Raw genomic sequence first — 66965 nt, 5'->3', positions numbered from 1 at the left:
CCGTTAGATGATAAGCATTGTAGATCGCAATAGTCATGTTTTATTTACAAGTAGGCCTACAAGAGAAAGGTTTTTGAATGTCTGAATCAAATTTCATGCAATCCATCCAACAGACTGATAAAGAAGTTTATTTTATTTTGGTAGAAAGGAAGTAACTTTAGCTACAGTTTACACTTAACCCCGTTGTGTGAATGTAGTTCGTTACTGATGGGAAATTGGCACTTGTGTGAATGTGAGTGTGATAGACTTATTATGACATGTAGTGTAAAAACACTTTGAGTGGTCAGAAGACTAGAAAAAATGCTGTAAATATGCTATATGCTCTAAGTACAGTCCATATTCCAACCCCACACTCTGAGCTCCAGGGGCGGATCCAGACTTTTTTGACTGGGGTGGCCCAACTAGGGCACTGACTTATACAGGGGTGGCATGAAGTCTGTGTCCACACACACATGGAAATGAGTAGCATTTAATGAATCCTTCCTTCTAAGTTTAATTCTTTAAGGACTCAAACAGAAGATGTGTGGTCAGAGTAACAATTTAAAGTACTAAAGGAAATGAGCCACATTGAAAGTCCCGCCTCTGACAAGGCAAATAGCCAATCCTAGTTTAGGATTTTGTGGTGGCACTTGGGGTGGCCAATCAGATTTCAAGTCGGGCCCCTCTGGATCCGCCCCTGCTGACCTCATTAATTGGATCGGTTATAATCCATGACATTACTGATCTAAGACAGTTGTGAACACTATTACATATCACATTTACTCGTGGTAAATGGACCACTTTTCTAGTCTTGTGACCACTCAAAGCGCTTTTACACTACATGTCACATTCACCCTTTCCCACACATATTCACACACTGATAGCAAAGGCCTAAGTGCCGATCTCCGATCAGTATCTAGGCACATTCATAGCATTTGGGGTTCAGTGTCTTGCCCAAGGACACTTTGGCATGTGGGATGTTGCAGTCAGGGATCAAACCTTCCACACAGGAGACGACAACTCTACCTCTTAACCACAGGTGCCACAAGTCATTGCAGGCCAAAGACTATAGTACCAAATGCATCTTTGGCCTTATTTCAACGTCAATATTAAAAACTGGTATAAGGAGACAACAAGTTGCGTTCATATTATGTACCGGTTAACGTGCTCCTCAGCTCCTGCCTCCTTCTGAGCATGGTGTGTTTCTACAGCTGGCCACTGGAGGGCGATAAAGTGTAAGCTTGTTTTTAATGTCGAAGTAAAACGAGTCCAGGAGCACCTTTGTAAATGCTGTCTTGCGAAGCACTGCGCAGCTGCTTCTTTAATCTTTATTTAAATACAGAGTGTTATAACACACTGAATGAGAATATAAAATCTCTGTTAAAAGTGGCAGCTTTATATAACTCTTACACAATTTGTGTCATGTTAAATGTAAATTGATATTAAAACATACACAGCGGTGTCAGCTTACAATTTCTGCATTTAATGACTCTCTGCTTCAGCTCCTCTCCATCTGCCTCTTCTTGCCTGCAGCATTTTTAACTGCCATCATGTTCTGTAACCTCCTCCTCCTCCTCCTCTTCATGCTCTCTCTTTCCTCCAGCATGCCTTTCAGGAGATCCTACTGGACAGCATCAACTAGTGTCACCACATACTTATACCTGCTGTTGCCTGCCTCTGTATGCATAGCAGCGCCCACTTACATAACAGTCACACAGTAACTGCTGCTCCTGCTTTGTGGCTGGTCTCTCTCCCTCGCCTGCATTCTCCTGACATGATTCATGCTGCAGAGATGTACAGACTGTACACACTCATGTCCAAGGTAAATTATTTATACACTGGAACACATTCATACTTGATTTGTTCCCTGTTGGCTCCTGGTCTTTGTTCTTTGACGTCAGAGGACCAGTAGTTCACTCTGTAATGAATGACTTCCTGCTCTTTTAAACACACACACACGCACATTCAGACTGACTGACTCAGCCTGCAGCAGCAGAACAATATTGATTACAGGACAGCGGAAAAGCATCATCATCACCATCATCTGTCTCGTGTCGCTGTAGAGAAGAAAGTGGTGCTGATTTTGTCTCCTGCAGTCGTCAACTGTAGCAGCTCTGCTCAGATGGAGGCTGTATGTTCTGTGTGTGGGTGTGTGTGGACGCAGAGTTGTCTGGTCTGAGCTGTAAAAACAGATTCTGTGGAGAGCTGAATATTTTAAGAGGACTTACAGCATCCCTTATGTCTCTGTCAAACTGCACATGCAAGCACAAAAACCCTGATTGACACTTAATCTCAGTCTTCCTCTCTCTGTGCACCACGCGTCTCCAAGCTCATCGATCATTGTCATGGTAACAAAATGGTCTCCCATAATTCACTGCATGCAAACACACGCGAGCTTCCCTACCTACAACACGCAACATGCTGAGGGGAAATTATGGTAGTGAAGCTGTCGCGCAGTTACTGGATGCGTGTGATGTACGACACAGTACAAGCAATGTGTATGATAATAGCTGCTCCTCATATGAAGGTCACCCAGTATTAATCATACGCTCTGCTGCTATAGAGTCCGAGAAGTGTCCTCATTATATTCCCAGGTGTTCTTGTTGCTTATACAGAAACAACATTCATTATTTAGTGAGGCCAATAAACCTCTCTTACTCCCTAGAGGACTATTTTTCAGGCCTCTCATCAAGCCATGTTTTTTCTTGTTAAATGTATTCCTCTTTTATTTACACATCCAGCAGATACAGAGCCACATGATCTTTCATTTTAGGCTGTGTTTCTGCTGGTAAATGTAGGACCATCATTGATTATCTTTTAGCTTTATTTTTTGGTCCCTAGCAATTCCTGTGTAATAATATCCGGCTCTTAAGCTGCTTAATGCTCCACTTTGTCCACCAGCTAGTTGCTAACTGTGTCTGCCTGCTGTTTGGTGCTGAGGAGGACCGCTTGTGGGTTTTTAAAGCTTGTTTTGCAAAAAAGGTTTTTAAAAAAAAATTGACATTCATCCATCCATTATCTATACCACTCATCTGATTCAGGGTCACAGCTGTCATTGGGGAGAGGCGAGGTACATCCTGGACTGACACAAAGAGACAGACACCTACGGGCACATTGGAGTCCCCAGTGAACCTCACGAGCATGTCTTTGGACTGTGGGAGAAAGCTGGAGTACGAACCTTCTTGTGAAGACGACAGCGACAACCACTGCACCACCGTGCAAGCCCTTCTTAATCAACATGATTGTTAAATTGTTCTCAGATTTGTTAGATACACACACACATGCACTTTGGACCATTCTTTGCCTTGGATAGCCTTACACATACACTATCATCATCATCTCAAAAAAGCGAATTATAATTGTTGAGTTAACGGTGGTGCAATGGTAAGCGCTGCTGCCTCACAGCTAGAAGGTTCCTGGTTTGAATCCCAGTTTAGACGTAGGGGGCCTTACAGTGAGGAGTTTGCATGTTCTCCCCGTGCATGCGTGGGTTTCCTGCAGGTACTCCGGTTTCCTCCCACCGTCCAAATACATGCTGGTTACGTTCACTGGTGAATCTAAAATTGCCCTTAGGTGTGAGTGTTAGCGTGAAAGGTTGTCTGTCTCTATGTGTCAGTCCTGTGATTGACTGGTGATCAGTCCAGGGTGTAACCCCGCCTCTGGCCCAATGACAGCTGGGATAGGCTCCCGCCCCTCGCGACCCTGAACAGAACAAGTGGTATAGATAATGGATGGATATTTCTACAATCTTATTTTTTGGTCCATATAATTTAGTAAAAGGGTTTCAAAGTAGAAATTTGACAACAGTATGTGTTGTGCTGTTAAAGAGGTTTATATTGCCTGTGACTCCCAATAACCCCAATTCTGAGCCTCAGTAAAGTCTTAGTTTAGTTTTTTCTTACCAACCGTAAGAGTAGGAAATCCATCAGGTTTCTTTTTCAGCTCAGACTGTGACCTGCAGCTGTTTCTCCACCTTCTGCAGGTCAGTATTGATTCACTCAACTCAGACCTGATGATGTAATCAGTCCAACTACTGCCAAGTTCCAACTGCTGCTAACTTGCAGCTCTGTTACACACACAATCCCCGATGCTGATAGCTGAGGGAAAGTCAAAACAAGCACTTTTGGGCTGACTGGACGAGGTAAAGGCACACAGATGCTCTCCGGCCTCCACATGCGCACACACCAAACACACACAAAGCAGCCAGATTAAGATAATCTGGAACAGGGGCTGGGGTATGAGAGATTGAGAGCAGGCTTTCATCCCAATTTTAGCTAAAAAAAGAGGAGAGAGAAATAGAAAGATAATTGTTTTTTTGAAAGGATTAAACACTTAAATTAATGTAGTGTACTAAATAAAGGGACAAAGAACAGCATGTCTCCAGTGTGCGGTTGTTTCCAGCGAGGTACACAGCACTATGTGTGACTGTGTCTCATAGAGCAGATTTTTACTTGTTAACTATCCCTGTGTTTGCAGAAAAGCCAAATGCTGTTCAAGATGTTTGCCAGTGAGGATGGCAATCTGTGTGTGCAGCTCTGCAGCATCATGTGGGATTAGTTTAGACTGAGTGGTTTTTAACAGCGGGATGTTGTGCAATCACTTGAATCTTCCAAAAATGGGCATCATGTTTAAAAAAAAAAAAAATCACCCCACTGAGGCATCTTGTCTGATCCCTTAAATCTTCACGGACTCAAGCTGTCATGTTTTATTGCACAACTTAATAAAACGAAGGGAAATTGTGCAACACTTAGCATCATAAGGCTGCACCGTGTTACCCTTATTCACATGTCAAAGGATAATCTGATTTGTTTGTCTCTTGAAGTGGTCGATCTGAAGAGCATTAAGGGGTTATTATTTCTATGGTACATGCAGCACAACTCCCCACTCTCCTTTTGCTCCTCTGTCTTCTTCTTCCTCTTCCGTTCTCTTTCTTCTCTCCAGAGATCAGCAGGCCAGTACAGCTAAAAGCAAAGGGTCAGAACAGTCAGAGCTACCGCTAATGCATCGCCAATCCTGAGATAAAAGCAAAGGCCTAAGTGAACACTCAAATATGCATGCACATATGCACGCAAACCTCTGACCTGCTAAAAGCTTCTTTGTTTTGTTATTTAAAACATCACTTCTCAGTATCCAAAATGCACCAGTGTAACCGTTACCAGTCGTGTATATAAGTATCAATGTGTTGTGTATTCATAGAGAATATATTCTGTGTCTTACTTCATACTTATCATATGATATCAGTTTTGCACTGCCGCTGCACGATCAATATCAGTCTAGACGGAGAGGGTGAACTTAGCTGCTAATGGAGTGGAAATTACAGCAAGGGGAAGATGAAGAAAATCAAGTTATTGCATCAGGATGAAGAGATTTGCCAGGTCAAAATGTATAAGGTACAAAGGTAAATTGTTGCTGCAAAAATCCAGGTTTGAAATATGAGTTTAATGTTTTTATAGAGGACAATCTCGGATCCCATGAGCTATAGTCTGAGACGATATAACCTCTGGGCACAACAGTGAACATGCCTGGGCATGTAGCCGGCGGTTAGCGGTAAACAACTTCCTGTCCCGCGTGCTGTTTACAGAAAAATAAACCGTTTTTCTTGTGATTGACTTTAATTAATGGGTTTTACTGTTTCCAAAATTTCAACATCATGATGCAGAACAAAGTAAAAATGAAGCTTTGTCAGGTCTGTCCTCAAGAGGAGAAGAAAACTACTTTTAAAATGCTCGTTTGTTGAATGGAGGTCAGAGCGATCATTTCTGATGCATTCAAGGAAGTCGGGAAATTTGAACGCTTAAAGGCTTTCGTGACACAGCGTCAAGGAAATGTATCTCAAGTTGAATTTTAGATCTAGAACGGATTGTTAGCTGTTAGCATGCCGATGTCTGTTTATAGAGATTAATAAGAAGCTAGATCATGGTCAGATAGTCGCTGATGGGAGCCGGGATGTCATTATGGCGGATTACGTTCCGCCTGCTTTTTCTCCACACGGACTGTTTTTCCTGCATACGCCGCAGCCTGCTGATACGCGATTGGTCAATATTACTCGGACTACAAGCATACTACAAACAGAGCACTTGTCATCCCGGAAATCCACGTCCCTGCCTACAGATTCTACATTTTCTATGATTTTTATGTAGAATCTGTAAATAGAGATTATATTAAGGATAATACTCATCACAACAGCTTTAAAGCTGTAGGTTAAATGCCCTGAGAAATCGGACTTCAGACATCAAGAGACCGTAGGGATTGTCTTTTCAGTCAACCTTTTGTCTTCACTTCAATCCTGCATAAATAGAACATTTAATTTGGGAAGTGTCTGTAATATTAAATTGAAATATGGATTTAAAAGCACAGGGCAGGATGACAAGCACACAGAGGATTACACACAGCAGTATTTGCAGAATGTTTTTATAAGCCTTGTGAATCCCGGGTACTACACTAAGTGTTTGAATTCAACTAAACTGCTCAAATTTACAGTGTTTGAATACAATTTTTCCCTCTATGCCACGAAATCTGCTGCAAACAACAGCAGTTGTGTCTGCAGTCTGTCTGCATTGCATGCAACAGTAGCAGTAGTTATTTGGTTACTAGAGAAATCTAAGTGCACATGTGAGCTGTTTATCTGTATGTCTTTGTCTGTGTGCAACAATAGATGTGACTGACAGAGGAAGATATAGTTTTCAGGACAGCTGCCAGCTGACAAATAGGTCAAAAGAGGGAGGGAACATGGGGGAGAATGAGTACCGGGAAAGGGTGATGATGCTGAACAGCAAGGTGATAAAGGAGAGAAATCAGAGCATCACCCCCTCCCTCCTGCTGCTGCTGCCATCTGATGTGGAGACGGTGTTGCTACGGGCAACCATTCGAGCAAGAGAAAGGGAGAAAGAGAAAAGGGCTGGGAGGACACGGAGTGAGCAAACCAAATCAGCAAACAGGAGAGAGAGCCGATACTTCTGCACAACCTGCCCTCGCCTGACAGAGCTCCGGATGACGCCGACGGAGCAAAAACAGTCGAGCAGAGGACACGACATCCTGCCAGCATCAGCAGCAGCGAGGCAGGCTGCACAATCATCAGCTGACGTGCAGCCAATGAGCTGCCAGGAGGCTCCTCCCCGGCACAACCACTCAGATGCAGAGACAGCACTTGCCCGGCTCAGATCTCTTATTAATGAATGGAGCGGCTCCCAGGCTGGATCGCTGCACGTCTCCTCTGTAGCGACACAGGAAGGAAAACATCAACATTGACAACAAGGAATTAATCAGTAGAAGAAGAGTTCAACAGAAGCCATGAAGCGACGGCAAAGACACACAGACACCCATGATGAGGACACAACTAATGACATGGCTGCAGCTATTAAAAACAAAGACCCACATCCTGAAATCCAACCACCGGACTCACCTTCTCCTTCATCGTCCTCTCCTCCGCTTCCTCCTCTAGCCATGCCACCTTCTACCTCCGCCTCCGCTCTCCTGGCGCTGGCCTCTCCAGCCACCCGGCGCTCCATTTCCATGGGAGACTTCCGGAGGGTGACAGGGGCGCTGCTAGCCGGCTCCGACCCCCCGTCCACCTCCGCAACAGCCCCCTCCTCCAAACTGGTCACCCCAAGCTCCAGCATGGAGTTCGAGGCGGCTCGACGGCGCCTCCTGGAGGTGGAGGAGCGCCAACGCGTCATCAGAGAGATGGAGCGACGGCTAGAGGAGCTCAGGGGGGTGTTTGTGCGCTCGGAGCAGGAGGTGGTGGTTCACGGGGAGCTGGTGTCGCGGATTTCTACGGCAGCCCAGCAGGGGGAGCTGTACGTGGCGGAGAACGGACAACGGCTGAAGAAAGGCCTCAAGTTCAAGAAACATCGACCCACCATCGTGTTCTCCTCCATGCTGGGACTCCGCACGTGCCTCCCCTGGCCTGTGAAGCTCAAATAGGACAAAATAACGCTTGCATTTCCGACATCGCTGTAGAAACGTGCTTTTGCATAATTGGGAAGACAGACTTCCGACCTTTAGCTCTCACTTATCGACACAGCTGCTCTAAAGTTTCCACCTTTCTGCTCTTGTATCCTGAGGCTGGTCCTGCAGGTCTTTAGAGTGCCTACAATAATCATAAATGCTAGTAAGGAGCTTCCTGTGCGGTGCATCTCCGAGGAAAACCTCTTGCTAGAGAACCAATCAAGCTAGTACCAGTGCAACGTGTACAGGATGTCATTAGTCTTCATTGCTTTCAATGATACTTTGCTGCTTGCGGGGTGATGTTGGAGAGATTGGTTATTGATGTGGAATCCACTGTGCTCGGATGAGTCATTTTTCAGGTGATGTGGGAAGAGGCTGGTTTGTTAAATCACAAGAGCCGTGCTGTACAACCTCTTAACTTATGCGGCGATGAGAGCTAATGAGGATTATGTAAACTTTTTTTAAGGGAGGGAAAGGAGAGGAGAGCCGCGCAGCAGAGAGAGAGAAGTGAAGGGCAGTGAGGGAGACTCAGAGGTGAAGCTGCGATAGGGATTTGCTGCACTGTTACATAAAACCAAGAGTGCAGAAAAAGAGGCAGGACACTGGAAAGAGAAAATGCACATTCTAGATGTCTGAGACGTATGCTGAAAACGTGCCTTGACCTCTGTTTTTGGCAGCGTAATGAAGGAAAAGCTCAAGGAGCAGGAGATGAGTCGGTGCTGGGACGATTCCACCTGTGGCCTCTTTTTATCCCGTCACCTAGCAACCACTCATCTCGCCTCCATCCTAAATCCTCTTCCACACACACACAACAGAATGTATTCAGCAGACACTGTAACCACAACACAGCGAGACAGCTGCACCTAGAAGGATTTAGCGGCTGCATTTCTTTGAAATCATTTAGAACTGGTGCAAAATGTTATTGATAGTATGCGTTCATTTATTTAACGATTAGGAAGCACTTAAGTTAAGCCATGCATGCATTAGCACGGAGAGCTATGGTAGGCTGAATGTGTCTAGTATTGCAATAGCAGCTTTAAGAACACAGAAGTTAATCAATTAGTAAAACTCTATTATCTGTGACATGCTTCAGTGTCTTTGCCCCACATGCAGACGACCTGATTTCTACATATAGAAAACACGCTCATATTTTGGCCTAATTCTTCCCTTTCTTCCTCCCCTGTCTCCTCTCTTTGGATTAGCAATGACTAAGTATCTCCTGTATTCATCCATCCCACCAATCCCCAGCTTCAGCTGCATGTGTGTGCGTAGAAAGCACAAGGCCAATACACCAGGGATGTCTATTTTTGGCGCTCGAAGGTTACGGCAGAGAGGCATGGCGCTCATTCCCGGCACCGCTTTCGTTGGAAAAAGCAGAAAAAGATGTTCTGCTTTCTTTAAGAGGGAGATGAGATTTCTGCAGGTGCTGCTTTGTTTGCTCTCCTTTCATTAATGACCTCACTGAAGAACAAAGAAAGGCTGTTTCCAAGAGAGGCACGTGTGTACTTGCTTAGGTTTTCCAGAATGTCATCATGTGCACTTATAATTCAACTTTAATGGCTCCCCAGAAAAGAGCAGCGCGGTTCGGGACACGTAATTCGAGATGCATTGCCTCTTTGTTTCTGTCAAGTCGAGGGTGGCAAGACAAGGCGCTGATCTCACACTGAGCTGCCTGTATCAGGGACCCTGCAGGCAAAGTGAGAGGCACACATGATGCATGTGAAATTAGATGCAAAGAATAAATGCACGAGTTTAATAGTGTAGGTTGGTGCAGAACTAATAGAGTGAAGACAGGTTAGCTTTGGTTGTTTTCTAATTTGTACTATAAGGGCTTAAATTATGAGTTGGTTGCAGTTTTGTTTGGAGCACAGTTAAAGGGGCACTCCACACACATGATGGTAAAATGAGTCATCATGGAGACTACGTTCTAAAGAGGGAACATTTCAAAAAATAATCCAAAGAAGGTCGAATAAAAGATGGAATCTAATTGGATTCTGGGAAATGTAGGATCCAGCTATTTCAGCTCTAATCGCTGGAGTTCCCCTTTAAGCTACAAAACTGTTCTATTGTTACCGCTCTCAGCTTTCACATTTCTAATCGCCATTATGACCTTATCATTGAATGTCCTCTATATAAGCATTCCACTCGGCCAAGGGAAGTACTGCTTACCGTCTCTGTGCACATCTATACCAAACAATATTCAGCTAAGCTAGTTAAGCTAGCAGGACGCTTGAGCAGAGTTGAAGGGTCTCATAGGCCTTAAACATGTATTCATGGTCCTATGTACATAGCTAGAGTTAGTAGTGCATATACAGCTGGCCTATATATTGCTTCTTTCATATGCCTTATGCAGTGTCCGTGCATTGGCAGCGATACATAACGACATGGAGGTGATGGAGAACAGGAGGACTCACGACCATCACAGACCTCATCCAGAAACATCCTAATCTGGGAAGAAGAAGAAGAAACTCATTCCCGGTTGTGGGACTGCACCTTTTGTGTTTTTCTATGAATGAACAAGAAGACTACGTTTCCCAAAGATCTCTGGGCCCACTTGCAGAATGAATGTAATGTTGATTGTAACTTAAGTGTTTCGTTTATAGAGTATAATCACGTATATCTGGTTTGAACCTGTGGTTGGCAATCAACCCAAATTAATGAGAACTACATTATTACATGTTTGAGCCCTTTACAGACACACACGCTGGTCAAGCACAGGTCCAAACACAATTCTCTGATGTTCATTTATCCTTTGAATGTTGTAATACTTGTTTACTTGATGTAGGGTTTGGTATTTGTGTTCTGTCGGAATAAGCACAGAACTTTTTATTTCCTTCAATCAGGTGATATGAGCTTTTATTCACATGTTGATCATTTTGCTGATTGAGAGCTGTGTATTCGACCTTCGTATGAATTTACTTGCTTAATGCTAACAGCAGGTTTGGAGTCAATTTGCTTTCAGTTAAAATTGTTAAACGAAACGGCTACTTGCGTATACAGAGCCTTAATTGCAATCGTTATGACAGAGTTGTAGTTATGAGACACAGAAAAGACAATCTGCTTTACAATGTTATTAAGAATCAGCTGGATTGAAGGCGAGTTGTCTCCAAACCTCTGCGTCTGAAATGCTTTCTGCTGCACATTGAAAGAATGAATGTTTAACGCCTAAATTTGCTACCACTAATCTAAGTTTCTTGACACTATCGTTTTACTTGAGCAGAGCTACAATGTACAAGACAATTAGATATTAAGATATACATTTTAAGCATTATCAGGTTTTGTAAAATAAGCTGAATTATTAGAATAAAAGGACAAAATGACAAAACAAAACGGTTTATTTTTTCATGCCTCACAGACGGGAGAAAATCCTAAACAGGCTACGACGTCTCTTGGACTCTGCAGGAAACGTGAAAGCGTTCCAGGTGGGATCTCTAAATATTACGTGGTTTTGCAGCTGCGCGGGAGCTCTAGGAAGTAAACGGGGTCACTTTGCACTGTGCCAGCTCAGCAGAAAACTTTGACGTAACAAGAAGCTGGAGGCCAGAGAGGACAACTTAAAACGCTACGTACGCTCGTATAGTGGCACATGCGTGTCCATCAGCGCCTCTCCTCTGCTGATTATTCGCTTAAATGGATGTTAGATAACCTTCAGTTCACATGGAAAGGGCACGATTACTGGAAATATATCCCGTTTCCAAGTGCTCGTTTTAGCAGGGCAGGATTTGTGAAGTCCCATTAAGCTGATGTTTCTGCTTTTGCTCACTTAACGGGCTTTCAGACGGGCGGATCTGCATATCTAAGGTATTAGACAGTTAGAACATGCTCTATTATATTTCACTTTGAGAGATTACACACCCTGATACATGTAACTTGACATACTTATAGAAAAAAGTGCTAATGAGGGACCAAAGCCGTGCTTCTCTTCTGCTCAGGAACTATAAAATGCAGAGATTAGTGCTGCCTTTATGTATGTCATGGATTAATATGATTTTGTACATTACATTAAAATTATATGAACGGACATAAAATGAATGACAGCATTAGTGAATGGATACATGTTTAATAGAGTATGTAATAAATTGTTGAGTAGTGTGCTTGTTGTGTGCATTAGTACACTCTCAGGCCTAATGGTGGGAAATGACTGTGTGTGTGTTGGGGCCACTCAGCTGGCAGAGCAGAGCAGGTCCTGGCATTACCGTCCTGGCTGTTAGCGAGGTGGCCGGTTATGTAAGTGGCAGGTTGGAATTTCATCATCCTGGCTCCGAGGCGCAGGACCAGAGCCGTGTAACGAAGACAAAATGAGGCTGGAGGGACGGAGAGCTGCGGGGAAGACTGCCAAGGAGGATGGAGAGATTTAGATTTAGGGAGGCGTAAAGGGCAGAAAAAGGAGGATGCCAGGAATGGCAGGAGGAAGTAAAACTGCAGCTGTCAGACCGTGTATAAACAAGGTAGATCTTTTCAAATTGCATTAACGTCATCTTCACTCAGTAATATTTAAAAATGCTTTTTTTCTTTCCCTATAAAAAAAGACTTTTATTTTGACAAGCTTTAATTTAATTGGTCTTGGGTAAATGCACTTGGCCTTAAGTAATAATTAAGATGATGTTACATTTGCATGCAGTTTAAACCATTAAATTATCACATTGTATGCCCTCAGGTAACAATTGATATGCATTGCACTGCTTGTGCAATTTACAACCCCCCCACTGCGCCCAACAGATGCGCTACAATGTGGTGCACATCTGTGCAAGCACATAAAAGAAAAGACCGCGTATGCATGTTTCTAATTTTGTGTGCGCACAGATTTCTACACCTAAATATACACACGATGTTATATATTTGGCCCTAACACTTAAAGAGGGTTTGATGTTTCTATAAAAACTGCAGGACCTCTTATATTCGTATATGCACACATTCAACCAGCTGAATGTGTCCACATACTGTCAAATGAGGATGCAGAAGGTAATCATGGATGCCAAACCCTCCACAGTTCATTCTTTAACACACACATGCATATTTACTACATCCCAGATAAGGAAACATATCACCTAGTTTTCACAATAAAAGCCTGTATGGCACTTTATTAAACTTTTTTTATGTGTATGTTACAAATATACTGACAAGTTCATTTGCTGTTGTTTACATTTAACAGTCCCTACAGTTGTGCTCATCCACTGCTTCATGTCTGCCTCTTGAATTGTTTGCTTAATGATCAACAGCGTAAGAAGACAACATCAGGAGAAACAAGCGAACAGACTTCTTGCTGCTTTGTTTGAGGAATGATTAAAGGCAACCTGCTTCCTGCTGCGTCCTCATTATCAGGACTGCGAGACGGGATCCTTCCTGAACTCTGATAACGTCTCTATTCCCTTCTTTTTTTCTCTCCCTGATTAAAACAGCTAATGAAACAGAAGAGAGGATACATGACGACAAATTACCAACATGACATAAAACTATCTGTAATGATACAATCCTTTATAATGCTTAACATATACAAAAGCAGTTTTTAGACGAGTATGTACAACAAATTGTGTGAAATGTGTTCCATTTGGATGTTTCTTACTCATATAAAAAGTAGAGCAGTAACACCCCTCCCCTAAATTCTGGGAGCGACTCTGTGTGAACAGTAAGTGCAAGCTTGCTCGATACACACACACCCGCAGTTAATGTGTGTTCCTGCACAAATTACTGCAGCGGGGTGCTGTTGCTAACAAGCTCTTTCCAAGTGCCATTTCCTGGTGGAACAGAGTCTTTTTTTTATTTATTACACACTGTCGTTATTCCAGGTTCTCCAGAGACAAGATGCTTGGAGCCAGAAGAAATTGGATCCCCCCCCACTCTCCGTGCAGCCGGTGTGCTGTGCCCAGAGAAGCAATGGCTGAGCTTAAGTTTCAGATCTCTCCCCGGGTCTGCCCAGACGCCTGCCGGTTTTTTGTTGGAGACAGGCTGGCAGGCACAAAGCCACATTTAGAGTCCCAGGGCAGGCTGCAACAGACACTGTCAAATCCAATTCTCAGTATATTGTGATTGAAAAAGACAGAAGCAGAAAGCAGCTACATCTCTGTACAGCAGCTGGCTGTGGGCATGTTTACAGCTCATCTCAATCAGTTTAAAGTGCCTTTAAGGGTTTTCCCCTGCAGGTAAGGTTTGATTCTAGGTACGGCTCCCAGATCAGTACGAACTTAAACTCAGCAATATAATGTGTGATAAATGGTTAAATGGACATTAGAGAAGTTTCTACCCTAACCACAAATGCTTTTGTACCTATTAATAGTGGTTCATGGTTTTAGACAACTGGAGAAACAAGATGCTGTTTAAAAAGGATAAAGGCTAGACCAGCATATATTGTCCTTGGAAAGAGAGGTGGATGTGAAAGCTTTAAGTTCCCTTGTGTGTTTCCAGAGTTTATGTTAAAGGGTATGAACCCCAGTGTCATCAACATCCTCATGTATCCTTTGGCTGGTATATCCTCGTGTGGAAATATTCTCAGTTTGCTACATTTCAGTTCAGGAGAATAAAGCCGTCCTCTCCGGAGATAAAATCCACTGTTTGATGATGGTACGTTTCCAGTTTCCATCTCATGCAGGTTCAGTTCCTCTGCTTTGTTACCATACAGTACTTTGATACTCATGTGTCCGTTCAGTCTGATAGTTTGTGGACATAGTTGACAGGAAAGGTCCCATTCCTGCACGGGTCCCCCTCTATGTGACCAAGCTGTTGGATAAAGAAGATGTTATATCTGTAATGTGAACACTTAAAAAGTCCATGGTATGTATGCTTCCTTACCAAAACAGGTGGACAATGGGCACTGTGATGTAAGTTAGTAAGTTGTAGTTGCACTTACCCACCAGTGGGGGTCACTAGTGGCCGTGACCACAATGATCTCATCTTTGAAAAAGGCGAGCTGCTCTGAACTGACTGCTCGACAGTCCACTAAAGCCTTGACACGCTTCTGATGCGGCCTGCTGCCGGAGACCTGCAGGAGACATGTGATACTTCACTCAGGGTGCCAGCAGAAAGTTTATACTGACTGTGAAATCTCACAGAGATACTCCGATTCTTCACAGAAGAAATTCTACAAATCTGAACATAGTGATATTGGCTGGGTCTAATAAAAAGAGGTTTTTAATGTGATTGTACCATAGCATTCCTGCGAGGTCGGGGGGCACAGGTCACAGTGGGTGGGGATGGCGGAGCTGGAGCAGGAGCTGGGGGGGTCCCCACTAAGCTGCAGTACAGCTCCTCCTGGCTGCCCACACAGCTCGGAGACAACACGCCGCACTTCCCCTGACTGCCTCCTCCACTGCTGGTCCGACGATACGATGTGGTCTTCTCTGAACTGGAGGGTGGAGAATTCACATGTAACACTGGTCAAAAAAAGCTGCACGATAATTTGAATCTAAGTAGATTTAAAGACGTCCAAATGATTTTTTTTTTACCTGACAGGCCCAATGTGGTTCTGAGAGGATGTCGGTGTCGTAACGCTGCTTTGAGAGCCAAAGCTAGCACCGGATTGGCCCTCCCAGGTCATCTTCTGTCCTTTCAGACCTCCCTGTCCGTGCGGCGACCTCGGTGGTCGGCCCACTTGGCCTTGAGTTTCTGTGTTAGCAAAATGTGAGCTGTGTCTCGTCTGTGTCTGGGGACTGGAGGAGTTGGAGGCCGGGTTAGAGCAGCGTCGTGGAGGGGGGTTGCCTTCCTGTGTCGTCACTGAAATCTGGGGGTCTGAGCGACCTGTGGGCGGGGAAGATGAGAGAAGTGGAAACATTAGAACAAGAGCAACATTGTTCTTTGTTGCATAAACCCCAAATAAAAGTTTCTGATGGTAGAGGGAAGTTTTTATTTCTTTATATTGCACATAAACACTCTGCAGTAGCTCACCTCTCTGGATGGATTTAACTGGCAGTGGTGGAGGTGGCGCTGTTGCTCCAGAGGGGGCGCTATTGGCTGGAGGATTTCTGTACAGGAAGTCTAGATTCTCATACGTCTGACACGGCCTGATTCCTGAATTACCATTGGCACCATTTACCAAACTCCAGCGGGAAAAGGCAGATCCACCACCCCCATTTGTAGACAGAGGGGAGCGGTTTTTGGGTAATGGGCTCACCTGGAAAGGAGCACAAGGTTAGTTTCCAGTTCTTTAAAACGTTTTTTAAAGTGTATTTTTCTTGTTAGTTGAGAAGATTTCAGTGACAAAAACCCACAATGTTTCTCTCCTAACTTCAAAAAGGTTATACTTTGGCAGGAACACAAAGTGAGTCAGTGTGTGTGTGTTGTTTACCCTCTCATCCAGGTCATCCTCACTGTCATAAAACTCCTGAGACTGTGTCTCCCACGTGAACTCCACGTGGATCTGAGAGTTGAACTTCCCACTCTGGGCCAGCTCCAACTAAAACACACACAAACACGGGAGCACAAACACACACATTACACATATCCAGTAACACACCCTTAATGTTAGGAACCAGTCATGACGAAGCAACTGTTTGCTTGGTCGGCTACATTTGCTGGAGTATTTATGATCTTGTTTTTTCTGTATTTTAATGTGTCTGTATTGGCTGTTCGATATTCTAAGACTGATACAACTTACAATACAAAAAAAACAAAATGAAAAACAAAAGTGGGCCAAATAAACTAAATAAAAAATCTCCCGAGGGTCGAGCGGCTGCCCTCATCTCATTCAATTTTCCAGATAAAAAAAACCCTGATCACATCAATGCAAAATTAAGTTAATTCAGCCAAATGGGAAACCTTTTGCAGTCTCCCCACAACAGGCCTGTGAAACAAGGTTGTGATGATCAAACAGGATGTTACACAAGGCAGGTCTGATTCAGCGGGGCAGATGGCCGGTTAGAAAATAACACCGGTTTATAAATGATCCACAATGGGACCTGATGAGGATAAGATTCCTCATCCTGGGAGTGAGCTGTTAGCCGAGCTTTGCTGCACGGGGAGTTATTTTAAGGTAATATTTCCAGCTGAGGAAGTTGTCCTGTTTTGTTTCTGCGGTTGGCTTTCTGGTAGACATTTTTATGTTGCAACTTAATTCCTCCTGACTGTGTGTGTGTTCTCGGGGTTTATAAGTTGAATTAAAACAGAAAGCGGGTTCTCACCAGCTCGACACACTGTGTGTGCTGCAGCCGCCGTGCCAAATCCAAGGCTGTCTCTCCCGACGAGTTCACTGTAGAAGATGTAAAAGAAGAAATGTTATCAGTGTTATCTGATTACACTGAGAGAAAGAGAAAGACGGTAATACACATTGAACGTACCTGTCTGAAGGGCTGCCTTCGCTTTGAGCAGTAGCTTGAGGGACTCCGGCTTGTGATGCAGGACGCTGTAATGAAGAGCCGTGTTTCCTTCTCCTGTTCTCTTCTCCAAACAGTTGCTGTAGCATGAGCATTAAGTACAGACAGACGGTGTTAAATGCTGCCAACTTTCTAATAAAGACTACAGATCAAGCGCTTATTTCTCCTCATAAAAAGGAGATATACAAACTTGACTCTGTGTCTGACCTGTTCTGGCAGAGGAAATCCACCAGGGCCAGAGAGCTTCTTTCCTCCAGACGCACAGCGAGATGGAGGGCCGTCTCTTTGATCCCCTTAAACGGGTAGAAAAAGCACAAATTAGGAAAAAATGTTGCCTGAACAAAAACATTTACCGTCAGTCAGTAGCCTTGCGCAGTTGCATTTTGAGTCAGACAAACAAACCACAAGGACACCAGTGACGCTAATGTTCCAGGTTAATTGTGCAACTACTAATTTGTGTTTGTGTGTCCTACAGCTTTTTATGTGTTTATGTGCAAATAGACGTGCAGAAGGAAGACATAAGTGCCTGCGTAATTCAATGAGCTAGTCTCACTTGTTCTCAAGAGACGTGAGCTCTGACCTCAAAGCTGAAATAATAAACGAGGGCCAACCAACACAAACAAACACTCACATTTACGCACACAGAGTGAAGTCAGCGGCGCTGCACACGCCGCCTGTGCAGAGCAGGAAGTGTGTGACGGGAAGGGAGGGAAGAGCGTGATTAAAGACGAGAAGATGAGGCGTTTTAGAGAGACGGGGAGAACAAGATGAGAGGATGAGGAGGGAGAGATCAGATTAAAGGCCGGCAGAGTTGGGAGGGCCTGCGACTACCCGCCCACATGAAGCATGCACATAAGAGGACAATCAATGCATACTTCACATGCTGCAACTATCCACACACCTCCTACATACTGTATGTGGTGACATTTTTAACACAGGAGGAGATTTGACTCTATTTTTAGACATTTGAGCCCCATTACTGAGAACAAGTAACATGATGAAAGATTGCATTAAAGCATGAGGAGCTTTACACAAGCTGGGTGGGCGGCCCTCTTCAGGATGTAGCTGCCATTCAAAATAAATGCATGACATCTGTGGGAATGTTATAGTTTAAATTTGTCCCAACATGCGTTCCCGCCCTAACAGGATACATTTCAGGAAGTAAAGCAGCTGTGGAGATCCACTAAATCTTCCTCACCTGTCCGTCAGGCAGCGTGAGGGGTTTGGAGAGGTCCGCTCCCTCAGCGTAGAGCTGCAGGAGAGAAGTGAGGTCACGGTTCCTCACAGCTTCGAACAGCCGGCCGGGATCTGCTTCTTCTCTCCGCAGGACAAACCGACGCTCAGCGTACTTTGCCACTATGTACTCCTTTCTGGCATTCCTGGTTTGTAAGTAAGCACATTGATGAGAATATTAATCAGTATAAATGTTTTATAAACATAAATCACCAAAGTGTTTGTACTTTCCAAACAATTAGATTGTTGGTTTATATAATCAGGGCCTCACATGTCACTTTGTGGTAATGGTTTGACAGAGTCATTCGGAAGGCCCGCCTCCATGATGTCATTGAATCTGGTGTTGCCGATACTGACCGCCAACTGGAGTGACACAAAGACGGGATTTAGACGGATTTAATGATAGGCAGACGGTTACATCATGTCTGTAATTAGGAAATCCTGACTGTATCTGTTTCTGTGTGTTTCCACATGTGCATGAATTACCAGAAGCTCAGAGGTGCTCAGCAGATCCAGAGTGAGGGACTGGATCCTGGAGTAGTGGACACCGAGCTCTCTGTGGATGCCCGAGCACTCTATGCACGTCAGGATGCCCAAATTGGTTGACAGCCACGTTGGATCTGAGAGCAAGAAAAGTCACCACACTTTTAGACAAGCACAGCTCTCTAGCTTGAATAGATAAAGGATTATACATTTAATGAAAATATTAAATATCTCGTTTCTACATTTAATTCTGCAATGATCATCATAATGAATGACTGGCCGACCTGCAGCTCCACAGTCGGCGCAGGCCTCGTTGCCCGGCATCTGCCGGAGCTCGCCGATGATGGCTCGGGAAAGTTCCTGGAGTCCGCTGTCCTGGAGGTGGAGCTGGTCTCCTCCCAGTGCTGTGTTCAGGGCCTCCTCTTTACTGTTCTGCAGCACTGAGACCCAACTGATGAACAGACACACATACATAAAGATAGGGGCAAAAACGTGTTTGATTTCCTGCCTTTGATTGTCTGCCTTTCCCTCAGAAGATCAAAAGAAGTCCCTCATGAGCCTCGCATGTCGTCTTATGATTAGTCATCCCTCTCACTTTCTCAGATTCATCAGTTCTCTACCACCCAGACTCATACCAAACCTCACATCTTTCAGTTCTGAAGCTCTGGTACTTTTTCCCTTCAAACTGTTTCCATCTCCATCTGTCCCGAAGCTCACACACACACAGCACATCACATCAAAGAATCGGCCCGGAGGCCCTCACATAAGAAAGACTAGGGGACAGAAAAAAAAACCACATGCTCTCCCTTCAAGCCCCACATCACATAACAAAGTTCCCCTTGCTTGGTTTTTGAATGAGAAAGAGGAGCTGGAAAGAGAAGCCCCGCCCAACACCAGCTGGGCCAGAGGGCTCCTGGAGGACAGCTCTTTTCTTTCTGCATCCTTCAGTTTCTCTCCCTTTATGTCAATCGTCATCAAATTATACACTCCCTCCTTCTATTTTTTCACCTGAGTACACATCTTTTTCTGCAGTCTTAGCCTTTTCTAAATGAGCACAGCTTCCTTCCCATACAGGGCGAAGCTCAAATAAAGGTGCATAACATGTCACAGCGTGCTCGCACATTGAGAAAACACAGGGTATAAGGAAGTGATGAAAGCTAACATGCAGCCTACGGTCATATCAACACCTACATCACACATTCCTGCTCGTCTTCTGCCTGGAAATGGTACGTGCGATTATCTGTTGAGAAGGAGAAATGTTGGTTAGAAACTGTGCATCTTAATTAAATGATTAGAGCCATAATGGATGTTAGTGTAGAGGGATTTAAAGTTAACAGGATGGTTGCATGACTAGAACAGGCATTACTTTGTACAAGTTTAGATTAATCAGAAGGAATCTGGCTTTCATCACAAGTAAAAATGTCTCTGGTACTAATTTCTATAAATGCTGGGAGCACACAGCTGCACTGCAGATGAGGCTTTAATGTGCAGGGTGAAGCGTTTGGGGTCGAGAGTTAAAAATGAACCTACGAGTGACCAGGTCAAAGGTCCTTCTGTCCTCTGGGTTCGGTCGCACCTGACAGGTCAGGAGGTTCAATTTGGCTGGTGGTCGATTGATCTGCACACAAACAAACACGTTTATGTCAGTAAGCTCTGGAGAACTGGACACGTTTCAGTTGATAGAAGCAGTTTGACTTGAAGCTAAAGCTTTACGACAGTTAATTTAATGCATCCTCACCGTGCTGTGAGAAATTGTCAGGCAGCCAAATTTCACTCCACACTTCCTCTTCTGCCAAACCTTCCTGATCCTGCAGGACGAGAGGAAAAGATACAGTTTGTATACATGGCATTACATCATCAACCTGGATGGTGCCTGTGCAGTAAGCGATCACAGTGTTAACATGTACCCTTGAATTGAGTAATGGTGATCTAAACAGAGCTGGGTCGGCTTAACTCTTGTTTTCATTATCTTGATTGAATCAAGTGAAACAGCCGACAACATGCTCTGTTTTATGTCAGTGGCCTCAGGAAAGTTTGCTCTCCTCCCCTCTCCTATTCACCCTACTGAACAGCATCCCCTCTCTTTATCTCACTGTAATCTAGCTCTGCCTGTGTGTGTGTGTGTGTGTGCGTGTTTGCATGACGCAAAAGTTGGATCCACTCAGCTTGCTGCTCTGCCAATAAGTTCCTCAGAAGGGGCCTCTGCTTGAATCTTCAGCTCACAATAATGAAGACCAGGTGGTTCCTGTCTGTGCTTACTCTTTACCCAGTTAGATCTTTCCTGCCTTTAACAGCATTATCGAGCAGTGTTTGCACTTTTAACAACACATTAAATTACGTGGTGTTTTTTTAATTTTAAATACTGCACTTGTGTTTTAACTGCTTAACTAATGTTTTACACACCCGTCACTCTTCTTGAGCAGGAAGCCAGATTTCTCCGTCCCATATTTCTTGTTGCCCTGGGGTTGGTGGATGCTATACCCATTGCCAGAGTTCTTCCTGTTCAGGTACTCCTGGGATAAAAAAGGGGAGATTAGGGACTTTAACAGTTTCAAGCCGGCTCTGAATGTCATGAAAATTTATAACAACATTACAAAGTAATCTGAGAATTAACTTGCAAAGTGTGCTGTCTGCAGCTGGACTTTTAAGAGCACACAAATACGGACACAGTATAACTGACTTACAGTCTAGTAAGCTTACCTCTTTCCCCTCCACTTGCAGGAGTAATCTTAGAGAATCCCTCAGCTGAGTGAGTTGTTTTACCTCCTCGTCCTGGTCTGTGCGCACCTACAACACAGATCATAAAAATCAGTTTATTAAATTTCATCCATCCATTTTCTACACCGCTTATCCTGTTCAGAGCCTATCCCTGCTATCATCGGGCGAGAGGCGGGGTGCACCCTGGGCTGACTGCCAGACAATCACAGGGCTGACACATATACCCCTTTCCCACCAAAAGTGAGAGTGTTGACGCAGCTTTTTCAGACCCGCTAATAAATGCTGATTGGCTCTTTTCCCATTGCCAGTGGAGTATACTTCTCTCGGTCTCTTTTCTGCTGCGTCTGACGTCAAGAACGCACCCCAAACAGGGTTAGTAAACAACAGTACGCACAAAGAACTTACATTATTCTCTTTGATAAGCAGCATGTAGGCCAGTGAAGATGTTACGGTGGTTAGGTCTTTATTGTATCTATTCCTCATTCAGTCTGTTTATTAAACTCGGTGCCGACAAATTTGGAACGACGTTCAAGCGCTGCTGGGAGGAAGACTAGCGGCCGCATCACAGCGGAAAGGGGGCGGACATTAGCGCGTTGACCCAGTCTACTGCAGAGTCATTTGACCCAGGTCTGAATGCCGATTGTAACCTTTCCCATTGAGCAAAAACGCTGGGTGTTAGCGGGTTTTTGAAAGTGGGAAAGGGGCTATATAGACAGACAGCCTTTCACACTCACACCCACACCTACGGGCAATCTTAGAGTCACCAATGAACCTAACGAGCATGTCTTTGGACTGTGGGAGAAAGCCTGAGTACCAGGAGGGAACCAGTGCATGCACAGGGATTATTCAAACACGGCATTGGAATAATTTATTCGATGGAAGAGCATCATGATTTTCTTCCAAATTCATTTGAACAAATGCAATGTTTTTTTTGATTTGTTCCAAGAATTGGGTGTGGATTGACAATACATCAGAGCTTTGTGTAATGGCCTTAATAACGCAGAACAGATCTCAGTGCTGGGGCGTGCCGTCCTGGAAGGTCGTACATTCAGAAATAAAGCAGCAAAGTGACCAGCCCTGCACGCAACATAAGTCAGTTTAACTGAAACATTTCGGCCTTTTTCCTTAACACAGATTTTGTCAGGATTTCCTTCTTGAGGCTGAGGTCTGGCATGTCTGAGCGGGTCTCTGTCTATGCAGAACCAGAAAAACCTCTAACGTTCTCTGTATCGCAGTATGTTTCCAGTGCGTTATCCAGGCTGGAAAGCCGTTTAAGCGGTTGGAGGAATAGGTGTGCAACGGGGAAAGAATGAAGATGAAGGATGCTTTCAGTTTCGTCTTTGGGAAATAGAGGGGAGCATTTCTGGGAATAGGCTCCAGTAACTGTCTCTGTCTGTTGGTTCTGTTGGGGGGGAAGTTTCAGAGGGGGGAGGGGGAGAGGATGAGGTTTGGTTGCTGTGAATGAGTAACGGTGAAAAAGCTATAGGAGGTAATAAAACACAGTTTGATTTAGATTGAGAGCTTTATTACAACTGCTTTCCTGGACGCAGTTTTATCTGTTGTGGTGAGCATCTGTGTGTGTTGATTGAGGGTATGATAACATCAACATTCATGTGCACTTCTAGATAACATCAGTTTGAGGCACGACAGCAGCACGGACCCAAATTCTGACCTCTTCACAAGACAAACATTCCTCTGTTCTAAAATCATAACAAACAAGATAATAACAAGTATGATGACCAACATTTACCCCTTTAAACACTGACTGATATATAGCACGTACGCAGACACACAGCTTCTTTGTATTTACCGTGTGCACAGAAGCAGCAAGCTTCTCAATAAAAGGCGCGAGGTTCTCTGCAGCTTTCAGCCCGTCCTGGAAGAAACTGAGATGAGAAAGAGAAGAAATGCTGAGTCACGACTGTAAGTCTGAACGTCCTCGTTCGCACCAAACAAAACATCACATGCTGAAGCTGTGTAAGCAACTCCGCTCCTCGGTATGATTGAAGCGGGTAAATGGTTAACAGGGGTAATAATAGCTTGTAAACGGAAAGTGGAAACCAAAAAACCTCCACTATTATGATAAAATGCAGACTGAGGCCCTGAGGTTGAAATCAGATCCATATTCTTTGTAGGCCAGGAAAAACTTTTTTTCCTTGATCTTATTTCACAAACTGAACAAAATGGCAACACAGTAAAAAAAAAGAAAGACAAAGTAGTCTGAGACTGACCTGAGCTGGGCCTGGAAATATTTGATGAGGCTCTGGAGGAGATCAGGGCCTTGACGCACCTTCAGCTCCTGGATCTTCAAAAGATACTGAAAGTATAAACACAGGCAGTTAAAAATGGCAGCTCTCCAAGGAAGAGCCAGAAAGTTCATGAAGCCTGACTATGAAAATGTTGCATCAAATACAACAACATTCTTTAAAGGAGCGATTCGCCCCTGGAAAAAGCCACCGTCAGTCAAAGCTGGTGTTCTCTGTAATCGATAGAAGCAATTATATTTGAAATTGGCGCCGTAGCTGTGGAGAAAGTTGTACAAACTGCTTGTGGTTTCGCCCATTCTACATTCCTACAACACCCATCGTGCATTGCACCCCTCCCTCTGAAAGGAACGGCCCAGCGAGAGACGCTGGAGTGAAATACTACCGTTTTCCAGTCATGGACAGCGATTGCTGCAGGCAATGGCAATGTCTACATTGCAAACCTGACGATTCTGAATGAGACAGGACATCGAAGGCAGGCTTCCTAGATTGAGGAAGTGTAGTTTAGCGAGCTCCCTGGCCTCCGCCAGATGATGCGTTTTACGTAGTCTGGCGGAGGTTTTCCAGGGCCAATTGGAGAAGCGGATAGCGTCCTCCAAAGGCAGCATCCTTCTACCATAATGGCATTAGCTCCCCATAATAGCATGATAGGACTGAGGTTAAAAATCAGTGAACTGGCTCTTTAAGGACCTATAATCTTGCATGTTTTTTAGTGTGCGTCTCCACTGCTTCCTATTTGTTTCAGAGGTCATCAGCCTTGTTTCAACACTCAGTCCATACAGAAACTTTGTACTGAAAGTGGAAAGCTTCTTGAATAAAAAACAGACACACAGTGCAGAATTTATTGGGAGTTTTTCCACCCTACCCCCGGTCTACATTCATATTTTAACAAGGTAGAAAAAGCCTTTGAGTGCTTGCTACAGTATAAGGATTTTCATGGCTGTGTGGAAGGAATGACTGCATTGTCTCTGCTCCATAAAGCTTAAGTCTGAATCCATCTGTCTCTGTGTAGCTGGAGCAGAAACAGCGTCCCTGATCAGTGTTTATTTATGCGAGCTAATGTGTGTGTTTGAGTGTTTGTGTGTATGCAGAGGGAAAGAAAGACGGCAGACAGAGAGACGGAGGAGTGGAGCAGCTAGCAACAAGTGGAAATTCCATTTTCCGTGCCTCTCCTCTTTGTCTCAACAGCTGGTCTCAGTCACCATTAGATGTTTTTTTCTCAGAGTTTTCTACATGTGCACCGAGCTGAAGCTACACCACCTGTATTCAAAAGCGTTTCCATGGCAAGAATGTTCCCCAATTTGGGCTCCAGGTGTGAGTCAAAAAGCATTTTCATCTGCCTTTGAACTAAATGACCCGGCTCAGCAAGACTCAAGCATTAAACTAATGTTTGACTTTCATATTTTTTCCAACATAGGAAGGAGACAGAAAAGGGCTCGACCCAGCCCATCCCGCTGACCATGGACGGAATATGAAATCCACAAAGCAGACCACCCATGTTAACTAAATCCAGCCCACCTCAGGTATGTGAAAGGTGTCTGGGTTGGGGTATTTTGCCTGGCACTAAACCCTCACCTCACACATTTGCAGCTGAAAGGTCCGTCTCTCTCTCTCCATGTCCTCCCCTCCATCTGATCCCTCCGTCCTGATCAGCCCCAGCTGCCTGCTCTTCCTCTCCTTCTCTAGCTTCCCTCTGTTGGGGGAAGGGAAGGAAAAAAAGAGGGAAATTTAGAAAGCAAGAACGTTATTCTTTGTCATGTTTGCCCACAATGTACTTCACAATTCAGTAATCTGCTAATCCACTCTCTTTCTGTAATGATTAACTTTTTAAGCGAGCTGCTTTTGGGCTACACGCTTCTTTCCCACTTGCTCTTTCACCTTCCTCATAGAGAGACAAAGAGGGGAGGAATTGGATCAGGGAGAGGTTAACTCTTCTTACATTATAAAACACTTTAAATCATATTCAGAGGGAGATCAAATGATGGCTGCGAAGTGCAATGCCTTGGTTGTATTTCACAGCCTTGTAATGGAGATGGCCGAGGGGAATGAACCATTATCCCATTAACCTCAGCTGTTACACCATCCGCAGTGACCCAGTAAAAGACCAGCAAGAGCTGTGCAGCGTGATTTTCCTTCGGCAACATCTGTCTCGAGCTCTTTTAATGAAGAAACGAGGCTTGAAGAAACAGCAGGACTAGAATCCACGTGGCTACATAAGGCATTTAAATGTGAGGTAGCAAACTAAGTGTAAGGGTATGGTTACTTACATCTTTATGTCGTACTCCTTCCAACTCTTCTCCATCTGCTTCTTGAGCTCCTGTAGAGAAGACGAGAGAAAAAAGAGAAGAAGAGATTTCAAGCTTTGTGCATGGATACAAAACTTAACGAACTATAACACTAAAACTCTTTAGAGAAATAATGCTGCAACAAACAAAGGGGAGTTGTTGTTCATGTCACAGTCAGACAATAGTGTTTATATAATGTGGTTAACAGTCCACACAGAGTCAGGTGAAGCAGACGACAGGTATTGTAATTATCTGTGTGGATCAGGGTAGAGCCAGACATGATTACTCATGTTATGCTAACCAGTCTGCTATCTGGCCGAACAGGATTTCAGTAGCAGTTTCTCCACAGTTACAGTGAAGCAATGTTCATCTGTCCTATCAGCTGTTTCAAACACAGTCAGTGACAGGAGCTTTCAGTAGCATCAGCCTGTTATTACGCACTACGTCTGCCGGCATGGCGAATCAAAAAGGCCACAGAGCAAGACGGATCGCTTCAGTACTGGAACAGAGCTCGGTCTTACTCATTAATCTGCACAAACAGCCTCATCTTATCCAATATCTTAGTGGGCTCAGCTGCGTCTGTGACACAGACAGACGGCATTATGCGCTTTAAGAGGAAATCCAACCTAAAAGGGATTTTACATTGTGATATTTATATTGTACAGTAAAGTCAACATCTGTACTTCTGAGCATCATGAGTATATGACCAGACTATTCTGATTGTAGCTGGTTCATAATAACTGAATTTAGCTACCACATCTACACTCTGTGATTATTTTTTTCGTGGGACTTTAAAGAGGACCTATTTTAGCTATGTAATACATTTTCTATGATTCGAATGTGTTTCGGAGCCTCTCCTTCCTCCTGAAACGAACAAGCCATTTTGCCATTCAAAGGTCAGACCTTAGCCACGATTGGCTGACAGTAAGTTGTAGAAAAAATGGCTGCTGTAGGATCGGTTATTCGGCCTTATATGCATGAACCAGAATCGACAGGAGGTATCGGAATGGTAGGTTGAAATCTTGACAACGACTTGACTGCAAGAAGGCAGCCTAAGGTGAGTGACAGTGAATGACGATTGGTCGATTTCAGCTAAAGCAAGGTTCTACGTAGAAACCTGCAGCTGTTCTGAACGGCCCATTTCAGAGGTGACATTTTTTTTTAAATGTCATTCTGGAAAAACACGGATTTATGCAGTTTTCACTTTTTCACCGTGAACTATAAACACCCAAAAATGAGAGAATATCCATTTAAAAGATAAGCCCAATCGTCGCCAGTCGTGACAGGATCGTATGGTCCTAAATTATTGATCAGGATATTTCCCTCAAAAATGAGCTTTTCAATGTCGTAGAACTGGTGAATATTATAGAAAATCCAGGGTGTTTTTTCCCCTTTTGACAGGTGTGGTTTCTCTTCTGTAAAACAAAACATTGAAACAGCGTATCATCATCAACAGTTTAGCTGGATTTCTAATAAATGTAGACTCACTAGTCTGCCGTCCCGGAGTTCTGACTTCAGCACATTTTCCAAAGGGAACGCCATGATGTTGTGGAGGTTTTGCACCTGAAACATAATTAGAGCGAATGAACAATGAATGACGTTAAACATATTCCACATGATGTTACAGGTGGCCCTTATCTTCTCCAGTTTGAGCAAACACACACACACACACACACTGCTCAACACACTCTTGCGTCCCTGTGGACTTCTGTTTCTGGGAATGAGTCCGGAGAACTTAAAAACATGGTGATTCAGCCACTTTGAACAGTTGACTCACTGAAAGAAAACACAAGGCTATAATATGAACCATTAAGATTTTTTTTTCCAAGGGGAAGCATGTTGTGATGATTTTTATGACTGTACAGTAAAGCGGGAGTTCAAATTAAGTTGAGTGTTTGTGTCTGTGTCTATCCAGAAACAGCCAGTGTAACTGTCCCTACAGGGAAACATATCTCGACTTCAGCATGCAGCTCAGCTACATACATCATCCTTCATATCCTGTCCACGAGTCTCCAGCTGACCCCTGCCTAAATGTACATAATCTTTCTCTGAACGTCACTCCATCTTTTCAATGGATCCTGCTGGATTAGAGCGGAGCTGCACCTGGCTCCTAACATAAATAATATCTAACCACTTCCGCGGGCTAACGTTCATATATTGACACAGAGGCCCAGAGAGTGGTTGTATTGTTTTGGTTGGCCTACAAAAGCTAAGGTAACTAATAGATAGTACACAGAGTTCTGACTTTTGACACAGGGAAATACCTACCTACCCAAAGTGTCAACACACGTCAGATTAGTGCATGTGAGTGTGTGTGCACGCTGAGGTAAGTAGGCCAAGCACACAAACACCCACACGTGGCATTAAGGGACACACTCAGGTTGATTTGTTTGTCATTTGGACCGTTTACCTCTTCACGTCTGCAAGAGAGCCTTGATTGACACACAGGAGGGATTGTGTGAGACGTTGTGTGTGTGTGTGTGTGTGTGTGTGTGTGTTGACTCACACATGGAGGTCTGGGATGAATTATCATCGCCATAGAAACTATCAGTGGGAGGGTTCCGGACTGCCCCAGATTTTGGAGGCCAGAGGCGCGAGCATGCAGCTGTTGAAAACCTCTTTCCTGCATGCAGCCATTCATGCATGTATGCGGGTGCACACGCGCCTCTTAGTCACACATACACCCAACGTCTTAAGGGAAAAGATTTGCTCCAAACTAAATGTAGCTGATTTGCTTTCTTTCTTCTTAGACTATCAGATTATTCCATCATTCGAGCCATGTAATGGACCCCTTTCTCTTTTGATTTCCATCCCTTCCCCCTCAGTCCTCTTGGTTTTGCGTGTGTGGTTTGAGCTCTCTTGTAAAGACAGCTAATTTGTGGAAACCTCTCCTTTCCCTTCCCCTTTTTTCCTCCACACTCTTCTCCTCTTTCCTCACCAGATTTTTGAAGAGCGCCGTGACCTCTCTGGTGAACACCGCCAGGTTGAGGAAGCCTGTGGAGACTTCGTTGTTGTCCTGGGTCAGGTGACTGTTCCCCAGGTTCTCCAGCACCTCAATGTACTGCTCCTTGTTGTCCACGTGGGCTGAAAAACAACATAAAACAGACAGTTAATGGTGACTCAGACTAAAGTTACATGTGCAGAAAATCAGAGGGCAGTGAGAGTATTTTAACAAGACAAGCATGTGGGATAAATTAGAGCTGGTTTCCACCCATCCCGGAGCAGGAGGCAGGCAGACATATAGAGACCCGTGTTTCTCTGGGGCTTATAGGTCACTTTCCCAGGGGTCATGACCTTTGTGGGCTCTCAGTCTGTTGAATTTATGTGGAAAAAGGCTGATGGAAAAGAATCCGAGCTCCAGACCGGCACCACTTTGGTTTACATGACATTAAATGAGCTTTTACCCTACAGCTATTTTAAAATAAGGCTTGGATTAGGACGTCAAATAAACAAAAGTTACAATTAAAGCCATGTAAGTCGTCATTGTGACAGCAACATGAATGGTGTTTGTGAATTTAAAGCTTAAGGAGGTAGTAAAAGAACATATGGGACGACCAGACATCTGCACGAGCGCCCATAGGAGACTAAACAGCAGAAAGAGTTTGTTCATCTCTTCTGCTCCAATTCTCACTCCAAGATAAATATAAAATGTTAAACTGTGTGCAGCTAGGAGACAGACGCACACAGTTGGCTAAAAAACAACAGTGAAATACTGTGTATGGTAGAAATGTAATAAATTGAAGGAAAGAATGCAGATTCACTGCAGGCGGACGAGACCGAATCATGGTGGAGCGGGAGAGCTGAGCTGCAACGGCTGCATGATCATTAAAAGTAATGAACAAACAACTTTCATGCAACCATCAAACAACAAACAGCTGAGTCACAGAGAAGCTCCGAGGATGGTTTTACAGTTGACCTTTAACTAGCAGACACCAGCCGAGCACCTCGACTCTGCTCACACAGAACACACACAGACTTGCAGGCCACAGCGTCTTGGCAGAAAAGTGGTACTTGGCGGTTTATGGGAATGGAGACCGAGAAGAGCACATCTAACCGTGTGTGTGTGTGTTGTTGTTGCATGTGTGACCCAGTAACGGACGACTATGTGGGGGAGGAGTGGGCGTACAAATGTGTGGTGAGTCAGGCAGTAGATTAACATCAGGACTGATTAAGGGGTTCAACAACATACTGGCAGAAGAAGGGGGGGCTCAAGCTGTCTTATTACTGGAACTAACCCATATGATTCTGCTTAGATACAGCGGAAGTAAAGAGTGGATACGTATGGAGAATATAAAGGGAGGACTTCTCTGCAGCAACATTACGACTTATTGACCGTATCTGGTTGCCCAATTCTGGGCAGCTGGCTCTCTGACTCACTTTTACTTAAAACTCTGAGTTGAAGCCGGAAAATGGGAAGCAGGCTCGTTAGCGACCGCTGAAAAACAACTTCAGGATATGTTTTGAAATTCCTCCGTTTCTCCCGCGCATTTTTGAGGTGAACACTCACATCTTACACGTGTTCACTTCTGATGGAGTTCTGGTGACGAGCTGTGATCCAGCATGACTCATACATACTCACAAAACATTAATTTAGTGACCCAGCGGTTCTGGTAGGTCGCTGCACAGCACCCTGTTGTTGCCGAAACCGCACATGCCATTTACTTTAACGCACACAATCACACACATACGCCACAAACCGTACTCTCTGTATGGATATAAACACAATCACTCAACGTCCCACGCAGCCTGGTCCCATAACAAGGGGCCTCACTCATAAACACCACTGCCCACATGCACTTGATGAGGTCATCCTAACCAGGCTTGTACAATGAATTATGTAGAGGCTCCCCTATGCCCTCATCCTCCTGCCATAATAGAGGCTGCCCTTTAGTTAGATGCTGAGTGGATATGCTTCATGAGCAGGGACAGACGACCTTCTTTCTGGATTTTGCAAAGAGTTATGTAGGAAAGTATATATACACTAAGGCCTTATTAAATTACAACTAAATAAAAGTTATTTCTTGGCCTGGTCAAAAGGAGTTAAACAGAATAATCCCAACTCTGTTTTTGTGGTGCTTTCTGTGTATCGCCTGGCCCATGCCCACATGAAAGCTAAAAAAAAAAGCCTGAGAGAAACTGTTTTGTCAAACTGCTACTGCCAAGGTCAATAACTCTGGGATAATGTACTGTATAGTGAGCAGGTTGTTACCCCGACAGGGTGAGCACTGCAGGACCCCGACATGAAGGGTACTGTGTTCTTTTTAATGTTTACTTCATGTGCTGTCTTCACTTTTGCATCGTTTAACCTTTAACCTATCGCTTTCTCTCCGCTGTTCAATCTCTTTCCTTTTTTCCCTCTATAAACAAACTGATGCCAAATTTACCGAACTTCTTTCGGCGGATTAATATGATTACAGTTAGCTAGTCCCCTGGATTAAAACAGCACCCCTAGCAACGGTCTGTTCTTCATAGCAACGGTCTGTTATCGAGAAAAAGCAGACCTCGGAATGCCGTAATTAACCAATCAGAATCAAGTATTCAACACAGCCGTGTAATAATGAGCTTTTACACGTAACTTTAAAGTAATAATCTCGAAGATTTTCATTTAAATAAACGTCTGTTAAGTCACTATCTATCGTCAAATGAGGTAACACAAGGGTGATTGAGCCTATGGCCCGCTGATGAAAGCCTTTGCATTTGCAGTATTACAGACTGGGTGTCTGTGGCGACATTCAGGGAAAAAATCATCCTGTTAGTGACACGTTTTTCATCACCCAGCAGTGGTTGGTCTGCCAGAGAGGGTAGGCGGAGCTAAGCGGGTGCTTTTCCAATCTCTGTGAGCGTAGCGAGTAAACAGTAATCTACTATGGCTGAACTAACAAAGTGAAAATCCAAAGAAAAAGAAACAAATTGGACGCTCAGCTGAAGGCAAACAGTCTGAAAAGGAAAGCGACCGTCAGCGAGGAAAATCAAGAGTTACAACCGGAGCCAACTGTGGACGACACATATGCAACACTGTCTGGATATGTGGGAAGTGTGTTCCCACAATTACAGTTTATCGCCAAAGGTGCCCGCCAAAGAGAACGAAACTGAGATCTATGAGATTAAAACTTTAAGCCAAGATGAACATGGAAGTATGGATGAAATCATCGCAGCCACTGGACAAACTCAGGAAGTTCAAACTGCTGATAACGACTTGAAACTGCTGAAAGTCCCGCAAACAGAAAGTAAGTGAGCCTTGAGTAGGGATCGTTTTCTTAACTAGTTATGTATTGTGTGGTTGAGATTATATTATGCGACACATTGGCACTTACAGACTCCAGAAGTGTGTATGCTTTTGATCATCTTCTTCATCCTCTGCAGGGTTGTGAGGTCCATCTCCAGGGACTGAAAACAAACAGAGATAAAGTTAGTTGCACATTTTCTGGACATCCAATTGAGATTCTGTGTTTGCTCAAGTGTAAATGTAGGAAAGAAACATCCAATGCAGCAATACACTAGTGATAAATACACCAACTACATAATAATGAGCAGTAAAAGTGCAAATGATGTGCAACAGTCTTTCAACGTTGTAAGAATAAGAAGTCAATGCTTCACCTGTGTTGCTTTAATGTATGTTTACAGTGTGTAGTGGGTGTGTGTTTCAGTCCAGTTGCGCTCAATCAATTTTCCTCACACTGTGTGACTAAGGCGAACAGGTGAGTCAGCATTGGCCGGCAAGACAACCGTCTGCCTTGCGTCGTCATTCACAGCTCTGAATGATGTCACGGCAATTATTTCACCTGTCTGACTGTCACTTTTCAGGTTCACACAACACTTTCTCACACTGAGACCAGACTGGGGGGAAAAGTTCCTGCTGTAGACGTGACACATGGAGGCAAACAGGCTTCTTTGTATTCGGAAAATCAATCTCTTCCAAACCAACAAGGTTTGAAACAACATCCTGTTTATTCTCCTCACACAGGCCACTTGTTTCATTGAGCCAGACACCCAGCGCTCCACCTATTTGTCCCCACAAATAGCTTTAATGAGCCAGTAATGTAGACCTATAACAGAGACTCCGCCATGTAAGATGGTGTTGTTTACACGCCCCAGTCCTTCCTGGTCAAGTCCACTCCCAAAGTGTTAGTTGCTTAATTAAAAGGCGGTGTGGGAGTTGAGTTATTGGAGGGTGCAGACAATGAGTGGGAAAGTGATTTAAGTGGAGACTGAAGTTGGGAGTTGCTCGCTGCCGCCTGCCGCCGCTGCTGTTTTCTCTGCTTTGTTGGCACACAGAGAATAAACAGTGGGAACATGCCGGTGCAGGTCAACGAAACAGGTTGCTTTTGTTGAATTTTGTGGACTAAATCAGGGAGGGCACACACGGGCACACACACAAGGAGAGACTGGCAAAGAATACAAACATGCCTGCTGCTCCACCCGGCAGAAAGTAGCTCTCACTGTCTTTTACAGTCTTTTTGTGCACGTATGCAGAGTTGTGTACACCTGCTGTGTGACAGCAGAGATGAATATTTCATGACTAACAGACATATGATCTGTATTTACCACAATAAATACACATGAAGACACACTTAGCTGCTGTTAAACCTTCAGTATCTAATTTCAACATGTTAAAAGATAGGAGAAACCTCAAGGGTCGTCTAAATACAGAATACGGACATAAAGCCTTTTATAGTTAAAGGAAACGAAACCCTTCCTTATCCATCTCTCTTGCCTCTTTATCTTTGCCTTTAATCAGGAGTAATAAGTAACAAGCAGCCGAGTGTGTGTGTGTTTAAATAGCGTCTCTGTTTCCCCGCCTGTCGCCATAAACCACACGCATGCCCACACATTCCCCGAGCCATTAATCAAGCTTGTCCCAGTGGGGCAGACTAAACATAACAACCATAGATCCATCTATAAAGGGATCCTTGTATTTACATTTATGTGTGCGTCTGTCTGTCTCTCAGTCTGTCTGTGTGCACATGTGCGGGATTCCAGCATGTCCCTCCCAAGAGAAGATATTCCAGCTATTTATTTTTCAGTATGTCATGGTCATAAATAAGGGCATTACCCCAAGATAAATACATCAGACAGCTGTCTTAAACTATGTAATTCCTCGGCTTTACTGCCTCCATGTCTGCGCAGAAGTCAGCTCGAGCCTGGAAAGTTATTGAAGACATTCCATCTCTCAAAAACGACATCACGTCCATCTTGTCGTTTCATATCAATGAAATATGAGGTAGTTTTTAGTCTGAGCTCTGAATGCAAACACAGCTCCATTTTGGCTCGAGTGAAACACAGAACCACATTGTGGTGTCAGGACGAAGACAGAAACAAGGAAGGACCGACTTGTGTGCAAACTTGGATTATTTGTTTTATGGCAGAGTTCATGGCAACCTCCCTCTGCTTCCTCCTTTGCCCGGGGAGCTTTGGGAGAACAGATTTCAAACAAACACAAATTCTCACACACAGAGAGAGACCTCAAACAGGCTTTGAGCCAAAGTACCAGTTCAAACAGACAAAATGCACAAACTGGCCTTCAGAGACAAACCTCTGTTTTTACACAGGGGCACACTTCCTTCTATCCGCTCTGCTGTGTCATGTTTTCTGTTCTCTCCAGTCTCACTCTGTCTCCCATGAGAGAAAAGACAACACCAAGTAAACTCTCTCTGTGCTGCTTTACCTCATGTAACCTTTACTTTTCTGCTGAACCAGGCTGGCTTGCACTGAATCCTCGTGAATGCTAACATCCATCCAGCCTCTTCTGAAGACAGTTCAAGTGCAGCACCCAATAACTGAGCACACACACAACTTTAGAAGCAGTTTTCAATAAGCCATCTTCCTCTTTTGGGTCTGAAAATGTAGCAAAATCAGTTAAAGGCTGTCAAATTGTCCAGAATTACCCCCTCTATGCAGAAACTGCAACACCAGTTTGTGCTAATAAAACACCTTGCACCAGCCCCCTGTACATGAAGCCGGTTTGCATTAGCATTAGGTTGCAGCTTTTGGAGTGACACTGTTTTGGCCAGGGTCAAAGTCTTCTTTCGTTTTGTTTGTCCGAGGCAGCTGAACTCTTCATGACACAATGCTGACAACTTCAAAGTCACACTTTAAAGAGTTTTAATATGAAGTAAAACTACAAAGCTGACACAGAAAGTAAGCTAGTCTACAGGTGAGTGCAGTCACTTTTAGCCAAAGCTACAGTACATAAGGTATACATGAACAGGTAAACAACAGGCAAAGGCGTGTGTTTGTCCGCACACCTTCCCCTCCACCTCTCTCACCTCCTCCACCATGGAAACTGTGTTCCGACAGTCGCTCATTTTAGACTGAAAACTTGAAGTCCCCGGCGAAGACAAGTCTTCGTTCGTCAGGACCACAAAGTCCGAAATGCTTATTCGCTCCGGCATGTTTCACGAGCGAAGCGGCGCTGACAATCACTGAGGAGAAAAGTTAGTCAAAGTTTCACGCGCGCATGTAATTCCCATTTGTGGAAAAAAACATTGTTTAGTCCTTCATTGTGTCCAAGAAGAGAACTGAAAAGTATTCCTCGGAGGGTTGGTTCCTTACAGAGTCTTTAAGGTGGAAACTTAAATCGGACCTGTCTGTCCTGACCGAGTTTAGACTCCACTCTGCGAGAGTGTGCGCGTGGAGGTGCGCAAGCAGCGCGCTATTGTCCGCCCAGTGAGGGAGGGAGCAAACTCCATCATCACGTGGGAATGTTTGTGCTATCTGGCACTCTGCAGAGAGAGAAAAGAGCGTGTTTGTGTGTATGTGTATGTGTGTGTCCTTGCCTCGTCTCTTTCATTCTTATTTTCTCATTTCTATGCAAACTCCAGCGAGTCTGCAGTGTGGTCGCCATGGATATGCAGAATGCCTCATTCAAGGATTAAACTGAAGGAGAGGAATTTCAATGGACGAGGAGGTGATGGAGGGAGAGCATTGCAGTGAGGCAGAGGAATACTTGAATAATATTATAACTCAAAGAAGATGGAAAGAGCAGATTTGAGGCAACTGAAAAACCATTGTTGCACATATTAATACAGCCAAAGAAATGCTTTATCTTTTTGAAGTTTGGAGGTGTAATGTCTCTTTGGGTCATTGCACCTTGATCTTCTTGGCTAAGGCTCCAAAGCTTCTTGCTTTTCCTTTTGATCTCATGAAAACGGTTTTTTTTGGGTTGATCTGGGGATTTCTGAAGTCCCTCCCCAATGACCTTCTCTTGAAAAACATCTGACAAAGTGAACAAAAAGGAAAAGCGTGCATCAGAGAGGGTGGAAAACACTGCAGAAGTTGTGTATGGAACATTACTCCTGCATAGCTCGCATTGTCAGGCCTGTCAAGTCAAAGAAAAGAGGTGTATCATTGAACCGTGCCTCGGGCAAAGCAGTGATACAATACACTATGAAGTGCAGATGGGTGATTTCAGGAAGCCGCATCAAATTCAGTGGCTCCCTTTGGTGTAACCACAAAACCACATATTTCCCTACATTAGCTTCATGAAGGGAAAATTAGTCCCTGCTATGTAGGACACCAGAGGTTTCTTTAACCATAATCATCCAGGACGAAAAAGGCTCAATTTGTGGTAAAAAGGGTTTAATCTGTCCTCTGTTACTACTTATTACTGTCACTCAGTGTCTGGTGAAGAATGGATGTTGTGTCTTAGCTGTGCAGCCTCACAGAGACACTGTGTTGATATTCATACAGATGGACAAACTAGTTTCTGTGTTGCAAGCGCTTAGCAAGTAACTCAGACACACCAGAATGCACATGCACAGTGTTTCATATATGTTGTGTTGCACTTGCAGGAATATGCACACACACATAGACAGCCTTCTAGGCAATAAGCTTAAGGGAGTGGTTATCAAGCACCAGAAAACCAAACAAATACTTCACAAGTTTTCCCCGTTCTGGATTAGGAAATGCACCATTCCTTTGAGAGGAAAAAAGCTGGAAAACTCTCTTCTTATTCCACCAGTCCTGAAGAAAAACCATTCACTCTTGTAAGGAAGTGAGGGCACGCGACAAACTCCAAACAATGGAGCCACATAAATAGCTCTGCTGACCCAGTTTGCAGGCCGTCATTCTATCATTGTTTCAGCTGCATGCATGTATGTACATATGTGACTGCGATTGAAGGAGACACAGATGGATATAAACAGTTTGCATGGATACATATAGGTGTTTATTCTTATTCAATATGTGCAACATGTGTGTCTGCATGCTCATTTTGCATGCACACATTTGGTGCATGCATGTCTGGGCTGATGTAATTGCTGAGGCTTGCTGCGTCCCAACAATACCCTCCTTCAGTTTCTTTGCAGCACCCCTAGTAAAAGAAGCAGAGCCTTTGTGCGCCTGCCAGCCTTCCAGCCTGGCTCCTATTGTAAAACTGCACAAACCGGTCTGTGCAGGCGATGCAGTAACATATAGTGGAGAAGACAAGTCCAAGGACAGGGAGGAGAGGGGAGTGAAGAAGAGGGGGAATCGACAGAGGGAAATCGTTTTGGAAGGTGGAGCGAGTAAGGGAGGCAAAGCTGGAATGACAGAGGAAAAGAGGAAGAGATAGATAGGGAGGAACTTCATTGTCTATCTGCATGAACTGGAGTGACTCACTTGATGTTCACCCGCCTTGTCTCCACCCTTTTCCTTCCTAAACACCACATACCTGTCATTTCTCTAATAAAGATTCTCTCTCATGCTACCGCTAATGGGGATTTCTCTCTTCTGTCTTACGCCATCAGCACGCTCTTTCTTCCCTTTTTTCCTCCACCACATTTCTTGTTTAATTAGGAACACTCCTCACAGTCTGTAAGCAGTTAGATTCTGGCAGCAGCGAGAGGATGAGGTTCAGTTTCTGTCTTTCTCTGTGACGCAGGAGCGCAGAGGTCGTAGCAGCACCTTCCAGTAAAGACTGCAGCTGCCTGGATTTCCTCCACTGCTTCCCAGCAAAGTCTCCTGAAAAATCTCCCTCTCCCCGCCGCACTCCGCTTGTTGACTCAGCTCCACTAGACCTGCTATCAATTTACTACCCCTGTCAGAGCCAGGAGGCCCCTGCTTACCGTAAAATACCCCCTCTTCTGGTGGACACGGATGACTGAAAATGGGAGGATTGGGGAGAGAAGGAGAAAGAGGGAGAGGGTTTTGATTTACTGTTTGAAGCAGGTTTTTAGTTTCCCACTGGAATAAGCACATGAAGTGTCTTGAAGAGGTTTAGAAACCTGCATGACTGCACCACGACTAATCCTGATGCTGCAATAAGAGCTGTGATGTTTGATATGTCATGTCTGAATCAATCTAGTGTCATGCATGTCCTCTGCTTTGTGGCCCAAAACTCTCAGCTGGCAACAACCCGTACCTTCCAATAAACCCCACCCTCGCTGACAGAGGGCATGCCCGTCATCACGGTTCTTATGGCAACAAAAAGTTTTCCACACTTGGAGCAGGTAGTCGAACTTGTTTGTGATTCATATTCATGACTTTAAATGAAGTATTACATAATACTAACGTCAAAGTGTCACTTAGAAAGACGAACAAAGGATTCTAAGTGCAATTAAACACTTTTTATTCAACTATTTCCTTTAGCTGTTGAATAACTCCCATTTATCCATTTAATGGATAACTAAGTCTCCTTTATACCACCCAGGTAAAATCCTTGGAGGCATTAAACCTGTTCAGACTCATAGAGCCTCTTTGTATCACGGTGAGTTCAAGGTTTCTGTAGCTCTTAATGAGCATGTGTGTGGCCTTAAACACACCAATCATAGTCACTTAATTGTTCCACCCTTCATAAAAATAACACAAGCATTATGTCTTCCTTTAGCAGTTATACCTTTTAACAATAACATGCAATGTTGCCTGCTCACAAAGAGGTGTTTAAGTTGTTGGCTAATTAAGCTATCAGTTAAAAATATTCATGTTTTTGCAGCATTGGTCTCAAGGTGTGATGCAGCAGAGCTAAACTGCTTAAACAGCATGTAAACCACAGACTGAAAGGCGGTGCATGTGTACGTGGTGTCTGACATTTAGCTTTATGAACTCTGAGCCACATCTGTTAATAGACGCTGAGTGTGAATAGACACCTGATGTTGGTGCAGACGCAGAAAACTTTATAGGTGACAGTTTAAACATTTTTTTTGAAGCGTTCGCAACATTTGGCCGACTCTGACGGCCATAATAAATTACTGTTTCCTGTTTCATACATAACCACTATATAGTGTCACAGGTTGTGAACTGTAGGTTCTGTATAAAATCACTCCAGAGAAAAGTGAGCAAGCATGTTGAGCGTTTGGAACATGTGAGCGTTCATACTGAGCGAGAATGCTCAGTCCTCTTCACTTTCAATGTAAAGGAACTGATCCATCCATCCATTATCTATGCCGCTTATCTGTTCAGGGTCGCGGTGGGGCTGGAGCCTATTCCAGCTGTCACTGGGCGAGAGGCGGGGTACACTCTGGACTGACCTGCCAGAATCATAAGCTCATGGTGATTCATGTTGGGTCTCTCTCTAACATACTTAACAAAGAGTACGGTCTAGACCTGCTCTTTTTGGAAAGTGTCTTGAGATAACTTCGGTTGTGATTTGGCGCTAAACAAATACAATTTAATTGATTGAATTTAATAAGCTGTGTCTCAATTCAGGGGATGCAGCCTTTGAAGGAGGCGGTCCATGGAGGATGCGCCGTTCTTCCTGCGTAGAACCACTAAAGCAGAACTGAAGTGAGACAGTCTGACCTATGGAGGATTTCCTGTTTGCATCACCAGCTGTTGGCACGCAATGAATCTTGGGATATTTTGGGCTGCGAAGGATACACCCGATGGATCTTTAGTGGCCCAGGAAAAGGAGGGTGCTTTTGTCGAAGGATCCTTCGAATTGGGACAGCCTTCGAAGTGCTGCTGTGATGCAATCAGCCTTTAAATACGCCTTTCAAATGATTCAGCCTGTCGATTGGGACACAGCTAAAGAGACAGACAATCATTCACGCTCACACTCACACCTACAGGCCGTTTAGAGTCACCAATGAACCTAATGAGCATGTCTTTGGACTGTGGGAGGAAGCCACACATGCACGAGCAGAACATGCAAACTCCGCACAGATAGGCCCCCTTCGTCCGAGCTGGGACTCAAACCAGGAACCTTCTGACTGTGAGGCGACATCGCTAACCACTGCACCACCGTGCCGCCTAAGGAAATGATAGTTAATGTAATAATAAACACAAATGCTGCACATCTACTCACACATCTTCTATACATTAGTAAATTTGTTCCCAACTTCCTTGCTGATGTCCTCACCCCCAGTTCATTCTTCCTCAGTGACCCACTGACCTTTGACCTTCTGTTGCGTCTGCTCCCTTTTGTGAGCTTGTTTCCAAAGCAACCAACTCACAAAGAATGATGGGAGTTTTTTTGTCTATCCGTCTGAATGTGTTCATAGCTCTTTCAGTGTCATTGTCACTCTTCATGTCGATGTATTCTCTCTCCTCGGGGGTTGTCAGGTCTCGTTAGCTCAACATCCTCAGTGGCCGTTAGCTCGCTGGTTTGAGACAGGAAATATCCATACTTTGATTTTAGCCTGCGGGTTCGCGCTATAGATTCAAGGACGAAAGCCTTCACGCTAGTCAATATTCCAGTAAGAGTCAAGCCACAGAAATGATGTGTTGCAGAGGCTTGGAGGGACAAAAGGGGGTTTCTATGGTTTATTCATGTGATACAAGATGTTTTTTCCACTGTGGTTTGTTGAAAAGAATGTGAGCAAGGAAGAATTCAAAACTGTAACAGGAAGTGAAAGTTCCTTTCTTGACAGGTCGGAAAAATAAAATCGAAACCCATTTCAAAGTGTAAACCATGGCTTCAGTATTTATTTTATCATTTTAAACAGACCACACAATATTACAAAAATATTAAGTGCTGCATGTCTTACAAAAGCAGTTTGTGCCGTCTTTAAAAAAGGCCAGTATTAACTTTCAAAAAAAATTCAGAAAAAAGGTATAAATACAAAACAAACTATGTACAAATACCAGAAAAATAATGCTCATTGAAAAAAAAAACAACTACAAAATCTGAATTCACATTCTCTAATCTACATCGTAAAAACTCGCACGCAAACACACCCACGTGACACCCACTCCCCAAGCCGTCAGATACACACACGAACACACAAGTTTCAAGTTTTGTTAGGACAGGACAGTTAGCTTATCTCTGCGGAGTAGAGGGAAAGCCAAAAACACATCAGCATCAAATTCAAAATGTCGAGAACGCTCTGAAATAAAACAGATAAAAGTCACAGCTGCTCCGACCTTGGGTGACATTTAAAAGGGGTTGCGCCACCACATATGGGGAAGCATTCAGGGGCTTAAAATTTGAACAGCATAGAAATAAACGTCCTTTGCTGCTAAATTAACACATTACTTTGTTTCAGAACAAAAGGGGAAATTATCACTACTCTAATTAAACCTTAATTACACCAATTAACTGCAGCACAAAGGCTGCATTTCATCTCATTTGGGTTATTTCCTCAGAAATACAATATTCTCCATCAAACACTCATCAATAGAGAAGCACCGGGTTTGAAATAAAGCTGCCAAACCAACAAGAGTGAGTGTGATCCTCTTGTGAAGTAGAGATTGTACATACTGTATGTTCACTGCTCTTTATCAGACATTAACTCTGGATGAGGGTCCAGTAAGCTGTCTCACATTTTGGCACACAACAAAGCACCAAACGGGAAGAAGGCCTGACGTAAAGCTCGAGGAAGGAGAGAGCAAACCTGAACTGGTATTAAACGAGTGATTCACAGCTTAATGTGGTCAGTGTTGAAGATTGGAGGACTCTTAAACACACCCTGTTTATGGTTCTTCTTGATGGCTTTTTGCTTACTCTCATCCAGTGATTGAATCCTGTGAAGCTGCCCGGCAGTTAAAGCTGACATAATACAAGGCTGCCCCCTACGGGTCAAAGAGTGGCACGAACATTTAGACTTTGGAAACGAGGAAGAACAAATAATTCCTGAGTTGTCACACTGTAAACACCGCCTGACGCCTGAACGCATCAGATTCTGCTGCTGGTGATTTGATATGCATAAAAACAACTGTTTTTTAATTAATTTTATACATTTTTATCAGAAAAATTCAGGCAGAAAATCCAAACTAGTGCCTGCTTTCTAAACAGTGTTTCTTTACCGTAGGAGATGACACGCGTCAGTGTTAATCTCTCACCCAACCTCCCATTCCAATCATGTTTTTACAATCATATGTACAAATTATTTTTACTTTACTGACATTAAAACAGGCATAAACAAAAGTAATGGCTTCATAGTGTAATATTTCCGACCTCGGGAAGGCATTTAATTAAATATTTCCCCCCTCCTCTCCTCCCCCTTCCTCCGTCGATACCTCAGCTCTTCAACAGATCCCCGAGATCATACGTGTCGAAGAAATCTGACACTCCCTCGCTATCCTCCAGGCTCCAGAGGTAGTCGTCTTGGTCCAGAGGTGGAGAGAAACTGACAAAGGGGGTGTTGGGGTCTGTGGTGAAGGAGGTGCCGGGGAGCTGGTCTTCCGTCATCTGCAGCAGGCTGGGGGGCAAGCCCAGCAGACCCTCGACGTCCAGCAGAGAAGACGTGGAGGCTGCAGCTGTGGTGGAGGCCGGAGCTGCTGTAGACATGTTGGCTGTGTTTAAGAGAAGGGGAGAGCAGGGGAGAGGGTGAAGTTTGAGTGTTTCCTTTTGTTTTCTGCACATCAGTTCTTATTGTTTAATTTCTTTATTATTATGTTGTACAAAAAAATTAAGACAGACCGATTTATTGAGAATGTTACAGAATAGTTTTGACATTTTGGGAAAAAGGAAATTGAACATCTTGCATGTTAAAGTGCTAAGTATGGAGTCAGGGGGTGATTAGCATAGCTTAGCATATATAGAATGGAAGTGAAGAAACACCTTAACAATTATCATATATACTCCACTGATTTAGCATAGCACATGTATAAGCGGCTCACATTGGGCAAGTAAAAAAAAGTGAGTGAATGTAATGCTCTCGCTTATACTTATCGAGACATGTAAACAAACAATGATGCTAAGATCCTGTTCCCCTTCTAATGTAAATACGATTATGTGTGGGTTTTAACAGGGTGTCTTATGCTTGAACTATTTCCTCGCAGTAACCGAGTGTTGTTGTTTACTCTGAGATAAACTGTTGTGTTTCAAGAAATAGTTATTAGGAGGATTTTTCTCCACCTTTTTGTGTAGAAATTCAAAGAAGAACATTAAGCATGTTACTTTAACACCCCTGGGGGTCCGCGAACTATAGCCTGGGGCTCCGCGAAATAATTATAATAAATTTATAATAAAATTGTGCTGTATCATTAAAAACTGCATGTCTACAGATAAGGAATATTTGCCCCAATGAAACAAGCATACTGTGTCCATTACTCCCACGTTAGCTTTGGACCAATAGAAACTGACGTGACTGTGACACATGTTAAGAATCACTCAACTCACTCAGATCGCAACGAACCGTTCCTGCGGCCGTCTTCTACTGTTAATTTTCTGAAAGCTTTCAAGATCAATTATTTGAAATATACTTTATATTAATAATAATATAATATAATAGCATTTATAGTAATGCTGTCAAGTTGAGTCCACAAGCAGTTTGAATAAAATGAGCCTCTGTTTTAAAGTATATAAGTGGTGTTAACATGATTCAAATTCAGATGTTTTTCTGTTTATCACTATGAAACATGTAGTAAGCATATGTTTAATCGGTGTTAAACACATGATGGGGTCCTTTAACATATAGCATGTTGGCTTTAAACATGCTAGCAGGTTTATTGTTAGACTAAGCTTACTGCCGCACAGCCCGAGCTGCATACTTAAAAAACTTAAGTGTTGTTCTTATAATAAAGAACTTTTCCCTTAATATTAAGAGTGTATGCCTCAAATAGCAAAGCAGCTCCCCAAGGCCAGAATAAGGGGAAGTCAGGGCCTCACACGCCGCTCATTAGCCCCTTGTTCACTGCCAGTTGAAGACGGGATTATTACGCCTCTGGTACGCTCCGTCTTCTACGTAGAACCGACAGAGGCAGAACGGCGGGGTGAAGTTGTGTCGACTCTGAGCGGTACGACTCGGAGGTAGTAACAGAGGCGAAATGGCGCCTGTGTAAATGACCGAGCTGGCAGGGTGGAACAGCCCCGTGTGTGTGTATGTGAAGCACACACTTTTGGTTTACATCTCACGCACGTTTTGCTTCCGCAATGCCAGAATGCTCCGGAAAAACACACACCGGGGTGGCTTTATGCCGCCATTGCTTGGTCCAATGTAAAATGGCAAAGGCGGCACAACAACGGTGCTCTGTTACGCCGCTGTGGGGTAATTGCCATGTAAAAAGGTCACAGTAAGGTGACCCCTCAAACAATTAGTGTGAATCCTTCTTTACTGTACATGACCAAACTAAGAGCTGCTCTTACATTCAACAGGCTCCTCTTTGATGCTGTAGGTTGGCGGGCCCATGGGGGTAGCAGGTGGAGCGCAGATGGGTTGAGGGAACTCCTTTTTAGGGGTGACGGCGCTTTTAACCGGGCTGGCATCTTCAAGACCTTCCTCTGGACACAGGTAGACCTCAATGGGGCCATTTTTACTCTTTAAATAGATCTGTAGTGATCCCTGCTGTAAGGAGAAGAGGAAGCAGAAACTGTTAATAATCTGAAAGTTGAATTACCATCAGTGTTACTGTCAAACAAAGACGTGCGCTCACCCCTGCTGTGTCCGGCACCTCCAGTTTGGTGTCCGCCGGGGCCTTAACAGCAATGACTGTCTGGTCTTTGAGACTGCCGATGGAGCGGATGTCCTGATACGTCACATAGCCCAACGTACAGTTTGAAGTTAAGGAGAAAAACAGCAACAGAGTGGAGACTAACATGTTAAACTAGACCCAGAAAACCACCGGAGAGAGGCGCAGATTGACACACGGCCGTCAGATGTAAAGGATATGTCTGATTATCGTCGTACTCTGTGAGCTGTTTGAGCTGTGCCGTGCTGGAGTGGATCAGCTCATCCAGAGATCTCTCCTCTCTCTCCAGGTCTACGAGCTCCCTCCTCAGAGCGCAGGCCTTCTCTCCTCCACCAGCACCACCCTCGAATACATCTCCAACCCTACGAGAACACATTAACATATTATAAAACACAAAGACAAACAGTGTAATAGATTGAAGGCACTCTACACGGTGAAGCAGAGGTTGTTGCAATGCCTCCTTACAGCCACTAGGGGGCAGTTTGTGGCGCATCAAACTCACAGCCACTGGATGTTGTTCTTTGACTTCTTCCTGATGAGCTGGACGCCCTCCAGGACGTTGGTGATGTCATAGATGCGTCTCTTCTGGACCTCCAGGACCTCAGTGGCCCAGTTCAGGTCCAGAACTCCATCAGGGGACTCAGCGATCAGACCCACAAATTTCTTGGTGAGGAGGCCCAAGGAGGTGTCGTAGCGTGTGCGCTCACCTGGAGACTTTGGAGCTGAGGGAACAGACACAAAGAGGCACGAGAAGGGAACAGTTAGAAATACACACAGGGCCTAGAGACACAGCTACGTAGACCGTTAACAGTGCCAAATGAAGGACAAGACAATACACAGATTGTGGTTAATACAAGAGCACAATAATAGTCATTTGACTAATGTTAGTTCCTGGTACTGTGCTGCTACTCCGAGGGACTCCCCAAAGAGCTCTGCATCCTCCATCTTTTAAGCTTCCTATAAAATCTCCCAAACTCCGCCCACTTACCCTCACAGCTAACCCATCCCCTTCCTGCCCCCGTTGGACTCGTACCATTGTAAAGAGCTGTAATTAGACAACTTCCTGCCTTATCTCTTTGCACTTAAGAGTCCTTTATAGCTCTTTATATCATTAAACTGGATTTATTACGACTCTATTGTCGACCACATTTACTGCTTTTTATTATAGTCATTTTCTGTTATAGTGTTCCTCACTTCCTCTGGCTTGTCTTTCAATTGCTTTTTCCAATTTGTGCTGTACTTTATTTGTATTAAGTAGAAGCACTACATAATACCAGTAGTCTCTATTTACAAAATCCACCTTTTAATTCATCATCTCACACACTTCTTTATCCCGTTGTACTCACTTCTTGGACTTGGTATCCGCGCTGCGATGCTGCATTTGCCCTTTGGTGTTCTGAACTCCGGCAGGTAAAGAGGGTCCTCCAAATCCAGCTTCCTTTTAGCCTAAAGAGAGAGAGGAACGAGTACACGTGCGTTAGAATCTTGTTGTTCTGAGGTTCACTAATCATCCCGTCATTATAAGGACATAAATAGCATGACTATAGTCCCCATTCAAACCCTTTCCTAGCCTGCAGTCCATTGGAAACAATCGGTTACCCTTCCTGCTCAGCTATTCTGACTGACATCACATAATGCAAAGTTAAAGCTAAGTCATGAGAATGAAGCGTGTAAGGCGAGTGCTAAATAGGGGGTTGTTGAATAGTGTCGTAAATGTGCCAACAGGCACTCGAGTGCAGGAACAAAGCACCCCCCTCACACTTTCTACAGCACTTCAAGAGTGTGTGCGTGTGGGTGTAGGGGAGGGGGGGTTATCGGCTCTCAACTCGCTGCCTGCAAAACGCAAGGAAATCCCTGGATTCACTCAATGACCTCTCCTCCCCCTCTCAAGCCTCCCTCACCTCTTCAGCTTAACACACAGGCTCTCCACAAACACACACAGATGATCACTTGTGTGTAACTGTAAAGCATTACACACTATATGGAAAGCATGCACACAACCTTTGGACCACAATATAATCTTCATCATGTGGCCAGTGCCTTTTTCACTGACCGATATATATCCCCCCATAAAAACAAAAGTGAAAATGACACACTCACATTTTTTCCCGCTCAAGATTGAGAAATGGCCAACTGTCAGAGAGGGCAAGTTGCACAAACTGGCAACACCCAAACATGCTGAATTCATCAGTTAATTTTTAACTCCTGCAAATGTTCACGCTGGATGAGGAAGTTTGGAGTCAATCAATAATAATGTCTTTGTCACACAGTGCGCCCAAACAAACACTCAGGTCACTGAGCTAATGGGGTGTGGGATTTCAGGGAAATGTCACTGAGGCTGCTGGGTAATTTCTAGCATCTGGTTAAGTTGTTCAATAACGATAGCAATAAGTGTTTTTCAGCATTTAATATGTAAATGTCTTACTGAATTGGTATCAGAGGAGTACTGGGTATCAACCAATGACTGTATATATAGATAGATGATGAGTCTCCATCTGCTCTCATTGTATGAAATTGAAGCCAAAATAGCCCCTGTGACGGCCGCTGCCATCCTGCAATGGATACGTTTTTTTGGAGCCAGAGCTGCGCAGTAGAGATAAGTGGGTGGCGCCGCCGCAGCCACTTCTGCTAACCAAAACACACACTGGCAAACCAGGAAGGATCCCGCACGTTGGCGTGTTTAACAGCAGAACAGCTTCTTTGTGTTGGTCTGAAGCAGACGTTCACAGATATGGAAACTTCAATGACTGTAGTGATTGTTTTAGTTACGCTTCCTCTCACCGTTCCTCCTCTACTCTGCTAATCAGGAACTGACTGGCTGCAGGAGCCACATTTGTCAACAGAGCTGTCAATCATCCTTTTTACAGCATCAAATAATGAATTAAAATAAACTTGTCAGTTGATAAGAACTAACTATACTGACAGAAACCGTGTTTGAGAAAAATGTATTTGGCGTGTATTTTGATTTTATAGTTTGACTCATGTCCCATCTGTTAACATGGAGGAGGCGGGCTTTACGACCTATACTGCAGCCAGTCAGCAGGGGGCGCTCTAAATGTTTTGGCTTCACTTTTAGGGAGCATGTGTGAATGCAAGCGACCACATTTTTAACCCCTACTTTATGCAGACTTTTTCCTGCCAGTCTCCTGGTAACATGTCTGCAAGAAGTCGGGGTGAGGCGGTGTGTGAACGCAACAGGAAATAGTCAGGAACATTCACCCGCCTGTGGCGGCATTAATACCATGCGACCCGTGTGAAACCAGAAGAGCGACACATAAAAGGATGATTAAAAACATCCGAGGTTGAAGAGGAAGGATTATTTACAAGACGACAATAGCAAAGATTTCTCCAATTCGGCGACATGATGGGCAGACTGTCTTGAGATTGTCAGGAGCGCATGTGTCTCCTATGATTGTGTCCTCACTTGTCCCTTCAGCTCTGTACTGTCTCACACACTGGAGGACAGGCAAAAATACCCGGCCACAATCCGTTTTGGTCACCGCAGTGCTTCAGCTAATAGGTTTAGACAACTGACAGAGACGGGAAAAGCGGTGAAGTGACCATGTGTGGATGTACTGTGGAGATAATGAAGGCTGCCATTGTCCCAGTGTGCTCCCTGACATGTCCACCTGTTGACCGGCGACATCTGGAGCTGCGCTGCAAGCGTGTGAGCTCGTGGCGAGGCAGCATTTAATCCTTACAGCACACAGGCAGCAAGAAAGGAACTACAGTCTGACACATAGAGCAGCTACTCTAAACAAAATGGTGACATTTATTAAGACCTACTATGAAATAAAAAGCTGTGCTTTTGTTGGCTCAGGATGCTGACAGCAGAGGGGTCACAGGGAGGACTAAGAAGATACTGTTGGGAGGGTCTACAAGCAGTGACAGCTGTACTTTCAACAGAAGGAAGATCTGTCTGATTTAACAACACAGTCCATTTTCTTCAGCCCCAGCATAAGTTGGTTTCTGTTAAGAATAAGGTTCAGCTTCATGACTTCCATGACCTAAATGTGCAGCTCAGGCAGCACCACGTCTGCATTTTTTCAGGCTTACAGGTCGAGGATGTGAGAGTCACAGCCACAGGCACGGTGACGTGTTGTCACAGGGGCACCAACGGTTTCACCCTGCAGCTGTAAAGGTTAGGGTGGGGGATTTGGTGCTCCATTTTTTTTTTTGCATGTGGGATGTCTCGGGTGAGTTAACAATATTACGCAAACACATTTTCATCGAGTGGAAAGACTGGCTGTTGTCTTTGCTTCACTCACACGTGCTTGACACACATATTAGGACACAGAAAACTTCCTGAAAGACGACATCTGACCGTCAGCAAATATTACTCTATGTAAAATCAAGCAAATCTGCAGTAAGCTCCTGTTAAGTCCATCTGCTGTGGATGAAGTGGGAGAGGCCTGAGTAAAACACACTCCTTTTAGCTCCTTATCTCCCACACTTCCAGTGTCACTCCTTTCACGTTTGTTGTAACCTCACCCTGCCTGCCTGCCCAGTTACACCCAAGCAAACACGTGGCTGCCCCTGTTTGCTGTACATTCTTTGGCTGATTCCCGCCGTCTCTGCTGCTGTGGCGAAACGTCCACCAAGTCACAGTCACGTGATTGACTTCTGCAGTCAGGCCGCTCTTTAAAAAGAACCAACAAACCTCGCCTGTCAGGCTGCATGGGACTCAGATTCCATCCCAGCCAAGGGCAAGTTGCAGTCTGCCCGCAAACACCAACTCCTCTGTACACAAACTCCTCTCCACCACACCCATGGGGAGTAGATAGAAAAACAATGCATGCATTGCTGATGAGATTGTCAACATGTCCCTCCAGAGGTAAAAAAAGAAGGGTGGATCGGCCCATTTGGGTGGTTGCTGGAGAGGGGGGAGCGGGCTGCTTTGAAATGCAAAACTCCCCCCTATGGAGGACATTATGCTCCGGGGCCAGTGCCGGCCCGAGGCTGGGGTAACACAGGGTGAAGGAAAGGGAGACAAGAGAAGTGAGAGAGATTTTGGGTGCATACAGTTGGCAATGTGGCCAATGTCACACCGGAGTGTCATCAGTCTGAGTGGGGGCTATGAGGAGTCTCTGGATGTGACTGAAGAAGGCCCTGGAAGTTAGAAAGAAGCTTGTAGAGGAGGTTGGTTTTCCCAGCTAGCCAAAAGAATCAGTAGTAATGCAGTTTTTTGGCAGATTTTGCACATTCCATGTAAATCTGGGAACGACGCACATGTGACATAAGAAGGGGAATAAATGGAACATTGTTTCCAGATGCATCTTGCAGCCAAACTTCCCTTTTGCTGTAGGAAAAATTGCTTGTTGTATCTGAAACAGTCATCTGTAGTGCAGCAGAGGATTGAGGGGATTTATCTTTCCCACCCACAGTAACTCATTGACATGGGTCTTTCAGACCTGGGAAGACCTGCTTATAGATGCCGATTGTGTCTTTTCCCATTGCCAGTGGAGTATACTCCTTTTGGTCTCTTCTCTGCTGCGTCGCCGTCTGACGTCACAAACGTGCCCAAAACAGGGTTTGCAAACAGTGAAGATGTTACGGTGGTTAGGTCTTTATTGTATCTATTACTCATTCACTCTGTTTATTAAACTCGGCGCCGACAAATTTGGAACGATGTTCGAGCGCTGCTCGGACGGAGACGGCCGGGATATGTAGCTGAGATGACAAGGAGTCGCAGAAGTTACCGACGGAGCATAGGATTGCGCTGGAATGGAGGTGAAGATTAGTGTGTTGACGCGCCTGAATCCTGTAGCACATTTACATTTACGGTATCAAGCTAGAAGGAAACAAAAGCTACATAGCATGATAAAACACCTGGTTTAAAACTACTGATGCATCACCTTTCATTACAGTTAGCATTATGTACAGGACGCCCTCTCTGCAGCTACACATTCAGTCAAACATTAACCTTTTCTCACAGTGTTTCACAAAGCACGTGCCCTTTGTGCAAACTTTGCAGTGTGGGATTATGCATGACTGTTATGGGTTTATTCGGTTTGTTTGTACTTGAAGATTCTCAGATTTGCACACTGAGTCAAGCATCCTGTTACCCAGTTTAAAGACAGTGGTTGCTATTATGATGAAGTTGAAGGAAGTGAGCTGCAGATGAAGAAGCAACACTTCCTGTAAACATGCGACTCATGAGTGAACATGGACCGAAGCAGCTGTGTCAGCAGGAGCATGAAGAAGACACTTAGTATTTAAATACTAGATATAAATTGCAACTATTGTTTTATCATGTGCAACGATTTCTGCAGATTTCACCCTAATGAACGCTATCTGTCTATGTCCAAATAAATAAAGTGACTACCTATATGCTTTGGTCTTTTTGAAGCGGCAGAAAGAAGATGATTTTTGTTGTAGCCAAGTCAGAAACTGCATTTAAACGTCTGTATTTTAGAAATGAGGAGTGGGAATCTACGACAAAACCCCAAATGACTCACTCTGCATGGCGGCCATTTTTAATTTAGAAATTCAGGTCTGTCAGAGATCATAAAGCTCCTGGGAAAAAAAAGACTTAAAGCAGTGACTACGTCAACCTAAGCATTGGTGAAAAATGCGTGAGAGGTTTTTGTGGGTAGAAGGGAGGAAGTAAAAAGCTCCTTACAGCCCGCTGTGTCGCTGTCACTTTAAAAAAAGGAATCAAAAAGGATTTAGCTTTTTTATGACACGAACAAGATAGAAGTGTCAGCCCATCACCTACTCATAGCATCATTTGTAATACTTTAAGGTGCTTTTCCGCCATTGAATTGAAAGTTTACTTAAGTCGCTGAAATGTTCTGAGGAAGTTTCACAACCATTGGACTTTGGGACTTTTGAAACCTGCTGTGCAATTTCAAAAGTGCATCACCAGTTTCCACCTCAACCGAGGTCTCATACACGAGCTGAATAACACCTGTGGTGACGTGTACTCACTGAGCACGCTGGTTGTCACTTAAAAAAGTGTATTAATGTGGTCACAAACGTTCTATATATGTACTGTGTGCATGGGAGAGAAAATGAATGGACCCCACTATCAGTGTGAAAACACTCACTCAGCTTTCTGGCTCTTTATCTGTAACTCGTCACCATCCTCTGATAATAGCATAGCAGTATAATAAACCCTGTCAGCGCTCGTTATATCTCCTCTTAATGCGTGATTAAAGGCACATTCCCAAGTTAGTCAACAAATGTAGGATTCTAACATGTGACAATCATAAAATAAAGACTTTCCTTGTAATAAAAGTCCACCTTGTCATATAATAAGCCAGGTGGTAACCTATTTCCCTCTTTACTTACATCCAACTAATCCTCTTGTAGGGCCTATTAGTGAATACAGGCTCCAAGGGCAGGGGGTTAACATGAGATTTGGAGACCCTGGCTTGTACACACTCTAACCCTTAACCCATTTAGCCTCACAGCAATTCAGTACATCTAAAATGACTGCAAGGTTTCACAAAGAAGAGATCATATATAACAAGTAACAACAGGTGTGGGGCGCAAACTGGTTAAGTGTAATCAAATCATACAGGTTTTCATTAAGCCTCCGAGTTTCTACATGGAGGTAGTGAATTTTTCTTACATAAAATAATCACACGGTTGATTTATTTACACACTAAGATGGGTTTTTTTTAGGGTTGTTTTCACTTGACTCAGCTCTGAGGGAAACACACCAGTTGTTAGGTTGTGACCTCTGACCTCCTCCTCCTTCCTACAGTGATAGGAGCAGGTTACACAGGTCCTGTATTGCCTTAATGACAGGTGCGGTTGGAGCAGCTGTTATATGGGTGTAATGACAAAAAAAGCTGTCCAAATACAAGGGTTAGTAATGACTCGGGAACATTTTGAGGCAAATTAGAGCAACAGAACGCGATAGAGAAAATACAGTGTTTACATTAAGGTCCTCCACCAGGCGGCCATTGTTTGATATGTGTAAAAGCCATCTCCCACTGTGGGGGCCACTCATCCTGTCTTTTCACAAGAGAGCTGGGGCCTCAAACACTCTCCAAACACTATCAACCCCCCCTCTTCACCCCTTCATCAAAACCATTACACACATTATCACACAGCGGCTGGTCTTGTCTGGCTACAGCTGGACTATGGGAGAAGATGTCACACAAGTTTAACATGGCAGACACACTCACACACACATCCAGCAGCAGTCACAGTGGCTCCACTGTGGCTTATCACGTCAAAACATATTTCAATGTGGCCCTGCTAAACTTGCATGCCAATGTAAATGCAGGATTATTCCGCCCACATGCAGGCACATACACACTGTTCTGTCACATTTGGTTATTAAGCAGCGTGTATTAGTAGTGCATGGTTGTGTATGTGGTGTGTGTTTTATTCTTTACCGGCAGCCGCCCGGAGGATGATCTGATGGGTTTAGCCTCTGGTCCGTGGGGGGTTGAGTACAGGCTGTTGGCTCTTTGTTCGGCCGCGGCGGTGTTGCAGATCTGGGTGAAATATCCGGCCGGTACCGTGTTCATCAGCGGGCTGGACAGTCCGGTGCCGAAGAACTCGGTCTTCACTCCTCCCGTGGACAAAACCTTCATCTTGTGCTGAGAGCAGGAGAGTCCCACTGCCGGCCGACCCGCTGCCGGAGAGACGCCTTTAGGCATCCGCATCATTTTCCTGAGTAAACTGAATTTAACCGGATTGGTCAAGCGAAGGGAGAGGTATGCTAGGAGCTAAAACCACTAAATGCTGCTGCTAAACTGTTGCTTGAATTAGCAACTTGCTGCTACTTGAAATTTTGTATGAAAATATATATTGAACATGCGAATATAAAAACTAAAGAGCCGAGTCATACAGTTAGGATCAGCTTATTCAATACAAAACAGGCAATTTTGCTGTATTTTCTGATGATATATTCGTCAGTAAATGCAGCACCATGCAAGGTGTTGTTATCCTTTGTCCGGCAACAAAGTGCAGACGAAACTTGCCTTACAAGTTAATAAAAAAATGCAATTTAAATTTCAAATGTCCTGTATTTTGAAGTCCAGTTCTTACAGGCGTCCAGGTTCCTCTGAAATAAGGTCCCACCTTGAGATTTACAGCTTATTGTGACTCCTTCTGATGCGGAACGCGACCCCGTCTGTACCTCCTGTCCGTCCACCTCAGAGCTCCTCTCTCTCCATACAAGAGGACAAGAGCTGGGAAAGAACAGCTATTTTACCGCCAAACTTCATCCCGCGAAATTTGGATCTCCCGCGGTTGGAGCTCGCCTCTGATTGGCTGACGGCACGTTCGGCTTGTCATATTTGCATAAAACAGTTGTACGCGCATCGGGCTGGTCTTCTTAAAGGGGCAGTAGCACAATTTCAGGACATGATGTTCTTTTATTACCAGACAATGGCCACTTCTTATTTAAAATATGAATGACTCCAGTCTATATAATCAGAAATACAATTAAAGAGTTGTAACTCTTTTATAAACACACTTTTTGTGGTTAGGGTCAGGATGAGCAACAACTGACCCATATCTTGTATCATACAGCACCATTATCTTTAACTTGTCTTGCCTTTCCATTAATACAAAACTCTGAGCATGTTTTTTGTATTAACCTTACTTTATTCTTAATTGTAGTTTTTAATTTCAAACATGACGTATATGAACAAAACAAACAGTAAGTTAGTTGATGTAAGCTAATGGTGCAATCGTAAAATTGTACTGAAATAGTTGAGTATTTAATGTATATTCAATAGGAAAGTGTACATATATGGAATAAAATGGAAATTAAATGTTAAAATGAACAAATAATGTTCACGCTTTTAAATGTAATAAGTTAACTATGTATAATGATAATCCTGGATCATTTCTACAGTTTGAAATGTATAATTTCATGGTTTGTGGATCCATATGATGAAAGTGTATTGTGGCCTTGTGCAAGGTGCAGCTGGGGATAGTTTGCAGATGATAATTGGATTCAGTCAGTACTACTCTTCCTTATTGGCTCAGAGGAGATATTGAAAGAAAACAACCCCTCCCCCATCCACAGCGATCAAACCCAAGCCATATGACTTGACCCCCATTGGCCGAGGCAAAAGTAGACCCCCGACCCAAAGCAGGCCTTTTGTCGGGCCTCGATTTGAACTACATTTCAAGTTAAATGTTTAAATCTAAATATGTTCTGAATGAAAGACTAGACAATTACGCTTTATCCCCTCCTGATATTACCCAGTGACTTTATAAACAGCATATGTAGGGGCTAAGGTTAAGCAGAAAAGCTGATACAGTTGCCCGACTATTACCCTGGATTAGATAAGATAACTCTTCATTGACTCTCTCTTGAGCCACTTGCTTTGTAGATCACATCGTATTGCAACATTGAGCAGGTGGAAGACACTAGAAATACTTACAGAGCTGTCTTCATAATCTCCACATAGTGCAACTCAAACCAGCCCCACCCTTGTTTCTTCCTCTTTCATGCCAAACTACAGCATGCAGTAGGACACAGCTCAGAGAAGTCACCAGACATGGAGGTACACTTTCATGTTTTGTTTTGTTTTGCAATCTGAATTACAATAAAACATTTATTTTTAAGGTAACTCTCTCTCATTCATTTTCCCCGTCTTGTTTTGAGAGCTTGGGTTGGCCTGGCAACCAGTGCATGACTAATTTAAAGTTGGTTTTCATGTACTTTATTTGACTGATGAATTTCTTGGATGACATCTAGGCCTGAGTTTCTATGTTTTCTCTTTAAGCTCAGTAATCTAAGTTAGATTTTCTGCAAAGGTCAAAGGTCAACGTTTCAATATCAGAGCAGCATTTGACCTGCAGAGGTTCATTTTGACATCAAAAGCAAAAGTTTATCTAATGTTTAGAGTCTTTAAATTCCTGGAATTTCATGAGGACACACGCCATTGCATCTTCATCCAACTACCCCATCTTGTGGTTCGGACTGGGATCTGACCTTCAGCGCTGAGGCCTCAAAGGGTGTCTCTGGTTTATGGGCTTGCTGTTCCTTTCAATCAGAAATAGAGGTTGCTGCTGTCTGCTATCTCCAATCTTCAAAAATATATTTAAACAAAAATGCATGACTTTGATACAATGACGTGATCGTGTGGCTAATGCAGTCTAATATTATTAAACTGCAACAAATATTGCCTTTGTAGACTGTGTCAGTAAGGAGTTACTGCAACTCCAAGCTAATCTGAAGCCCAATGCTTGTAATGGTAACATTCACTAAGGTGTTGTATTGTCCTCTTTGCATACTGGAGGTGAGCTACAAACACACCCATGATGCAAACCAGCCAACAGCACCTGAGTACACTATTTGAATTGGCAAATAGTTCACAACTTCTTCAACACTTTAAACAATGAGTCAATCACAATCCAATAAAAGCCGAATGGCTCATTTTTACATACAAGGTTTTAACTCAAATAGAAATAGACGTAAAGCTAAATATAATGTGTATTGTACATACAAGTGGGTAAAAACAATAGATGTTATAGAAAAATGAATTAAAAATTACAATATGGGGCACTTGCTTAGCTTGGTGGGAAGAGCAGATGCCCAATAAACAGAGGCCACAGTCGTTGATGCAGCGGCCGCAGGTTCGACTCTCGTCCGCGGCCCTCTGCTGCATGTCAACCCCCTGTCTCTTCTCCCAATAATTCTTGTGTCTCTTCAGCTGTCCTATCAAAAAAGGCAAAACTGTCCCCCTCCCAAAACAATCTTTAAAAAAATACAGTGTCTACATATACGTCAAACTGTCGTTGCAAATTGTACACAAGAATATTTCAGTGCAAGGACACAGAGTGATTAATGTAATGTGTCACTTTATAATGATAATAATAATTATATTTATATAGCACCTTTAAAAACAACAGTTTACAAAGTGCTTCGACAAACGAGCAATCATGAACACAGTCTGTAACAAAAGAACCCAAACAACATGGCTGATACAGCAAGATAATGTAAAGTTAGTCCATCTGAAGGCGAAGCAACAGGACAAAACATGGCAGAGGGGAAACAGAGCATAAAGGGTAAAAGGAATTCAAATCAGCAAAGGAAAATAAATTAAAAGAAATAAAATATAAACAAATAAACAGAAACATCACATCACGTAAAAGCAAGTACATAAACGTGAGTTTTAAGCAGTGATTTAAAAGATGTCACTGATTCCGCAGGCCTTATTTCATCAGGCAGGTCGATTCAAATTCGAGGGGCCCTGACGGCAAACTTTAAAGACAGGAAAATGGTGAACAATGTGTTCATGTATGCATGTCTGTATACAGCTTATACAGTGTGTTTTCATTTCTATCTGGCAATAAGGATTTGTACATGTTAAAAACTGTGTGTATGTAAACTATTAAATATAGCTGTTATATTTTGTACGTACAGAAAACATTTACAGGGTTGTTGCATTTTGTCGCACAGCGTGACTGATTTAGCTGTTCATCAGAATAAAGGCCTGTAAAATGAATTGCTCTTGTATCTGCTTGTTGGTCTGTCCTGAGCTGAGAGCAGGTTGGCACCAAAGTTTGTTATTTTTTGGAAAGATATTAATTAAACTAAATTAATAATTTAAAAAAAATTGCGTTTGCAGCATCTTTGCAGTTTGTCTGAGGTGTTCCAAAAGCTTGAAAACTATTTTTTAAGGCAATTGCCCATTTTCATCACTAGATGGCGCTGCGAGCTCATTGTTAGCTGAAGAATAAGTCAACTAATTAAACGGTCGATCTTATTGGAATGTCTGATTGTTTTCTTTGTTGTCTCTGTTGAGTTTGAATAGACTGTAAATTAAAACAATTAAAAATACAATTAAAAAGACATATATATATACTTTTGTTGCCGATGATCATGAGGAAACGTCAGTATTGTTGTGCTAAAATTGAAAGACTGAAATTCCGCGTTAATCCACAAGGTGGAGTAGTTTGGTCAGTTTTTGGCACCAGTCAAGTACAGTAACATTTATTTCCACTGCTGCCCATGTATCTTTGAGACGTTTCTGTTGTTTCAGTATAGTGAAAATTATGTTACAGTATGTGTAGCTTTAATTAGTTACCCCATTACATAGTGTGACCATAAGGCCTTGAAAAGTGTTCTTATATAGGTGGAGCTGTTGATATATATTTGGTGATGACGGCTTTCGATATGTTGGACTGCTCATGTTTGGTTCATGATCTCATGACATCCTCTCTTGTTCACCTTTTAGGAAGTTGAGCTGCGTTTCACTGATGGTAAGTCATTCTTTGGAAAATCAGAAGCCCTCACAGGAAACTCCCTTCGTTTGATTTCCAACCACTCAACCTCAAGATTCATCTGAATACATCCTGTTGTATCAGCATTTCACTCTCATCCAAAACCAAACAGTCACATCAGCGTCACCCTCGCCTTCTGAACAACATTCATTCACATCAAACGTACCCATGACGGCCAAGCTGTTTCACGGGTTTTGTTTATTTCATTACATAAGAACATACATACAAAGCAAACTTTATAATACAGAGTTTATAAAACTCACGACACATTGTCTGTAGAAATCACACAATCCCTACAAACACTTACAATTAACTCTAGTATAGAGTTCTGATTATACCTAAGAAAACCCAAACTCCCATTCAGAAAAAACACCAACATCCAAATGGACTCACACCTCACATACCCACAGCAGATATGTACACATTCCACGCTGTAACAGTCTCCAGATCGTTAGAAATCAGATTAAGAGGGAGGGGAATAATTAAGTGAGATGATGTGAGAGTTGGTGAGGGAATGGTTTCAGGTTGTGTGTGTGTGTGTGTGGAGTTCAACCCACGGAAAGTTTGTTTGGAATGCAACATACATGTTTAAAACAAAAAAAAAAGAAGAATAATGTACCAATGTTTCTACGTCTACAGGGGATCCCGGGTTTTTCGATGTGATCCACTTTCAGCGTCCAATCCTGCGTCTGCTTTGGTGTGTTGATTTGTCTGTCCAGGGGCCAAAGAATGAGTCTCTGTTTTCTTGCTCATGCACTACTGTTGATCCCCACTCATCTAGGAAACAGTCCACTTTTTTCTGTATTTTCTTTCTTTCTTTCTTTAAACCCCTCCGCCTCCCTCCTCCTCCTTCTTCTTCTTCTCCTCCAAATACCTATCCCACCCTTTCTGCCCCTCTTGTCCTCTTGCCCGGAGTGAAGTGGAGACATGTGTTTCCCTGCACCTGCATGGAGAGAAAGGAAGAAAAGTGAAGTCAGATCTCTCCCCCCTCTTTCTCTCTCTCTCTCTCTCTCTCTCACCCTCCCTCCCTGCAGAGGAGAGCAGACAGACTGGCGCCTAGCATGGAACTTTCATTAACCCCAGGCAGATAGCAATGAATCCACTACACATTCACTGAGCCTGTCTAATTGGCAACCATGGTGAATGTGGAGGGGCAGGGAGACCTTCACATCAATGCCAACTCTATTCTCACTGGAATCTGAAGTTATTTTATTTTGAAAAGTCAAAACAAGTCTCTGTTGTGCTTCTTTGCCTGAAGACTGGATGTTTCCACGCACATTGTGATTTTTGAAACAAGATATGAAGATTGATTGTTTGCTGTTTAACACGTACCACAGTGTCATCTTTATCCTAATGGCACAATCGTCCTTCTTCTTTGGAGAAATTGCGCGTAAGATCCGCAGTCTGGATGGAGAGGGACAAGAAGAAAAGCAGTTTTAGACGCTGTTTATTACATTTATTCTTGCTGCATATAGCCTAGTCTACAAAAGCTGTCTTTTGGAAGTTCCTATAACATTCTATGTCAGAGAACAGCATCTGCAACCGCATCAAAATAGTTTTACAAATGTGATCACGCGTCATGCATGCAAGGAGAAATGCATTACGCACGAATTGCAAGTGGAATAAACTTCTGAAATAACTGTTAAAATATATAATCTTTACTTTAAGGTCAATGCAGAGGTCTGTTATGTAAAAAAAAAAAAAGGTGCAGAAAAAATTGCTGTTATTTAATGCCAGTGCCTGCTCGTGTTAAAGGACAAGCACCACTCCTCACCTTTATTGACAGAACCATCTCCGGTGCCGTCGCGTCCTCCGCCTCGAGTGCGATCTGCAGATCGAAGATGTAGTCGATGACGTGCTGCAGGATCTCCACCTGGCTGACCGACTTGTTCTGCGGGATGCTGGGCACCAGCTCCTTCAACTTGGAGTAGCAGTCGTTCATGTCGCAAAGGGCGCCCACCGGCTCCTCCAGACACGAGTGTTTATTCCGGCTGATGGCGAGACTCTGCTCCGAGATGCAGCACACGGCCTTGTAGCAGCTCCTCACCGAGCGGACGGGACTGATAGCTTTCATGGTGAAGAATAACAACCAAAAAAGGACACGGCTTGGTGTTCGAGTAGAAGTTCGCTTTTTTTGTCCTCGTGTGGTTTCCTGAATGCTGTCCTGAAAAGCCACAGTGCTCTGACAGCGACGTACAGTTTGCTTTTTATACTTGCACGACCGCTGCGCTCCTGCTCACGCCCCCTCTCTCGCACCAAGCTCTGATTGGCCAGTGTAAAGAGCAAGCTGGTTCTGATTGGCTGATAACACCTTGTGGAAGAGCTGGAAAGAATGAGGAAATCAGGCTCGGATGCCTAAAGGGGATGTCAATCAATAAGTTACCTGTTTGCAGGTGGTGATGTTTACTTGAAATAGATGGTAAAAGTATTCAAAGTAGGGCACATGAAACGTTTGAAGGAGTCAACCGAAAAAATGGGACTACTTTAGTTTCCAACTGCTTACATGCAAGGACAGATCACTGGTTTTGTCATAGACTTGACTACAGTGTACTGTATATCTCACGTTTACTTTTAGAACAGCTTTAATTCCAGAAGATGTCAAAATAAAAGTCCTCTAAAACATAAATACTTAAGATAGAGATAATCCACGTTAGATCAGGGCCTTCTGTTTAGTGATTACTGTAAATAAAGTTTGTCCGCATGTCTGCCTGTGTGAAATCACTCTAAATGGAATTTATTAAAAATGGAAATACATTATAATCAAAGGCCTGTATATGAATAAAGCTGTTTATTTTGCCTCTTTTAGGACAGAAAAATGTGCACACAGAAATAGAATGTGTACAATAGGATATTCACATGATATAGGTAAAAGGTCAGGCTGTTTTTACAGCAGATAATTGGTAATAACATGTTAGTCTAAGGATGGATTATTGGATATAGATTCACTGACTGATTATTAACGTTTTGTAGTGTGTTATAACACCTTCTTATAGCACTGTTATGGCTAGGCTAATTAACAATAATTGTAACTGGTTAAGCAGTCAAGGCTGCACCTCTCTGTCAAACCACTTACTGCCTAAAGCTAACCTCTGCTGTGTGGAAGACTGGATGAAAATTTTATTTTAACAATTCCAAATGTTGCCCTCTTTTAGTTTACATCAAAGCACGTCCCGTTCTGCTCCTATTTGGGTCTTATTTTCCCCTTTTCTCACAATCCTGTTTTGTGGAGGAATGCAGGCCTGAGCCAGCTGTGTGTCCTATCCCGGCCCAGCTGTGTTGATCTAACGCGCCAGTCCCAGACATGCTGGCGCCAGCCTCCCGACGTCATCCATTCACCCCGACGCGCACTCCCCTCTTTGGCAGACGGCCCGCCCTCCCCCGTCCGGCTGCAGAGGGGAGAGAAGCAGAGGCGCTCGGAGATCCCATTGGCTGAATGGGCCTGTCACTCACGGACATGGGTCTACGTTTCCCTCCTCCTGCTGTACACAGAGAAATTAAGGAGGAAAGTCTTTCCAAATAGTCCAAAACTTGTGTAATGAGGAATACGCCACCTGGCCTTTAGATACATTTCTGCACGAGAAGTAACAGAAAAGCAGTGTCCAGTCATCATCCACAGTCACCATGCGATCATTAACAAAGCCAGGACGAATCAAAAACTGAATTCAAACTGTCAATTTTTGTACAGTAGTGAGAACAAGAGGTCACTCAGGGGGTTGTGAGTGCCAGAATGGCATCTTGACGTTTTGCAACCACTTTCAACGTCACAGCCACTAAAACATGAACTAATGGTAATGGAATTAAAACATTAAGAGTCTTACGTCACATAAAACAAGAAGTGTGGTCTAGATAAAACACGTTATTTCAAGGCGATGAGTGATGAAGCACTCCACACGCTTATCTCTCATCCTGGACACATTTGTGCGTAAATACGCACGGCTGGAGATATCCTCCCCACATCATGCAGAGGTTTAACAGATGTTCAAGTCACTGCCTTCCTCCAGTCCTGGCAATCATACCCCCCCTCCTCATCCTCCCCACAGCCATTGACCCGGCATGACAAGTCACTCAGCAGCCTCACTTTTAGAGCAAAGCACAATATTGAACCGTGAGACAGGATCAGTCCGGTGCTATTTTAGAGATATATTGTGTGAGCTGTGCGGAGTATCCAAACAAGACTTTGACCCTAAATATCTGTCTTAAATATGTCAAGGGGAGCTCTGAATTTCCCAGGTCTGGTGGGAAAATAATTGTTTTTATTTGCTGCTGGTTTAAGAGATTAGGCGTTTGGGATTCATGTGAAGTTAAACATTTAAACATTATCCAATTGTATAACCCTGCTCCTGAATGTGACTTCGTGTTTAGAGGCTATTTCTAGGATATTAAAAAAAAATGCCAACGGACTATTTTCCGTCCATGACAGCGTTTGTCTGCAGATTCCAGAGTTCTCAGTGCGTAAATCTGTGCGAAACACACACACACGCGCGCACACACAAACTCAGTAGTGTGTCTGGGCAGGGATCAGGTGCTTGTCGGAAAGGCCCCGGACACAATCGGGTCTCTCTTTCAATGGATGGGAGAATTCCGAGCCTGGCGTCAGTGAGTCTGCCTCTCTCCCCGCCCTCCCTCTCCCTCTCCCTCCCTCCCTCTCCTCCTCCGTGCAGCTGGACGCAGACAATCAAGGCATCAACAATCGCCATGCATAATTAGCAGCGCCCCCCCCCCCCCCTCCTCTCTTCGTTCCCCTCTCTACTTCTCTCAATTAAATCTCAATCCACTATATTTTACAACATAACAACGGAAGTAAAAAAAAAAAATACTATCATATAATAATAAGCCAAAACATCTGTTCCACTTTTGTGGCTGAATGTGTGTGCTTCCCTACCTGCAGGCTCTAAATCTCAAAGCACCTTCACTGCACATAATCAAAGTGTCTCCTTTTACTTGTAGTGACAACAGAAGAGAGTAATGAGGGTCAACTTGTGAGAAGAGACAGAAGGAGGGAGGGTAAAACACCAGACTGTCATGTGGAGAGGCAGTGTTGTATACAGAGGGGTATCTTTTTCATCCACAAGTGCAGGCCCATCCCAGGGGGGGATAATTAAGTGGCATAAAAACACACTGAAACTTAATTCTTTGTGTCCCCCGTGCGCAGGATTCCTCTGCTCCTCCTCTGCTTTCACCGCGCGCTTCGTCAAAGACTCTACAGTCCTCTCCACCAGCTTTGAACTGCCTACAGATCCCGAGCTTTTTGTCCCAAGTGACCCAAGCAGTGACATGACATTTCATGCATATTGTTGATTCGTATTAGTATTTATGTTTGGGCCTCTTGTTCCAGCTTGCGCATGATGATCATGCTTGATTTTTTACATGAGAGGGTAGTCAGTGTGTTAACAAAGAAACACACCCACGTACTTCATTCATTGATTCATACAGAATGAAGGGCGATGGGACATAAGGTCAAATGAGAGCGTTTAACAATACAGGGTTTATTTTCTCACCTTATGACTGAATATAAAAGCCTTTTTTTCTATGCCCTAGATGTGAAACTACATAAACCAAAATTATGTTTCCTCCAATATGCTCTCCTTTTTGTGCAAATAAGTAAGACAAGCACAGAACAGGAAGTTTACCCTGCAAGGCCTGAGATAAGGAAACATAGGCTTTAGATAGTGTTCATCGTTGAGGTCACAGAGATGTCATAACTCAAATATAAAGCACAAACTTTAGATTAAAACATGCATATGACGCAGACTACATTTGCAAATAAAAGTAAAGAGGGTCATTGTCTTGTTTTGGTTATTGAAATTAGACTGTTGTTGGGAATGATGAAAGGTGTTGAAAAGATGTGAAATTATATCAAAGGGTGAATTAAATTGTTCAATAAATGGGGCGCTGGTTCAGCTCACTGATCGTGGGTTCGACTCTCATTTGGTGCGCCTCTACTCCTCACATTTCCTGTCTCTCTTCAGCTGTCCTGTATGGTGAAGGCAACTGACACAACTCACACTGACCTTAATTAATGATGAAATGTGATGGTTTGATCACCAAAAAGTCTGGGCTAAGCAACGTGGAAATTCCCAAACTGACAAACACGCAAAATTCACCAACACAGTCAATAAAAACATGCTGTTGTCATGGTGATGTCAACAGGGTCTTTTTTTTAATGTTAAATCTGTTTCACAAGCTGTGGAAGTGGTGTTTGAAAAGTGTGGGATAGAGATGCCACAGAGGTGCATGATGGGAATTGTAGGCGCGGCAGTTTTGGAGCTTAACTGAAAGTAAGGAGTTGAAATTAGGACATCTCGTCCTCAGCTGTATCAGTGAACACCAGTGGAATGCTGAATCATTTGGAGATGCTTTTTGATGTCAGGTTTGAACTACTTTCAAACAGTGTCTAAAATACATTTGGATATGAATTAGTGTGAACAGGACATCTGTATCTCTGGGGGTACGGTAGCTCAGTCTGTAGGGAGTTGGCTTGGGAACCAGAGGGTGGCCGGCTCATGTCCCTGCGTGGACCAAGCATGGAATTGGGGCTGGTAGCTGGAGATGAGCTAGTTCCTTTCCTCCATCTCTCCATTAGTGCATGTCCATAGAGTCATGTTTGTGCATGTGTGTATTTTGGGCCTTTGTGTGTGTAGCATGTTTATAAAAACAGAGTGAAAAAATTTAATTCCCCTCAGGGATTAATAAAGTATCTCCTCTCTTCTTTGACTTGCCACTAGATACAAAATCACTTGGTAGCATAAAAGAGGCTCCATTAAACCTTGACAGAAATACTGTCAGTAGTCAAAACTTTTTCGGAGGCCGAACGCACCCGAATACCTCGCATTAGTCGGCAACATCAGACAGCCGTTTCACACTACTGTGGCAGTCTATTGTGGGAACTTATCATGCTGTCAGGTGGCCCCGTCTCTGTCCTTGGGGGTGAATACTTTACTTGTCCATGAAGGAAAAAATGGAGGCTGTACAGCAGAGCTGCAGGTGGAACAAGAGCTACAGAAGGTCATAAAGCCAAAACGCACAGGCCAAAACAAGCTGACTGTGATGTTCAGTGCGACTGGGCAGGTGGAGAGGCTGCCAGCTGTTGGTCACAATATTGTTTTGTCGTTTTCGTCGTCCCTGACGGGAACAGTCCGTTTATTCTGCAGTCATTAAGCGAGGATAGACATCTGGCTTTGTGTAAGCACAGTTAAGGTCAGATTTGGTGATCGTGGTTTGGGGCCAGGAGAGGGTGATCAGATTGCTCATAATATCTTCCATCATTTTTCTTAACATGGCTTTTATAAGAATTATATTAAGCTAAATTTTAGTAAGTAATTGACTTATCCAGAAGAGACATCATGCCGTCAAGCAGTCAGACTCAGTCACGTTGCTGTTGACAGAGAACTTTCTGCTGTAGTCTCCACAGGATGACCATTAATGGAAGAACTACAGGCCCTAATCTCTCTTCTCAAACCTCTCCTGTTTCCAAAAACTGCAAATAAACCCCGGATTGAGCGTCTGCAGACAGCACAGTGACAAACTGTCTGGGTCTGCTTGTCAACTTCACCAAGAAAGAAAAGAGTCTGATGCTCATCCAGTCTCCTAGTATAAAGCCACATGACCTACTGTATGCAACAATTAGCAGATGACTACCAGATGATGACCATGATAATTATAAAATTACTGCATGCGAGACATTTGTGGAAAATATACTTTAAATTGAGCTTGAATGTTGATCTTGTAATTACAGGCGGTCCATACTTTGTTAGACCCCACACAGAGAGGCCTGTACAGACAGTAAAGGATCCACATCCTTGGCACAGTATAGAGAGGATGGAGTCCATTTTTGCATCCAAACTTCTCTTGAATGTAGTGCAGGGAGAAAAATAGGTCTGTACATGTCGAGTGATCAAGGCCTTTATTTTCACAGACCCCATACAGCTTAATTTCATGCATGTGTCTTGTGTGAGGAGACCGCATGGACTGGGGGAGAAAGATGGAGAGATACAAACAGGAAATTGGTGCGGGTGATCAGGAAACCGAGTCCAAAGAACAGAACGAACTGTGAGAGACGGAGAACATTGTGTGGAAAAAGACTGCAGGTCAGAAAGGAGAAAGAGACACTCAGACAGCAGAAGAGCCCGACGCTGTAGCTGCTGCTGCTGCTTCAGGGGTTCAGCTGGTCAGGCTTCACAAAGACACACAGACGGAGGCCATTAGGTCCCTGGTGGGTATCTCTGCACCTGTGTGTGTGTGTGTCATGAGTTTCTAGGTCAAGTGCGTCCCTGAAATCTAAGACGAGCAGCAGCAGTGACTTTCTCCTTCTGTCACTGGCATTGTGTTCTTTTTACACTTGTTTTATGTCTCCTCTGTTCCCTTCTTACACACACATTCGGTCCTATAATACAAACAGTGGACAATCCCGCAAAACCAACCACGTGGGGACGTCTGGTTTTTTTTTGTCATGAAACAAAAATAGAAAAGAAAATGTATTTTCAGGGTCTTTCACCATAAAATAACTTATAAAAAAATAAGAAATGACCAAGAGGGGACTCGATGTCTTGTCTACCTATCAAAGAGGGGACCTCCATGTACAGCACGGGAACTGTCTGTGCCCGTTCTTTCATCTAATGAGTGTTCCTTTAGTGCAATGACTTTCTTTGTATCTTTCAAACACACACACACACACACACACTATCTTGTTCCAGCACATGTGCACGTACAAATGGATACTGTAGGCGAACACATGCACGAGCACACACGCTTGCCACCCCTCCTCGTCTCCCTCGTCTCCT

General features: G+C 43.7%; 4 protein-coding genes across 4 annotated transcripts; 1 reads left to right on the top strand and 3 right to left on the bottom strand.

Moving 5' to 3' along the window:
- The first annotated feature begins 7171 nt into the window (after nucleotides 1-7171).
- LOC138590808 (TMF-regulated nuclear protein 1-like) lies at nucleotides 7172-9843 on the top strand. The gene has a single exon (XM_069661189.1). The coding sequence runs from the start codon at nucleotides 7270-7272 to the stop codon at nucleotides 7900-7902; it is 633 nt and encodes a 210-aa protein (XP_069517290.1). The 5' UTR covers nucleotides 7172-7269; the 3' UTR covers nucleotides 7903-9843.
- A 4578-nt stretch (nucleotides 9844-14421) lies between these two features.
- asap3 (ArfGAP with SH3 domain, ankyrin repeat and PH domain 3) lies at nucleotides 14422-35813 on the bottom strand. The gene is made up of 26 exons (XM_069661574.1): nucleotides 35478-35813; nucleotides 32526-32598; nucleotides 29150-29295; nucleotides 27700-27774; nucleotides 26194-26243; nucleotides 25502-25619; nucleotides 23894-23979; nucleotides 23473-23548; nucleotides 21645-21731; nucleotides 21348-21457; nucleotides 20683-20752; nucleotides 20475-20562; nucleotides 20136-20184; nucleotides 19229-19395; nucleotides 18948-19081; nucleotides 18733-18824; nucleotides 18427-18607; nucleotides 17436-17521; nucleotides 17193-17308; nucleotides 17037-17104; nucleotides 16205-16312; nucleotides 15805-16030; nucleotides 15366-15657; nucleotides 15067-15265; nucleotides 14771-14902; nucleotides 14422-14640 (listed from the first exon to the last, which is right to left on the bottom strand). The coding sequence occupies exons 1-26, from the start codon at nucleotides 35601-35603 to the stop codon at nucleotides 14566-14568; spliced, it is 3030 nt and encodes a 1009-aa protein (XP_069517675.1). The 5' UTR covers nucleotides 35604-35813; the 3' UTR covers nucleotides 14422-14565.
- A 6773-nt stretch (nucleotides 35814-42586) lies between these two features.
- Nucleotides 42587-53606, bottom strand: e2f2 (E2F transcription factor 2). The gene is made up of 7 exons (XM_069662373.1): nucleotides 53331-53606; nucleotides 46326-46425; nucleotides 45482-45701; nucleotides 45180-45341; nucleotides 44944-45058; nucleotides 44657-44855; nucleotides 42587-42861 (listed from the first exon to the last, which is right to left on the bottom strand). Exons 1-7 carry the CDS (start codon nucleotides 53604-53606, stop codon nucleotides 42587-42589), a joined length of 1347 nt encoding a protein of 448 aa, XP_069518474.1.
- Nucleotides 53607-58366: 4760 nt separating this feature from the next.
- id3 (inhibitor of DNA binding 3) lies at nucleotides 58367-60372 on the bottom strand. Its single transcript, XM_069662240.1, has 3 exons — nucleotides 59960-60372; nucleotides 59518-59589; nucleotides 58367-59128 (listed from the first exon to the last, which is right to left on the bottom strand). The coding sequence occupies exons 1-2, from the start codon at nucleotides 60257-60259 to the stop codon at nucleotides 59536-59538; spliced, it is 354 nt and encodes a 117-aa protein (XP_069518341.1). The 5' UTR covers nucleotides 60260-60372; the 3' UTR covers nucleotides 58367-59128; nucleotides 59518-59535.
- Nucleotides 60373-66965: the final 6593 nt, after the last annotated feature.

The sequence above is a fragment of the Semicossyphus pulcher genome, unplaced genomic scaffold, assembly GCF_022749685.1.
Source record: "Semicossyphus pulcher isolate SPU_LCO1_2020_fin unplaced genomic scaffold, fSemPul1.0.p SCAF_14, whole genome shotgun sequence".
Lineage (NCBI taxonomy): Eukaryota > Metazoa > Chordata > Actinopteri > Labriformes > Labridae > Semicossyphus > Semicossyphus pulcher.
This window is presented reverse-complemented; position numbering and strand designations above follow the sequence as displayed.

Excerpts from the sequence above, each read along its gene's own strand:
- asap3 (XM_069661574.1), bottom strand. The coding sequence starts at position 35,603 with ATGCCGGAGCGAATAAGCATTTCGGACTTTGTGGTCCTGACGAACGAA. Across the intron at positions 23,980-25,501 it reads TTCAGCTGCAAATGTGTGAG|TATCTTTTGAAGATCCAGGA; the intron begins GTGAGGGTTTAG and ends TTATACTTTCAG. Across the intron at positions 20,185-20,474 it reads GACCTTTGACCTGGTCACTC|ATAATCGCACGTACCATTTC; the intron begins GTAGGTTCATTT and ends CCTTCTCAACAG.
- e2f2 (XM_069662373.1), bottom strand. The coding sequence starts at position 53,606 with ATGATGCGGATGCCTAAAGGCGTCTCTCCGGCAGCGGGTCGGCCGGCA. Across the intron at positions 45,342-45,481 it reads AAGAACAACATCCAGTGGCT|GGTTGGAGATGTATTCGAGG; the intron begins GTGAGTTTGATG and ends GTGTTCTCGTAG. Across the intron at positions 45,059-45,179 it reads GAGTACGACGATAATCAGAC|GTTGGGCTATGTGACGTATC; the intron begins ATATCCTTTACA and ends TTCAAACTGTAC.
- LOC138590808 (XM_069661189.1), top strand. The coding sequence starts at position 7,270 with ATGAAGCGACGGCAAAGACACACAGACACCCATGATGAGGACACAACT.
- id3 (XM_069662240.1), bottom strand. The coding sequence starts at position 60,259 with ATGAAAGCTATCAGTCCCGTCCGCTCGGTGAGGAGCTGCTACAAGGCC. Across the intron at positions 59,590-59,959 it reads AGATGGTTCTGTCAATAAAG|ACTGCGGATCTTACGCGCAA; the intron begins GTGAGGAGTGGT and ends CTCTCCATCCAG.